This window comes from Lactuca saligna, chromosome 1 (assembly GCF_052625555.1).
Source record: "Lactuca saligna cultivar CGN05327 chromosome 1, ASM5262555v1, whole genome shotgun sequence".
In the NCBI taxonomy this organism is placed as follows: domain Eukaryota; kingdom Viridiplantae; phylum Streptophyta; class Magnoliopsida; order Asterales; family Asteraceae; genus Lactuca; species Lactuca saligna.
The window spans coordinates 13344171-13406932 of NC_136417.1; the positions used below are offsets into that span (position 1 = coordinate 13344171).

Genomic DNA, 62762 nt, shown 5'->3' on the forward strand with positions numbered 1-62762 from the left:
ACATAGTTCCCTAAATGTGGAAAAAGAGCAAAGTTCGTTACCTTTCTAGCTCATTAACCCAAATGATATCAACTTAAGATAGTGTATTATTATTATACTTTTGTTTAAACTAAACCATATATTTTATAAGATTTTATATTCAAATCCTTTTAAAACTTTTTAAATATAATAATCCAAAAGTATCGTGCAGGGCCGGTCCAAAGTTATGGTGGGCCCAGGGCGAAAAGAAAAAATGGGCCCCCCATAGCCGTAAATACAATAAAAGATAGTTCGAAATAGAATGTTATAAAATTCACTGTTAATATTAAAAAACACAAATATGGTCACAACATTACAAAAACAATAAAATAATAATAATAATAATAATAATTTAAAGGAAAATATTTCTCCTAGCCTTTCTAGATGCAAAATCATTAATAATACTATCCAAATCAATTTTATCTAACATGTCTTTTTCTATACATAACATTGCCAATCCGTTCAACCTTTCTTGCGACATCGACGATCTTAGATAATTCTTCAATAACTTTAACTTTGAAAAACTTCTCTCTGCAGATGCAACAGTGACAGGAATGGTTAACAAAATGCTATATGCAATAAAAGTATTTGGGTAACAATCAACAGCTTTAACAAAGTCCAAAATATCAACAACATAAATTATATCATTAGGTAAAGTCATTTTCAACACTTTCAATTCTGAAAAAAGTTCACTTGAATCCACATCAGAAACATTTTCTTTAGAAAAAGTAGTAGCAAACTTTATACAACTTTCTTTAAGTTCACTTTCACTTAATGACTTTAATTTCTTTGAATCATTTAAAAACCCAAAAATACTTTCAAAGTGTTTTAATTGTTCAAATCTATTTTTTAATGAAACAATTGCCATATCCACAACAACCAAAAAATAATTAACTTTTAAATACTCTTCAACCGATTGTGTTTCTTCTTCATGATCACTTTCATCAAATTGTTTTTTTCTAACAATACGGCGTTTTGATGGAAATGTAGGCTCTACACCCATATCAAGTGCAATAGTTTTAGCAATATTAATACTTGATGTAAAACCTTCATTTCTATAATTTTCAAAAAACTTCATAATATTTTCTATTTGGTTAATAGTAGTATCAATACAAATAGATTTAGATTGCAACTTTTTACTTACAATATTAATTGCAAATAAAACTTCATACCAAATAACCATACCAACTAAAAATTCAAATTTCCCAAAAGATTTGAGTAAGCTTTTAGCTTCACTTTTTGACTTTGGGTCATCACATGTTTTACTTAATTTTAGCAAAGCAACCTTTATTTGAGGAGCTTGAAATCTAATTGCTTTTATACTTTTAATCCTACTTTCCCAACGAGTATTAGATAATGATTTTAAGGTTAAAGTTGGAACATTATCTAACAATATTTTCCATCTTTTAGTAGAACTAGAAAATAATGTATAAAGGCGTTGCACAATTCCAAAAAATGTAACAGCTTTTTCACAAGAAAGTGTCATATCACTAATTGTAAGGTTAAGGCTATGGCAAGCACAAGGCATATATAAAGCTCTAGGATTAATTTCAAGCATTCTTTTTTGAACCCCTTGGTGTTTTCCTTTCATATTAGACCCATTGTCATAATCTTGACCCCTTATATCATCCACATTAAGATCTAACATTTTCAATGCATCTAATAATTCATTAAAAATCCCCAAACCAGAAGTATCATCTACTTTTAAAAATTCTAAAAAATATTCAAAAACTTGTATTTTTTTAGAAGAAAAATTCACACATCTTACAATCAAAGACATTTGCTCTTGATGACTCACATCGGGAGTACAATCAAGAATTATAGAAAAATATTTTGCCTCTTTAACTATTTTAATGATAGAATTTCTAACCATGTCACCAAAAATAGAAATTAGTTCATTTTGAATTTTATAGCCAAGATAATGATGATGAGTTTCATTATTTTCAATTCTTCTTATATGATCCTGCATTATACCATCATATTTAACCATCATTTGGATTACTCCTAAAAAGTTACCATTGTTATCTTGAAAAAGTTTTTCATTAGACCCTCGAAAAGCCAAATTATATTTAGATAAGAATTTTACAGCCGCTATTATTCTTCTTAATACTTGTCTCCAACGTTCTTTTTCTTTTATCATTTCTTGTTGTAATTCATTATCAATTGTAAGGTTTTTATCTAATCTTAGTTTTGCTTCATTCCAATTACTCATACAAACAAAATGTTCATTACTGTTATCATGTTCTTTAAGTCTCGCTAAGATGTTTCCAATCATTATATCCTTCATTTGTTAAAAAACTTTTTTGATTACTAGATTTAAATATTTTACAATCGTGTTACCAACTAACAAACAGCTAATTTTGCTCAATGCCATCTAAGTTTAGTTCCAAAAATTTTAAAACATGGAGAAAAACCAAATAAACATTGGGAATGTTTCCTAAAAGGAGTTTTCTCTTAAAAGAATATTCTGATATAAAACAAAACGTCAAGTCAAAAGTTTGTGTCGGGACCCTTCAACATATTTTTGAAACAAACAAATATTCAAAAATAGTCAAAAACAAAACCCCTCCCCAAATTTCTCTCGTTCGCTTTCGGCTTCCGCAACTGGTTTTCATCAAGCGTATGAACTAATGGATGCAATACGTAAACAAGCTTCGAAGCTCAGAGAACAGGTCGCTAGACAGCAACAGGTATTATACCATTTTCATCCTTTAACAAGAACAAGAACTATTTTATTTAATTTCGTTTTAAATCTACCACGATCATTGCTCAAGATGTTGAAATTGCTATAGGTTTTGTTGTAATCAGTAAGTTTTCTAGACAAATGACTAACACCACAGAGATTTTGAAGTAGAAAAGTAAGATCCGAATTCAAATTTAACTTGTCATTTCTTTGTTGAATGGAAGTAGTACGTAAATTGTTCGTGTTTTCAGTTTTCTTTGCTTAATTGCAAGTGTAAGTAGATTCAATGTCGCCAGCTCCATTGATTGTCTCTGTAAAAAAACTGTGCTATGAGGTGTTCTGTCAAATTATGCTCTAGAGCTGTTTGATGGATCAAGTTCTAGGTCGTTGTGTAGCATGTTTTGTGACATGTTGTCTCCATTTGTCGAATTAAACATGATTTGAATTAACAATTGAGGTATTTTGATAGCAAGATAAAGTTCCATTTTCTCCAAAAATGACAAAAAGTATGGTAGGTTAAGTTTGCATTTGTGCAAGAAAAACATATATAAAGATTTTACACTGAAAATGATAGAACATTTTATTCTTCTCCTCCTTTACATACTCATCCTTCTCCTTCACTTCCCCCTGATCCTTCATCACCATCATCCTCTACTTCCTCTATATCTAAATAGCCCACTGATTGTGCAAGTGTGAAAAATAACATACATTGAAACTTTCTCCCTAAATCTCTTCCTCTCTCTAATTTTTCAGTTACAACTTCCAAACCTTCAAAATCCTACACTCAATCATCTTAAAAACCTGCTAATCATGCATTCATATAATGAAGTTCACAAAGTTCATCTTTCCATAGGATCTTACCTTAAATGGGAAAGAATACATCCCATCCATTATCCATCATCAAGTATGATTCTTAAAATTTGAGCTCCTAAGTCACTGGTATAGGGTTGCTAAAGCTGTCTTTAGTATTTTAGTATTTTATACCAATCGTTGATTTCCTAATTGTGAATAATCCCCTTACTTTTTGTGTTTTCTCATATATGGTAGGCTGTCCTCAAACAATTTGCTGGTGGACTTGGAGGCTCTGAAGATACTGTAGCCAATGAAGTAGAACTTCAACAACAACAAAAGCTTGAAAAGCTTTACATATCAACCCGATCTGCTAAGGTTACACACATTAATTTTCTTTTCTTTTTTAACTTTTTGCAAGCTATTCATATCATCTCTTAACATAATAACATTCCTTCTTTTTTCACCAGCATTTTCAACGCGATATTGTCCGTGGTGTCGAGGGTTTTATTGTAACTGGAACCAAGCAAGTTGAAATTGGTAACTTAAATTATATGTCCAAATTACAATTTTCATTTTTCACAATATCAATATATCTGTGTGTGTGTGTGTGTTTATAGGTACCAAACTCTCTGAAGACAGCAGGAAATATGGTGCTGAGAACACTTGCACAAGTGGTAGTTCATTATCCAAAGCAGCAATGAGTTATAGTAGTGCTCGAATGGATATCGAAAGGGAACGTGAAACTCTCTTGAAAGCACTTGGCACACAGGTAAGCTCTAAAGCTCCTGTATGTTTAAAAGACATAAATGCCCTTGCCCTCATGAACCATGTAACTTTAGGTTGCAGAGCCTTTGAGAGGTATGGTAGTGGGAGCTCCTTTGGAGGATGCAAGACGTCATGCTCAAAGATACGATAGAGTCAGACAAGAAGCTGAAGCTCAGGTTTACATAACTTGTATAGTTTGTTATGTAGAAAAGACGTAAATGCCCTCCTCATGTTCATCATCTTTACAGGTGATTGAAGTTGCAAGAAGGCAGGCTAAAGTGAGGGAATCCAGTGGGAATGTTGATAATTTGTCAAAATTTGAAGCAGCTCAAGCTAGGCTTCAGGAGCTGAAGTCAAACATGACTGTATTGGGTAAAGAAGCTGTTGCTACCATGTCAGCTGTTGAAGCTCAACAACAGAGATTAACACTTCAACGCCTTATATCCATGGTGATTCATTACTCTATTATGCAATGTTTTTGTTTCTTTAAGTTTCTCAGAAGTTAATAAAAGTTGAAAATAATGTGTTTAATGTTGAATTGAAGGTTGAGGCTGAAAAACATCATCATCAGAAAGTTCTAAATATACTTGATCGGCTTGAAGGCGAGGTATCAAATACATTTTAGCATTTTTTTTCTATCTTATTTTTGTTGGAGGGTATATTAGACATTTGATAAAGGGTGAGATAATTTTGTTTTTAGATGTTGCAAGAGCGTCAGAGAATAGATGCATCTCCTATTCCAATGGCAGCAGCAGTTTCTTCTTCTCCAGCTCATGATGAAATTGAAATCAATGGTGTATCTGCTTCTCAGAGAAATGATAATAACTCTGAAGATAATTTGGACTACTTTTTAGGAGAGGTGATTGTTATCTTTATTTGTTGATTGTTTTGAACTGTAGTTTGAAAATGATGGCTGAACTTAATTTTAATAATAGGTTATACATCCATATCAAGCTGAGTCAGATGCTGAGTTGAGTTTAATGGTTGGGAACTATGTTGTTGTTCGAAAGGTTAGTCTCAGAATTATGAATTTTACTTTTGAAGCTCGGAAAATACAATTAATATTATAATAAAAAGGGTCGGTGTTACAAATGTAAAAATGAATAACATGAGATGAAACATATATAATGTTTAGGTTGATGAAAACATGAGTTGATGCGAGATAAGATAAATGTGGTTGTTTTGTGGACAGGTGTCAAGCAATGGTTGGGCGGAAGGAGAAAGTCAAGGGAAGGCAGGTTGGTTTCCATTGGAGTATGTAGAACGCCGAGATCGGATTCTTGGTAGCAAGTAAGGTGGCTCAAGTTTTAGTAATTAGCATTTAGCAAGATTTATGAACATTTGTATTTTGTGCTTCTTCTTCTTCTTTTGTCACTTTAGTTAGTGGTTTTAGATTCCATGTGTTGTCTTTAAGAATGGAATTATTAGCTTATTTGCAAGGGGGTAACTGCTATCTATATTATAGCTTATTGGAATTAGAATTGCTAAATGAAGAATTTTAGGGTGCATTTGGTTGTAGAAAATTTTCTAGTTTTCTAGGATAATTTTCCAAGAAAAACGGAAATTTTGAAAATATGTTTGGTTTTCCAAAATTTTCAGTTTTCCAAATTGTATGTAAATTAGAAAAGTGATTTTTATAGTTTTCCAAAGTTTTTCAAATTTCTAAGATGAAAAATGAAAACTCCCCCGGTTTCAACCAAAAGCGTTTTCTAAAATATTCATTGAAAATTGAAAATGAAAACTCAACTCTGTTTTCTGAAAACATTTTCTTAGAAAATGAAAACAATTTTCCACAACCAAACGCACCATAAATGGAGAATTTTAGGTTGCGTTTGGTTGTAAAATTTTTTCCAAGAAAAACGGAAAATTTGAAAACGCGTTTGGTTCGTTCAGTTTTCCAAAATTTTCTAAGAAAATGAAAATTTTCAGTTTTCCAAAATGTATGTAAATTAGAAAAGTGATTTTTACATTTTTCCAAATTTCTAAGATGGAAAATGAAAACTCCCCCAGTTTCAATTAAACACGTTTTTTAAAATTTTCATTGAAAATTGAAAATGAAAACCCAATTTTATTTTCTGAAAACATTTTCTTAGAAAATGAAAACAATTTTCCACAACCAAACAACCCCTTAGGGTGCGTTTGGTTGTAGAAAACTGTTTTCATTATCTATGAAAATGTTTTCAGAAAATAGGATTGAGTTTTCATTTTCAATTTTCAATGAAAACGCGTTTGGTTGGAACGGGTGGGGGTTTCATTTTCTATTTTAGAAATTTGGAAAACTGTAAAAATCACTTTTCTAATTTACATACAATTTGGAAAATTGAAATTTTCATTTTCTTAAAAAACTTTGGAAAACTGAACGAATCAAATGCGTTTTCAAAATTTTCGTTTTCTTGGAAAATTTTCCATAACCAAATGCACCCTTAGTATCCCCACGACCTAACCCAAGTGAATGTCAATTGGTAAAATGTGTGCTTTTTGGAATATAAACAATATATGTTTGTTTAACACATGGCTTAGGTTATTATATTCTAACTAATTATTGTATGGATGTAGGAATGATTGGGGACCAATTATTTTAGTTATTTTAAAAAAAAAACATTCATCGATATTATTAAATTAAAAAAAATAGTATAATACCATTTAATTAAAAGAAGGGTGAAAGTGTACATTTCCATTACTTTCAAATGAGGAAACACAATTTTAAAAAGGAAAATTCCAGATTTTAAGGGATTTTTGATTATCTTAATTTTGAATTTTGATTTTTTTAATTAATTCAATTTTAATTCTGTCAGAATGTTATTCTGTTAGAATGACGTTCTATGATATTGTTTGGTTAGAATGTTATTCTATTAGAATATTAGTGAAGAATAATAAAATTTTTGAACCTAAAATTAAATAATAACAATATTCTAATATATTCATATACATCTGAACTTATAAATAAATTCATAAATATTCTTCTAGACCGATGCATTAATATAATTGTACATATTCTAACAGAATGTTATCAAAATTAATAAAATTCTTAAGAATAACATTCTCAAATATACAATTATTAAGCAAATACACTTAATCTTCTTCAATAGTCAAAATAATCGATTTGTTTACACTTAATCATTTTTAATGTAACTTGTGATTGAATTCAACTCCAAGTCTTTGTCTTACGATCAATCACTAATTCATTCTTCAAGTCATTCTGAAAAAATATTTCATTACCAAATGAAAAAGAAAAAACTAAAGTCCTTTGTACAAATCTGCAGACTTGTGAATTGCATCAAAACTCATAACCAAGAATTATGGAAAATGCACAAATTATAGAGGAAATATCGAGATTCTATTCCGACATAATCGGAATTCGAGATTCCATTTTGACATAATTGAAATTCAAGATTCAATTCTCACAAAATTACTCTCACAATTATTATATATGAATGCAAAATGAAAATTTAAAATGTTAAATAAAACAAAAAAGAGAATATATGATGTAAGAGAGTGTTTGATGATGTCATATAGCACCAAATTGCATTAGGATATGTACATAGACAATAATTTTCTTGATAGTATGATGTTGAAGACATCAAACCATATGGCACCAAAATTGAATTAGAAAGTTTCTAAGCACAGTAACTCTTATCAACGTATAATGTCAAATGATCAATATACATGTTAGGAAGAAGTCCACATTCTCCTTCATAAAACAAAATTTTATGAGAATGCTTTCACATATATATAAATTTTCACAAAATTCTTTATGCTCTTCAAGAGTTTAAACATCAAAATCTTGAAAAAGTTTACATTCACCTTCTAGCAAGTATATTTGTGAAAATTTATGTACGTCAAAATTTAGTTTAAAATCGACCAGTTTGGGAATGAAACCATTTCATGAACATACATGATTAAATTTCAAATATCTTTATGCACACATAAATTATAAACACATCTTCACAAATTAGGAATACATAAATATGTATATGAACAATGCGTCAATTTCACCTGCTTAGATCTTTTTCCCACTTTCTCTTAAGTTAACTAATGGCATATTTATGTAGGGCGAGTGTTATCGATATAATAATGCCAAAATATGAAAAGAATGACTTCAAATTAAGGAATTGTCAAGTAACACAAACCTTATATTTTTATAAATCTTAAATTTCTAATTATTAACTACCAGTTAGGATAGTAAAGTCATTTCAAAAACAATGCTCGTGAATTGCATTTCAGTTTTCAAGATAGAGAAAGAAATCAAACCAATATTTTTTACTTTCAACTTACAACTAACGATTTAAAAAAAAAATATTATTTTAAACAATTAAAAAATGATGATTGCAAAGTAGTTATTGGTAGCCATCAAAAACCTATTTTTTATTTGATTGGATAAATAGATGTAGCCAATGCATTTATTATCGTTTTTTTTTTTTGGAAACGACTATTAGGTCTTCTGATATACCAACGACGAAGAGGCTCGTGGTCTATGTGGCCACGAGCGTTGTTCGTGCACACCACCCCGGCCTACCGTGATCGAATGTTTTCGTGGTGGTTTGTGGTGGGGAAGACGAACGATAACGCCCAATCAGGGCTTCTTCTTCTCTCAGCTCTTCTTCTTCTCCCTATGTCTCCCTCCCTCTCTCTCTCTCTCTCTCTCTCTCTCTCTCTCTCTTCGTTCGGGTGGAGGGTACTCCATGGCTTTGTAGTGGGTAGTGGTGATCGGAAGCTCTCCACGACCGTTGTCGTGGAGAGTATAGCAGATGCCTTATCGTTTAATTGATTAGAAAAATAGTAATTTATTGATGTAATCACAATGAACATCGACGACAAAAGGTTTCTAGCTGCAGTCACATTGATTGACACAACAACAAGAGGTGATGCAACCACCGTCCAGGTAGAGATAGAGAAAAAGCCAATGAGGAAAACAAAACTGTAGGTGCAATCATTGATTTCCTGTGCCATAATTATAGGCTCAATTAACACATACTTACGATAATAATATGATCTATTTCAAATTTTAATTTAAAAGTTAATTTACCAAATTATCCTTATATATTTAATTAAATATTAAATATTGGTAATTAAAATAACTGACCCATATTAATCCTTACATCCACACAATAAATAGTTAAAACATATAAACCTACCTCTTTAACACATTATTATATATATATATATATATATATATATATATATATATATATATATATATATATATATATATATATATATATATATATATATATATATATATATATATATATATATATATATATATCAGTAGATCCGTTGAGAACTCATAGTTTTCGAGAATCCGAGAACTAAAGGCGGAGCGTTACATCAAAAACTAATTCATTAAGGGGATGATCGTCATCTTGCCAGTTTCATTTAATGCTTAATATTTTTTGTTATTAGAAATATAAATAAAAAGTCTAAAAATTAACATCAAATTTCGGATTTTTCTTTAAAATAATAATTTTTGATTTTTTTTTTTTAAAATGCAGATTAAATTTTTTTTTTTTTAGAAAACATGAATTCTTTTAGAAAAAATGAAAAAAAAAAAATATTTTTTAAAAAACTATATTTTTTTAAAACAATAAATTAAAGAAAAAACCGAAACAATTAAAAGAAAAAAACTATAATTTTTTTTAACCGAAAAAAGCAATGTTTTAGGTGAATATATGAATGTTTCTTATATTATAATATTTGTAAGTAAATCATCAAAAAATTCATTTTTATTTATTAATCTATGAACATAATAGTATAAGTATTTTATTTGATACAAAATAAAATACAAAAAACAAAAAATGCTACAAAATTTCAAAACGTTTTTATGTCTTCGTGTCAAATTTTCAATATTTTTTTTTTCAATTTATCACTTTTCACATCTTCAATATTTCCACAAATTCTTTCAAATCTACAAAAAAAAATTAAAAAAAAATGATTAATGCAATAACACTCACAAATATACATATGTATATATCATGTAAGATTCATATGTGATTATATCATGTAAGATTCACACGTAATTATATAATGTTATATTCACATGTGATTATATATTTTAATATTCAAATGTGAAATTCGCAATAAATTTTTAGAAATTAAATAACGAATAACACTCACACAAAATGCATGTGTGCATATATACGTAATTCATATGCGATTTACTTGTGATTTACATGTGAATCACATGTAATTTATATGTGATTCACTTGTGATTTATATATGAATTACATATGCTTTCTTACATGATATATACACATGTAATTTATATGTGATTCACTTGTGTTAACTAACTATTATGGTCAAATATCTAGGCCTACCAATTTATGAATTACCAAGCAATGATAATGCACAAGTTAAACAACAAATTTATAATAAGTAGAAATTAGACTATGAATGATAGTAGTTACTTTTATATGATCAAGTTAAGCAACTAAGTACAAATTAAGATTAATCATGATCTCTAACACACTACAAGTTACTAGCTTTAATTACTTAATCTAAGATATTATTAATCCTATCTCTAACTATTTAATGATCATAAATAATTAGGTGACAAATTCATGCAATTAGAATGGTCAACTAACACATAAAATCTTATTTATAACCAATATAAACTAGAATTAAACATGATAGGGTTTAAATTATCAAACACAAGTAAAATCAAATATAAAGCATCCAATATTCGAAATCAACACATATATATTAGGTTCATCTTCACCAAACAGAAGTAAAAAGTATTTAGCCTCTCAATGTAGCATAAAAACAAACCAAATCCATATAAAATATGCTAGACATAGGTAATGATTAGCAACCGACTAGATCAATGTGGAATCCTTCTAAATCTTCTTCAATCCTTGAGCTTCACTTAATTTTCGGTCTTCTTCTAGGTTTCCAAGGGTTTTCAATTGTAATTCTCCTCAGAAAACTGACCACATTCCTCCAGATTCGAACTAATGTTCGGGATTTTATATTTTCCAAAATCTAATCACCATGTTATGGTTAACCGCCACCGCGACGTGGTCCTCGAGTGTATCTCGTATTCTCCAAGTCGGCTTTGATGGTCAATAATCTTCTTTTTAACACGTCATGTTGGATCTCACCACGACATGGTCTTCTATATTTAAATATTCTTTTTTCTTCACTACTGCTTTAGCTCATCCATTCCCGCTTCCAGCTCCTTGTTTCCTTCATTTTTGTCCCAAGCATGCCTTTACAGCTACAAAACATATTTCAAACATAATAAGTATCTTTTTTCCCATATTATAACTAAGAGTATTAAAAATATGCATGAATTATATGACTAAATATGCACATATCAAAATACCCCACACTTGGCTTTTTCTTGCCCTCAAGCAAAACTGATATTATTATTATATCTAAACTTTAGCTACCCACATCACACAAGAAAATCCATCTTGAGCCTCTCCATTACTACAAAACCACAATGCATGTATTTGTGTCTATTTTTTCCTAAGAACTTCCACAATCCTAAATACTCACAGTCTTCATAAACACTTCCCCACTTCTATTGAACAACACTCATTTTATGCATCGATATGAATATATCCTCAAAAATCTTTCTTAACCTCAAGGTAATTTTTGGTTAAACCTCAAGCATACATATGGAAAAATAACCTAGAAACAAAAATTACAAATAACTTGACAAATTTTTCCTTATTCTTGAGTCTTCGATTTTTGGCATTCTTCCACTTTTCTTCATGATATTTCTTGATCTTCATAACTTTGTAGACTCTTATTCTCAAACTTTTTGCAATTTTTTATTCAATCAAAACTAAAAATCCTATAAAAACATATGCTTAAGAAAGGGAACTTAAATTCAACCCTTATTGGTTAGAGGTATTAGTCTAAGGTGCAATGACTATATAAGCTCTCTTGGATACATTTATGGTACACAATGCTAAACATATTATGGCCCTTAAACTAAGAAATATCGTGTTTTTGTTGCATGATTTTACTAGGACAGGGGAAGCCACAAATACACTATAACATATATTGGCTCAAATAAACGCTGAAACTCGCACCGGATCATCCCGCACAACACTAGCAACCTACACCTCAATATAACAATTTTTTTTTAACTAGATTCAATTTTAGATTATTATTTCAAATCTTTCAAATAATTATTTTAAATCCTAGTCCTTTTTCAATATTTATCAGTATACTTGCATTCCTAAATTCAATCCTACCCTATACTTAAATGATGCAATGTCCCCATTGCATATTTAAACAATTAAAGAGCATAAAAAGCAATAATTGGAACAGACTCCCCTTGGGTAGTAGTCGCGAGATCGAATTCTGAAATTTGTGTGGTAAAGCTTGGACTTCTCATATAATGGATGGAAATAATACTTCTAGGCTCTTCTCTTGTGAATGTAAATGTGTCGGATCGAAATAAACCAAACAACCATCTTCAAAAAGTGTATTGACCTTTGCCACAACATGGGAAAGAAACGCCACATCGTGGTGTCAAGTGAATATTCGCGAATTATAACATCGCCACAACATGGTTTAGGGATACGACATCATGGTGTCAGATCAGATGCAGTCATGATAAAATTGAATGTCACAACATGGTGATGATGGCCACGTCGTGGTGTCTTCTCAGATGGTCTTCAATAGTTACAATAATGCATCAACTCTTCTTAATACTTAGGAACATTCTTGACCCTTCCTTTCTGTAAAAATATTCAAAATTATTTTCTTCATCATGTAGGAACCCAACACTTATTCAAAACATAGTCTTCAATAATAATCTTCAAAAATCACCCGGCTTCTGCATCCATTAAGCTCCTTCACTGATTCACATATTTTTCTAACTCTACAAAACTGAAAAATACAGAGTTGTCGTTGTTTATTTTCAACCAAAGTTAAACAACATCAAAATTTAAAAAACATCCAGATAAAGAATAAAAGAAATTTAAAAATACAAAATGCTTATGATATTTGTGATTTCTTAAAGTTTTTTATATTACATGATTGTTTTTGTAGGCACTTGGTGGTCAGAGTTTTCATTCCGATTTACCGGTAGTTATAGCGTGGTGCATATTTGGTTAGGTCGCTTTTGCAATAGATGCTTGTACAATCAAATACTTGATCGGCATAGGATCGTCTTCTCTAATCAAAGTCCAATTTGGCAGTGGAAGCTTCTCTAACCAAATACTCGATCGATTGAGAATCATCTTCTCTAATCAAATATTCGATCGACAAATTATCATCTTCCTTAATTGGATGTTTCATCGGATCTACTATTGATAAGGAATCGACTTCTCGATCAGATCTTAAATCAACAGGGAAGGGCGAGAGGTGGCGATTGAAGATGACCACTTTTGTTCCAGATATACGGGAGAGCGGGGATATTTGGTCATTGTAGTGGAAGACGATGATGAAGAGAATGGTAAGGTGATGTAGGTGGTGGCCATTGACGAGGTAGGGGTGGTCGTTGGAGGTCTCCAGAGAGTTTATAGGTTGAGGCGTGAAGGAAATGAGAGAAATTCGACATCTATATATAGGATCAGATAAGGCGCACCACGCCCTATACCCAAGTGCATCACACCCTAAGGCCATGCAGGTTCATCGGTTTACTGCCACGTGTCGCTTTTCCTATGGTCCGTGTCTCACTTCTAAAAGCTAGGCGCGTCGTGCTCTCAAGTTTGTTTTTCAATAAATCATAGTTTTATTTTTATAGTTATATTTTTATAAGGCTTAGACTACTAAAATTCGTCTAAATATCATAACTCTCTCATATGAATTTTTCTCTCGACTATTTTTATATTGACAAATTCCTATTCACGAGATCTTCAACTATCTTTTAGATTGTTTTACATAATAATCAACAAATTTTAATTTCATTTTCTATGTCAGACACTGTTGTACTGAAACTTCAAAAGTCATAATTTACTCATACAAAGTCAGATCTATGCGTTTTTTATATGCATGTTTTCGCTTTTATGATTACTACGAATTTTGTTTAGATTACTTAGACTAATAAAAAATCTATCTTCTGCATATAACCTCATGTTTGCAGCGGAAGATTAGTCGGTGCGCGAAAACTGGTCAGGAAACCCTCGTTAAGGAGGTTCCCTTTCCAAAAAAAAACCTATTTTTTGCATACGAGTTATATTTCTGACGTTCTTTGTATTCACACATAGATATCCACGATTACTACAAGTTTTCTTTAGATTACTTTAGCTAATTCCAACTTTATTTTTAGCGCATTTTCTTGTAGGGAGTCTCTAAAAGATTTTTAAAAAAATAATAATTTTCTCATACGGATTTTGTTTTTGGCGTTGTTCGTCTCGTTGGTCTTATATCGAGGAGTACTACGATTTTTTCCTTTTTATTACTTTAGCTAAAACTCAACCAATTTCTATTTCGTTAATTACGACACACATTTCTATGCACGGTTGATTTTTAAAACTTAGAAAAAACATAACTCCTCCATACAAAGTTAGATTTTTACGAAATTTATATTTTTGGAATCGCATTGACATTTACTTTCCGAATATATTATTATTATATTATTATTATTTATATATAATGACGCAACTTTTTGCGCACCTAATTTTTATTTTTTTTGGCTAATTTAACTGTATTTTCGTGTATATGGGAAGACGTAATAGTGCGCTTTCATTATAATTAGACAAATGTTATACTTTTAGCCTATTACATCTGTCTATTTCCAATATTTCTATAGGCCGTTGGTGATGTATTTCCTTCTGCTGTCACACCCTATGTTAGTTTCCTTTTTTCTTATAGCTCGTACACATAAATATAAATGTTAATACCACATTTTGGGATCACTACTCAGGGATAAAAAGTAAAACGGCTATGAATAGTTATACCTAATTTTCCATACACCTTGGCATGGGGTTTTTCAACTCCTTTAGATATTCTAGGCATTAGTGTTTCCCATATCCTCTTACCTTACAGTGTTAGCAATAAACATCTTATAGATCTCTTTGGTGCCTTAGATCGTCTCTTTTCTAACTAGAGATCCTCCTTCACCTTTCTATAGAGTGGTTTGTATGACTTCGACTTTTCCATACGAGACTTTGCAACCTAGTCTAATATAAAACCTTTCGTAGGGCATGTGGGAACTCTTTAAGTCTTCAATGAACTCATCAAAAGAGTTGGTCAATGAGTATATGATAATGACAACTCTAACCTCCTGACTAATGACATATTTTATACCCTATAATTGGCCAATAATTATCTTATTATTTGTAAATGAGGAGCGACTTCCTCTCCAGATTGTAGCTTACATCCCCTTAGAATTTTTAGGACTCTAAAATGTTATTGCTTAAGCAAAACATTATACATTTCATTGAGTTCTTTGACTATGTTGTAGACTCAATGTGTATGAACTTATGAAGCTCATGATATGTGGTATCTATCATAAGGCAAGTAGCATCCTTTAAGACTTGCTCATATGAGAAAAGTCTATTGGGATCGACTGGTAAATCCATGTGTGTTTTTTCCTTCAATCACATAAAGCTTCTTTGCAAATCTGAGTAGATCTCTTAGATTTTGGATCTATATGGGATAAGTAATCACGATGAGCTTTTCGTTATGGAGAAGACCACACAGTGCAAAATGTGAAACATAAGATTTGTGTTTCAAGACATCTATAAAATTTAAACATTTTATTAGTGTTTTGATAATAATCCTTATAAAATAAATTACCCAATTTTTATTTTATCAAAATGATAATATCCATATTTCAGTTACATTCTTAAAAAGGGATGTCGTAATTGCAAATGAAGTTATTTACGTAAGTAAAACTCTTTACTAATTCTAGTCATTATGGAACTCTTGGATCTGTTCGGGATTCATTGACATATAATGAAGTTAATATTTGGCGTGTTTAATCCTTTCACACTTGTTTTTTTTTATTGTGATTGGAATGTCGTATATCACAAACCAACACAGTAAATCAACCATTTAAACATATGTGTCATTTGATCTAAGACTCTCGGGTATTAAGAAACTTCATTTCATATTTCTAGTGTCCAACTTACGCATTTGGCTAATATACTTTCCCACATATGAATACCATCAAAATAAATATGTATTTTATATGGGTAGTGTATGATTTACATTATGAAACATGTTTTTGTTTATTTTAGTTTAAAACTTCTTTTGACAAAAATTTTAAACTCTTTAAAGTACTCATAAGGTACCTATACAAGTTGATTCTTGTTAAATATCATTTTAACCTATCTGTTGACAAAGTTCATTTTAACATATCATTAAAATTATTTATAAAATTCACTCGTCAAAAAATTTAATGATATAATACGTACATAACAAACAATATAAACCATGTTACTAACCACACATATTCAGATGACTCTTTTGACCAAACAAAAAATATATAATTGTCAGCAAAGTTGTTTACTTTTTTTTTTTAATCCAAGATGTTTTTCTTACTTCATACATAATATATAGGCCATCGATTCAACATTGGCTGAAAAGAGGGATAAAATCTCAATTAAGTAGTTTAAATTATTTTATCGATACAAGTGTTCCATATTGATACAATCTTTATTTTGAAACCATCTCTATATTAACATTAACATAGTGGTCGAAAGCAATGTTGTCAAGCTTGTGATCCTATGTAGGATTGTTTTTGAGTTTGCAAGATCGGGATCGGGAGCGGGATCCTAAGATCCCACAAAAGAAAATATAATTTTAATTTATAATTTTAATCATGAAAAATATTTTAAACATTCAATTTTTCGTTTAAAAGTTATAAAAACTTCAAAATATTAGTTATAAGTTACACCACAAAATGATAAACGGTAAATTGGTAAATGATAAAAGACATAAAACGATAAAAAAAAAATTCATTTGCAAAAAAATAAAATCAAGGGAAGGTAGGTCGGATCGGATCTCGATTCAACGATCTTACCTACGATCTTACGATCCTACTCCAAATATGACCTGTTTATGATCCGGATCGTTTTTCATACCTACAATCGTATGATCCTACGATTAAGATCACGATTTTAACAACAATTGTCGAAAGAGTACCATGGTGAAGAACCTATTATTATGAGTAATCATCATAATTCATTCGTATACAAAAATTTGAGTTGATTGGTATTACGTATATACAAAAAAAATTTCAATATGGTATTTTTTGTATGTTCATATACTTTACTACCATTATACATAATTTTTAATATTTGGAATTTGTAGATCTATCACCGTATAATATTTGTTTTTCTTATTACTTCTTCCTTTGGACAATTACCGTACACGCACCGCACCTATGGGCCATGGTCATGTTTATTTTACAAAACCGATCTTCACATCCTCCCAGATCTAACACACTGTTTTTAACACACAGTGGATCGATCTGGGGCAACTCTTTCTCCTTCTCTTTCTCTGCCTCTCCTCTCCCAAATGCCTTCTGATCACAAGTATACTACTCTTTAACATCACATCGGATCAATCGATCGAATCATTTATCGAATTAGCAGCATTTAATTCTCAGATCTAAGGTAATTGTCACGCACCTACAGAATCTAGGTTTCTTTTTTGTTGTTTATGAAGTTGCGATACGATTGAATTGTGAGTTACTTGATTTGTTTAATCGATTGATTAGAGGTTGGGGACGAAACGGAGCGAAGATGTTGACGAAGTTTGAGACGAAGAGTAATAGAGTTAAAGGTCTGAGTTTCCACAGCAAAAGGCCATGGATCTTGGCTAGTCTTCACAGTGGTGTGATCCAGCTATGGGATTACAGGATGGGCACTCTCATTGATCGTTTTGACGAGCATGATGGCCCTGTTCGTGGCGTACACTTTCATCAATCACAGCCTCTGTTCGTTTCGGGAGGTTTGTTGGATTTCAATTGCATTGATATACTTGAAATGCTTCCGAATCTAAGGTTTTTTTATTGATTAGCTGATATATTCAGGATATAATGTTAGGTAATGATGATCTATTAGACGCTTGTTATTTGTGTGGCACATTATCTCTATTTAGTAGATTTAGAGCCTTTCGTGTTCATGGAACCGATCTGTCCATAACCATTAGTCCACCAGTTTAAAGCTATGGAAATCTGTCTAAGCCCCTTCTCTAGTAATGATGATCTGAACTTCACATCTGTGCGATTTGGGACACATGAAGCTGTTTTGTTGCAATGTTCAAATTCAGAGTAACATGGAAATGATTTGGATCTGGTCATGTACATTAGATTTGATGCAATGCATATTAGCAGTTGCTGTTTATTACGGAAATTAAGCTATCTTGGAAAGTCAGAATCATCTTGTTCTGTTTTCTCTGTGCATATTACACTTATGCTTAGGTCTTCTTTATATTGGTTAGTTCGTAGCCTTATGTATGCGTGTAAGAATATTTAGGCATTCCTTTTGTATATGCAGGCGATGATTACAAGATCAAAGTTTGGAACTACAAACTGCATCGGTGTTTATTCACGCTTCTTGGCCATCTTGATTATATCCGGACTGTTCAATTTCACCATGAGAACCCCTGGATTGTTAGTGCTAGTGATGATCAAACTATCCGGATATGGAACTGGCAATCCCGTACTTGTATTTCTGTTTTAACAGGACACAACCATTATGTAATGTGTGCTTTGTTCCATCCCAAGGAGGACCTTGTTGTATCAGCATCATTAGATCAGACTGTTCGAGTTTGGGACATTGGTGCTCTGAAAAAGAAAACAGTTTCCCCTGCTGATGATATCCTTCGCCTCAGTCAAATGAATACAGATTTCTTTGGAGGAGTTGATGCTGTTGTGAAGTATGTCTTGGAGGGCCATGATCGTGGAGTCAATTGGGCATCATTCCATCCCACTCTTCCTCTTATTGTTTCTGGAGCTGATGATCGTCAAGTCAAGATCTGGCGCATGAATGGTATGGTGTCTTTACAGGGTAGTTCATTTGTTAATATGCTTTAAATTTCCATCTCTTGTGTCATACATTATTACCAAGATACTTTGGGATCACAAATCTCACCTATCAACTTTATCTTTCAGATACCAAAGCTTGGGAAGTAGACACTTTGAGAGGTCACATGAACAATGTATCATGTGTTCTTTTCCACGCAAGACAAGACATCATAGTATCAAACTCAGAGGACAAAAGCATACGTGTTTGGGATGCTACAAAAAGAACTGGCCTTCAAACATTCCGCAGGGAACATGACAGGTTCTGGATACTCGGCTGTCATCCTGAAATGAATCTTCTAGCAGCTGGCCATGATAGTGGCATGATTGTTTTCAAGCTGGAAAGAGAACGCCCTGCTTTCTCTGTTAGTGGTGATTCCCTCTACTTCATAAAAGACCGTTTTCTTCGGTTCTATGAGTACTCCTCTCAAAAAGACACTCAAATCCTCCCAATCCGTAGGCCTGGTTCTACCACCCTAAACCAGGGCCCTAGAACCCTCTCTTACAGCCCTACAGAAAACGCGATTCTTATATGTTCAGAAGTAGATGGTGGGTCCTACGAACTCTACATTGTTCCTAAAGATAGTTTCAGTCGAGGCGATACAGTTCAAGAGGCAAAACGTGGTGTCGGGGGATCTGCAGTTTTTGTAGCTCGCAACAGATTTGCAGTTCTTGAAAAAAGCACCAATCAGGTGTTAGTGAAGAACTTGAAGAATGAAATCGTGAAGAAAAGCGCCCTTCCTGTTGTCACAGATGCTATATTCTATGCGGGTACAGGCAACCTACTTTGCAGGGCAGAAGATAGAGTGTTCATCTTTGACCTTCAACAGAGACTGGTTCTTGGGGACCTTCAAACATCTTTTGTAAGGTATGTTGTTTGGTCAAATGACATGGAGAGTGTTGCTTTACTTAGCAAACATTCGATAATAATAGCTGATAAGAAACTTGCTCACCGGTGCACCCTTCATGAAACAATCCGTGTCAAGAGTGGTTCGTGGGATGATAATGGTGTTTTCATATACACAACACTCACCCATATCAAGTACTGTTTGCCTAATGGAGACAGTGGAATCATTAGGACACTTGATGTTCCGGTTTACATCACGAAAATATTCGGGAACACAATCTTTTGCTTGGATCGAGATGGGAAAAACCGCCCGATTGTTATTGATTCTACTGAATATATCTTCAAGCTGTCTCTTCTGAAAAAGAGGTATGATCATGTGATGAGCATGATAAGGAACTCAGAGCTATGTGGGCAAGCCATGATTGCTTACCTCCAACAAAAAGGTTTCCCAGAAGTCGCCCTTCATTTCGTGAAAGATGAAAGAACTCGTTTCAATTTAGCACTTGAAAGTGGAAACATTCAGATAGCTGTTGCTTCTGCTAAAGAGATCGATGAGAAAGATCACTGGTATAGATTGGGTGTTGAGGCCCTTCGTCAGGGCAATTCTGGAATTGTTGAATATGCATACCAAAGGACGAAAAACTTTGAGAGGCTGTCTTTCTTGTATTTAATAACAGGAAACTTGGATAAATTGTCCAAAATGATGAAAATCGCTGAGGTGAAAAATGACGTTATGGGACAATTCCATAACGCGTTGTACTTGGGTGATGTTCAAGAAAGAATCAAGATTTTGATAAATGCAGGTCATTTACCACTAGCATATGCTACAGCTCAGACCCATGGGTTGACCGATATTGTAGAGGAACTTGCTGTCAAACTTGAAGGGAATGTCCCTTCTTTGCCAAGTGGCAGGTCTAGTCAACTTTTGATGCCCCCGACCCCCGTCCTATGTGGCGGTGACTGGCCGTTACTAAGGGTCATGAAAGGAATCTTCGAGGGTGGTCTTGATAATGTTGGGAAGGGTGGAAATGAAGAATATGAAGATGCTGCTGATGCTGATTGGGGCGATGGTTTGGAGATTGGGGATGAAGACAACATTCAGAATGGTGATGTCACTGTGGTGTTGGATGATGACGAGGCGCCTGAAGAAAATGAAGAGGGTGGTTGGGGTCTTGAAGACCTTATACTTCCAGACATCGAAACCCCGAAAGCCGCCACCTCTGCCACCCGTTCTTCTGTGTTTGTGGCCCCCACCGCCGGTATGCCCGTCAGCCAGATTTGGGTCCAGAAGTCATCTCTCGCAGCTGAACACGCGGCGGCCGGAAACTTCGACACCGCCATGCGGTTGCTCAGCCGGCAGCTTGGCATAAAGAACTTCACACCGTTGAAATCATTGTTTCTTGATCTTCACATGGGGAGTCATACTTTCCTGCGTGCTTTCTCTTCGGCTCCATTGATCTCATTGGCCATCGAGCGTGGCTGGAGTGAGTCAGCCAGCCCTAACGTCCGGGCCCCACCTGCACTCATGTTCAATTTCTCTCAGTTAGAGGAAAAACTCAAAGCTGGCTACAAAGCCACTACTACTGGTAAATTCACTGAAGCCTTGCGTCTTTTCCTGGGTATTCTCCATACCATTCCCCTGATTGTCGTGGAGTCGAGGCGAGAAGTCGATGAAGTCAAAGAATTGATCATTATAGTCAAAGAGTATGTTCTTGGTCTACAAATGGAACTCAAAAGGAGAGAGTTAAAAGACAACCCTATTCGCCAACAGGAGCTGGCTGCATACTTCACTCACTGTAACCTTCAACTCCCACATCTAAGACTTGCACTGATGAATGCTATGACTGTGTGCTACAAGGCGGGTAATCTCATCACAGCATCCAACTTTGCAAGGAGGCTCTTGGAGACCAACCCAACTGCTGAAAACCAGACAAAAACTGCCCGTTCCGTTATGCAGGCTGCTGAGAGGAACATGAAGGATTCCACACAGTTGAATTATGATTTTAGAAATCCGTTTGTTGTTTGTGGGGCCACTTATGTCCCGATTTACAGGGGGCAGAAGGATGTGTTGTGTCCATACTGTAGTTCCCACTTTGTTGTTTCTCAGGAAGGGCAGCTTTGTACTGTTTGTGACCTTGCGGTGGTGGGATCAGATGCTTCTGGTTTATTGTGTTCTCCAGCTCAGATCAGATGATTTAAAAACTTTCCCTGACAATCTTGCCAGCCTCGCTTCTTCAGGTATTACTCTTAACATATATAGCATCCTACTTCCATTTATCTCTACTACAGTGAAAATCTTTTTTCTCATTAGGATATATTAGACTTTAAAACATCCAGTGAAACTGAAAATGCTATGTGTATATATATGAATGCGGTTACTATTACTGGGTAGATTTTCTGAAGTACAATGCTGTAATAGGAAGAAAAATGAAAGTAAGATGCTATGATAAACACATTAATAAAGGTATGTTGCTATTTCCTTGCATTTATAACCCTTTTGCTAAAGACAACCAAACCACTTTGCACCTGTTTTGATCTAGCAGTGTATTTTCTTTTCCCTTTTTAATTTGTGCTTGCATTGATAACTGTTATTTTTTTGTGGTCCTTGTATGTCTTGCTACATGGGTTTCATAGTGAGGGCGTGATTGTAATTACTGGATTCCATTTGGGTCGAAACTTAGTATCAGTCCTCAATTTTGTCTTGAATGACATTGATAACATGAGATAAGTTTATGGCAATAATACAAAAACCTTACCTTGCCACAGATATTCATTTAAATTCTTTATTATCTACTGAGAGCAAGTTTTAAGTTTACGATTACAGTTGAATCTCAAATTCTGTTCAGTGGCTTGTTTGGTTGCCAAATGAACTTGGAATTGAGTAGTTACGATTCCTTTAAAAATCCATGTTTGAGGGATTTCATCATTTCTACTTTACTGGTTGATAAGAACTAAAAACCTTTTGGTCTTTTCTTTAAAAGACCAAATTTCCCTCTCATAAACCCATCAAAACACCAACACGTTCCATTTTTTCATCGTTGGATCTGTGATTAAATACCATTCTACCAACTAAACACCCCTTCATCTTCTATAGTTCTATATGGCTACGCCCTTGTCTCGATCAACTTCCTTACTTTTTAAGCTTGGCATGCAAAAGTGACAGAGTTTGATATTAATTATTGTTGACTTGTTTTGCAGTTTAAATGTGTCTGGATTCCCAATTAGAGTTGTTGCTGCTATATATATATATATATATATATATATATATATATATATATATATATATATATATATATATATATTATCAGGAAGCCCACAACAGAGTAGTAGATTTTGTTGTTATGGATTTATTAGTAGTATCTCTGGAGAGGTTGGTTTGGGTGGGGTCTTACTCAATATCATCATGAACATGGCAATTGGTAATTGGCAAGGAAAAGATACACAGCTAGTGTCAAGAAAAAGGTATGGTATGGTATTTTACTAGTATTGAACATTCATGCCTAGGTGGTTGGTTATTATAATATTCAGATTTAATAATACACTACTTATTTTTGTTTTTCGCTTTATGTTTGTTGATGTTGGAATTTGTTGAACTTTGCTTGGTGTCGTGTCTGTTTGGTCACGAAGCCATATCCTTCTTCTGTTTTTGTGTTTGTATGTAGACGGTTTTGCAATAATATTTTCAGGACTTGAATGTTTTTCACAATCCCATGTCATGTGCGTTTCCTTCTTGGGTTTATGTATGGTAGTTGCCTTTGTTACAAAGGACCCACACTAGACAAGTGTTTTAGGGCTATATTTTCATACTTGTTTCATCTTTTTGGGATTGCAATTACATTTATGGTCATTCGATCCAATTCCCTGTGTTTTAACTTTAAGCTGATTTTTTTAGGAAGCTCTCAAGGACATTTTTTGCATGCGTTGTATCATGAATACAATATTTTTAATAGATCAAATTCATCCAACCAAAGCTCTGCTTCTTCTATTCATATAATCGTATATATATATAAATCAAAAATTTTAAATTGTCAAAATCTTATTGGAACTACACAAATTGAACTACATGGAAAGTTCAAAAATGTTTTACAACTTGAACGACGGTGTTTTGGCAAATGTATGGTGGACATCTATTCCATGCCAATATAGATATCAAATAAAGTTAAATGCACATAATAAAAATGTAGTTTGTATCAACTGTCATTTTAGATAGATACTATATTTTTACATGTAACTATAACATAATTTAATTTTACATGAAATGTCAATGTACTTGCAATTCTCGTCTACTCGTGATTCTTTTATATCATAGTTTATGTGTTTGTAATTATGGTTTAATCGTAAAACCATATAAAATGAACAAAATTAGTCATTTGAAGGATGAAAACCAGTAAAAAATGCTAAAAGAAATTGGAAAACTGTAACTTAGTTATGTTACATTGTTCGGTCAATTATAGAGACAAAGGTTGAGATACAATTCAAAATGAACCACCTAATTTCGTCAACCATATATGGACCGATCATTTATGTAATTTACTCTAATTTAAGTAGTGAAGATTATTTATGTGTCTTTGACTAGTTCTATTCTAACAATTATTTTTTGTTTTAGCTCATTACTTTCTTTCACTTTGGTAATGGAAAGTGGAAATTCTTTCGTTTGTTTAGAACCTACCGATTAACAATCACAATATCATAGAAATTTGCCAAATTGTTTACATTATATCAGAAGATACGTTACAGTTTGTATAAAATAAAAAGAAAACATATTTAATTCATTACTGTCAACTATAAATAACTAATGATTTTTTTTATTGGAAAAATAGACCCATGTCTCCGCCAAATAAGAAATTAATAGTTTTAATGTATTTTATTTTTCTTAACTATTATGATGCTTTGAAAATTAAATCAGAGAAATTTTAAAAGTTGTGTTATAAATACCTCATTCACTCGTATAAGTAGCCACTTCAAAAGAATATATGAACACCATTACACTCACATGGAGGAGGGTTGGCATAAATAGTCATATATGAACACCATTACACTCACATGGAGGAGGGTTACACTAGTACACAACATTTGGGTTGGGGGGGGGGGGGGGGGGGGGGGTTTGGTTTAAGCATAGAAAATTGCCAATTTTAATCACACTCACATTTTGAAAAAAAAAAAAAAGGATAAATGGTACTTTTGAGCGTCTCTATCAATTGATCTTGTATGTGGAACAAACAATGAAGGTGATGTCACGACTTTAGTCTTAGGCATCACTTATAAATTCTCAATTCGACCACCAGAACAAGTTACAAGTACTCTTTCGCCTATTGTGGACAAAGGTACCAAAAGGTCTGTTGAAGAAAGCATGACTACTCAAAACATTCTTTTAATAATCAACCATTTATATTAAAATATGTTCTTTTTAATTTAATATACCATCAATTTATAAGCCTCCTCAGAAGCTTCCTAAATTGCTTTTGTTTCTTTAAGCGTAGAGTTGTAAAAAAGTTGGCGGTAGGCACGTGCTTGAGGGCATCCGCTGATCCTTTTACAAACACACCAATAATTGATATGTCCAAAAGGTATGCAACTCTACAAATAATTAAACCGCTCTATAACTCAACTATATATATATATATATATATATATATATATATATATATATATATATATATATATATATATATATATATATATATATATATATATATATATAGAGGTTCCGTTGAGATTAAAAATAAAATAGAGATCTCGAGATTCATTATCAGCCACGTATTTCACATCTACCGCTCTAACCCTTCGGCGTACTGGCGCGGCAGGTCTGGTGTAATCATAAATGATTACACAGTGCCACCCGTTCATTTCTCCTCCGCCACCATCCCCACCACCGTAACCGCCACCACCACTACCACCACTTCTGACACTAGTCGACCTCACCATTGTCACATCCGTTACTTATATCACCGTCACCTCTGTCACCACCACCTCTTCTGCAACTAACTATAATAATCATTTATGATTATTCAATCTGTGAACAGACATATATGTATAATAATTTATGATTATGCATATACGTATAAACATGTATAATCCTGTATGATTATACCTCTCTGCCATATAATCATTTATGATTAGACATACATCATTGTTGCTGGTACGCTGGAGCATTAGAGCGGTAAATACGAAATATGTGGCTGAGGTTTAATCTCAAGATCTCTACTTTTTTTTTATTCTCAAGTGAACCGTCCCATATATATATATATATATATATATATATATATATATATATATATATATATATATATATATATAGTGAGATCCGTTGAAAATTAATAGTTTCTCGAGAACCCGAAAACTAAATGTGAAATGTTAGATCAAAATTAGCTCACTAAATGCATGATCGTCATTTTACCAATCTCATTTAATGTTTATTTTTTTGTGTTATTATAAATATTAAAAAAAGCTTAAAAATTAACATAATAAATTAAAATTTTGGATCTTATTATACAGATAATAATTTTCGATTTTTTAAAAAAATGCAGATTTTTAAATTTTTTTAGAAAATATGATTTTTTTTGTTAGAAACAATATATTTTTAAAAATAAGTAAATAAAAAAAACTGAAATATTTAAATAAAAAATTTAATTTTTTTAACCAAAAAAATCAACTTTTATGTGCATATATGCATATTTTTTTCAGTTACATATATGCAATTTCTTATACTATAATATCCGTAAGTAAATCATATATATATATATATATATATATATATATATATATATATATATATATATATATATATATATATATATATATATATTAGTAATCTATAAACACAATAGTATGAGTATTTTATTCGGTACAAAATAAAATATATAAAAACAAAAAATGCTATAAACTTTCAAATTCTTTTCATGTCTTCGTGTCAAGATTTCGATATTTTTTTCAATTTATTATTTTTCACCTCTTCAATATTTTCCACAAAATTTTCCAAATCTACAACAAAATTGGAAAAAAATTGATTAATGCAAGAACACTCACAAAAATGCATTTTTATATATCATGTAAGATTCACATGTGATTATATCATGTAAAATTCACATGTAATTATATAATGTGATATTCACATATGATTGTATCTATTAAGATTCAAATGTGAAATTCACAAGAAAAAAAAATTAACGAAGAACACTCACACAAAATGCATGTGTGCATATAGACAAAATTCATATGTGATTCACTTGTAATTTATATGTGATTCATATGTGATTCACTTATTATTTACATCTAAATCACATGTAATTTGCATGTGAATCACATGTAATTCATATGTGAATTACATGTTATTCACATGTAATTCATACGTGATTTACTTGTGAATCACATTGTAACACTCGATTTTATTGCACATTTCGGTTTAGACCATTTGGTTGATGTATTGTTTGCAGAATTGGTCCTTGGGGGAATGAATGGTCAAATTTGGGAAAGTTGGAGTACACTGGGCGTACTTATGAAGGCTGGCCATGGAGCTCATCCACATACGCTAGGAGTATGTGGAGTACGCTTAGCGTACGTGAGCATTGTGGAAACCCTAATTTTAGGGCTTATACCCTATATAAACCATAAGATAGCCTCTTTTTGGCTAATTTAACCAACCTCCATACCCTTGAAAACCTTAATTCGTTCATTGGCCTTTGTGTGGTGCTTTTGAGCTCTTGAGAAGCTTTTGGTGGGTGTTATGCATCTTGAAGTAGTAGAAGAAGAAGCTTGAAGACTCATTCTTTGGAGGAGAGCCTTGAGATAGATGATCTTGAGTGTCCATTGCGAGTTTCGATCTCCAATGAGCACGGGGTTTTTGCTTTTTCGGTCTACCGGGGATGCGAGTTGGAGATTTTCGGGGTGTCCTTCCAGATAGATTTGATTCCTATCCCCATGTGGGAAGTATGCGTGATTGTAGGGATGGATTGGCTTAGCCGTTTTGGCGCCATGATCGACTGTGAGGGATAGCGGGTGGTGGTTCGAACGCCAAATGGGGGAGAACTTGTAGTATATGGTGAGGGCGCCAGGCTGGGATCAGGGTTTTGTTCGCCAGCCAGGGCTTGACAGTATATACAACATGGGTGTGCCGGTTATTTAGTGTACGTGGTGGATACCCGGGTTAGGGATCAACCCTCAGTTTCAGAGGTCCCTGTAGTTAGAGAGTTTACTGACGTGTTTCCGGAGGAGTTACCCGGAGTGACTCTGGAGAGGCAGGTTGAGTTCAGGATTGATCTAGTGCCGGGTGCGGCCCCTATCGCTAAGGCACCATACTGACTGGCACTGCCAGAGATGCATGAGTTGTCATCTCAGTTGCAGGAGCTGCTAGGTAAGCAGTTTATTCGGCCGAGTAGTTCACCTTGGGGAGCATCGATCCTTTTCGTTAGGAAGAAGGACAGTTCTCACAGGATGTGCATTGACTATAGGGAGCTGAACAAGTTAACGGTGAAGAAACGTTATCCTCTGCCGAGGATATGTGATCTTTTCGATTAGCTGCAGGGTGCATCTTGGTTTTCCAAGATTAATTTGAGATCAGAATATCACCAGGTCAGGGTGAGGGAGGAGGACATGGAGAAGACCGCATTTCAGACTCGTTATGGTCATTACGAGTTCGTGGTGATGCCATTTGGGCTCACCAACACGCCAGCAATGTTCATGGATCTGATGAACCGAGTCTGCAGACCGATGCTCGATCGCTCAGTCATTGTGTTCATAGATGATATCTTGGTGTATTCCAAGACTCGTGAGCAACATGAGGAGCATCTTAGGGAGCTACTGGAGGTTCTGAGGCGAGAACGGTTGTATGCCAAGTTCTCGAAATGCGAGTTTTGGTTATGAGACAAACTCCAACTGCTTGCTAATCAGCTCAGCACCTGCACCTGAGCTGTAACATCCAGATTTCCCGGTATCATATTTTAATTATTTAATTTGAAGTTTTGAATAGAGACTCGGTGAGTTGACGCTTAGACTCGCCGAGAGGGAATGCGATTGCTGACTGGATTAATGAACGAATCGGCGAGTCAATGGGTGGACTCGACGAGTCTGCGCTGATGTCAGAAACCCTAATTTTCCTAGCTTGTGCCCTATTTAAGGGACCTTATAGCCCTCATTTGCAGCTACCAATCCAGAGAGAGAGAGAGACCCTTGAGAGCTTGAGCGAGTTGTGAGAGAGACAGAGCTATTTTTGATCATTTTTGGTGTGGTTTTGCAAAGAAGAGGTTGTTTCCAGCAAGAGGATGTTAAGGGAGTGGCTGATTCGAAGTTTTCAAGCTCAGGTCTTCAATACTAAGGTAGCAAATCGAACTCTCTTTATGTTTTGGTTAAGGTATATGAATATAGGCTTTTTTTTATACCCTTTGTATGGCTTGAATTGATGAGTTTATGGTCCCTTTATGTGTTAGACTCCGGATCTGGATCCATAGAGGTCCAGAGAGCCTTATCCATCTTGCTTTATGAAGTGATATAGAAGGAATGAACTTAGGTTGCCATTTTTGAGGCTATTTCTTCAAAAGGAACCATATATGTGTTGCATGAGTGCAAAGGTTTCTCCTTTACGTGATTAGTGGGTATGGAAAGGTCAGATCTATAGGTTAGAGAAGCAGATCTGACCTCAGAAGGTTGATTTGGTGATTGTCATGGGAGAAACTCGCCGAGTCCATAAGGTGACTCGACGAGTTGAGCTGGGTTGCTCTGCGACTCGTGTCCGGATGTAGCCGTCGAGTAGAAGGTTCACTCACCGAGTCGAGTGAGGTTTAGAAGGATCCAGAGTACACGCTTGGACTCGCTGAGTCACCTCTGTACACCCGACAAGTCTGGTCAAAGTTGACCATTGACTATCGTTGACTTTTAGGGTTGGGTCAACACTTGGACTTTTGGACCATTAGAAGGGTAAAATGGTCTTTTAGCCTTCTGAGAGATCATTAGAACAAACTGGTCTAGCCTGGAGAGCCGTTATTAATTTGATATGATTGCTTATAGGTTTAGGGTAGGCTAGGTCATTATTACAAGGTTCAGGGATACCGAGCACGTGAGTTACTAGACAACATACGAGGTCGGTCTTCTCACTTTACTATACTTAGAGTGGTAACTATGTGTGACCGGAAGGTCTTATATGCTATGCGAAGTATGTGATATGTGTTGCTATGTGATATGTATGTGCTATGTTATGTTATGACTACCATGTTATGGACCGGAAGGTCTAAGAGAGTTGGGACGGAAGTCCCCTAAGACACATGGATCAGAATATCCCATATAGTTATGGCGATGAGTGGCGTATGTGTTGTATGTGGTATTTTGGGGAACTCACTAAGCATTTATGCTTACAGTGTTATGTGTTTCAGGTACTAGCGATGATCGTGGGAAGGCGCCGACATGATCCGTACACACTGGCAGGAGATTTGTTTTATGATCTTGGGATATGTTTTTATCATGATGACATTTGTTAAACTTGAGAATTTGAGAATGTTGAATGAGTTTTATGTTATATGAAAAAAATGAAAATTTGTTTTGAAAATTCACGTTGTTACAAGTTGGTATCAGAGCCTTGGTTTGAGGGATTCAGTATACCTTTGAGCATATCTCAACTCAAACTGAGGATTTGAGAAGGTTTTTTTTTTTTCATAAAAGGAACAATTTTTCTAAAAAGTAAAGGAATGAAAGGAAAGCGGAAAGGAGCAGTGTATATCATCATCCAGCACCCGAACGGTGATTTCACATATTACCCTTACATTATGTGTTATAAGATATGATATGTGATGCCTTAGCCCAGGGGATTTCTACTGGTATGAGATGCTTCGAGAGTGAGTGGGTAGCAGTAAGGAGTTATGAGAAGTCTATTGAAGGGTAGCCTATGCTTAGCAAGATATAGAGTACTTGTGTATTGGGATCCTAGGAGGAGGACTTGGGATGAGTGCTGATGCGGTGTGGAAGGTAGTATAGGGCATGTACTACTGGAGACACCGGATCAATGCGCAGTCCAACTAAGAATCTTTACGGTACTAAGAAGCAAGTAGGGACAGGTTATCGAGTGCGTGCATACTCGAGCAAGTCTCTGATATTTTTATGTTGTATTTCAGAGACATCATGGTTACGACACGCCACATATGAGAAATCAGCAGCGTGAGTGACGAGGAGATTCATCAGATGATCCACGAGGAGGTGACTGAGGCTATTCGCACAGAGATACTTGAGATGTTTTGGTCTATCAAGACCACTTTGATTGATACGTTTGATGAGAGATACACAACAGTTACTGAGGCTGCGACTTCTGCAGCTACTGCGGCTGTGGCTGCTGCTAGACCTCAGGGGGTGACTCGATGCTGTTTCGAGAGTTCAGCAACACGAAGCCACCATTGTTTGATGGGGCGCATGATCTAATCGCTGAGATAAGATGGATTTCTGATATCGAGGGATGCTTCTACACCCGTTCGTGTCCTGAGAATCTGAGGGTTCGGTTCGCGCTGAACCAGCTCCGCCTGGAAGCGAAAGATTGGTGGAAGTTTGTTACAGCGAACTTCACTCTTGCAGAGATTTCAGAGGTGATCTGGGAGAGGTTCACCATCATGTTCAGAGATGAGTATGTTCCCCCAGTGGAGAAGGTGTTGGATAAGGTGTCTAAGTCCATAACTTATTTGGTATATACTTGACCCGACCCAGCATGGTCCATTTGGGTTGCATCTCATCCAAACTATTTATGGATAATTTTATGAGAGTTATACACATATGATTATTAATATATTATAAGTTATAATATATTAATATGAAGTCATGTTATTTAATTAGTCATAGTCTTAAATTAATTATGAATTAATTTAGAGATTAAAAGGAAGACTAATTAATTGTGGCCTATTATATTTTATATAGTGTGGGCTAATACTCATTTGTTAATGGGCTAAGCTAATATGGAAGTCCATGGATGATCCATGGAGCTTTTAACCCATGGATCCTTGGAAAAGGAAAGGTCATGGGTTATTAGGGTTTCACCCTAACCATGCACACTATATAAGCATGCTTATGGAGCATGAAATGGTGCCTAAGGGTAACTAGTGAACTAGTGTGTGTGAGCTTGTGTGTGGCCGAAATTACAAGTGTGTATTCTCTCTCAAAGTTTTCCAAGAGTTTGTGGTGTTTTGTGATTCCATTTGAGGCATTCACACTATTGGTGCTTGGCCCTCAAACTCCTTAGAACCAAACTCATCAAAAGGTATGTAATCTCTTCTAACTCTTTATGTTGAAATGTTCCCCATGCCATGTTAGATAGGTTATAAACCTTGGAAAAAATTATTATTTTGCATGTATTTAGACAAACATAGATCCAAGGTTTATTAGGGTTGCATGCACACTTAGGAAGTGTTAGATTGCTCAAAACCCAACAGTGGTATCAGAGCCTATGCTTGCTTGTTTGAATACTTGATGCAAATTGCTGAAAATCGAAGATTTTATGCTGTCTGCACAGCTGACTCGCCGAGTCCATGAAGGGACTCGACGAGTCCAAGGCAAAACTCATCCAACTCGATGAGTTGGTTCATGCACTCGACGAGTTGGACCCCCAAACAGCATATCTTCGAGTTTTGGTGCTGGAATTGGTCTAGAATCATTACCTTAAACTGTTTTGGACTCATAAAACCTGTTTTTGATGTGGTAATGATGATGGTGGACCAATTTCAAAGTTATAATCAAAATTCCATGATTTTATGTGTTCATATAATTCTTGAAATTTTGATGATCATATTCATGTTCTTATGAATTTAGAAGATGATAGGAATTATTTGCTGAATTGTTTAGGATTAATTCTGATCATTTATGTGTTTTAATGGAGTCCATAATTTGTCCTCAAGTTATGGATATCCAAAGGTCACTTTTATTTAACACACACTTAAAACACATAAGTTACATGAAAATTAAGAGTCTTCATTTTTATGAACCTTTAACTCATAAGTTATGAAATGAAAAGTCTTGGATGGTTACAAAAGATGAAGAGTCTTGTCCTTAAGTTATGGAGTTTCAAGAGTCACTTCATTAATAAATATATAAATAAAGTGTAACCTTAATTAATTCCATAAGTTATAAAATAAGGAAAAGTAATTCTTTTATTAGTTTAAAGTCTTCCATAACTTGTCCTCAAGTTATGGAACTTGAAGAGTTTTTGGATTAAAACTACTTTAAACACATAAATCATGGAATTAATTAGTTTTGAATAGTTTCAAAATTTGCCCTCAAGGTTTGGAATTTGGAAAAGTTTCACACACTTTAATAAACTTTAATTCCAACACTTAGAATTTTAAAAGTTAAAATTCAACCCTTATACTATTTATAACATTAATGGTTAATTATACATATATGTATAAGAACAAGTCGTTTTACCGTTAGTAGGCCTCATTCACGAAGCCGGTCTATAAGGCGGGTATAAGGTTGTTGCCTATAAAATGGCGACTTAATGGGTGTCCATTCTCACCCACCACTTGCTTGATCGGTGGAGGGTCGTTAGCCAAACGGGTAGGACAATGAGTTTAAATTCTCGTTAAAAGTATAATGAATATTATAAAGTATCTAAATATTTTTTTTATTTAATTCCCAATCTTAGTTACTTTAGGAAAAATGTGAATTTGGTGCTAGCCCATGGAATTCACACTTTGTACCTTACCAAGTCGTTGGTGGAGCGTGTGTGGTTAACGGGCACACTAACTTGGACTAGTAAGGATCACGAAGGGTGACTTAATGTTTGTCATAGATCAATGGAGTGTGTGTGGTTAACCGGCACATTGATTAGGTGATAATATTAAGGGTACCAAGTGAATTGGTATGGTTATTCACACCTTGTTTTGTGATCCTTGGCATCCCAGTCACAAAATTTGAGAGGGCACACTCGAGATTGAAACATGCCATTGAAAAGTTCAATGAATCTCAAAAGATCTAGGAATGTCAAATCCAATTAAAACCTAATAAATTATTTCGTTTTTCATGGTGGAAATTGGTGAATCGTCATTCGCCTACCTTCAAATATTTTATAGCTTGGATTACGGCATCCCTCTTCCAAATTATAAAATATTTTGTTGGGTCCTAGCCTTAATATTTCATATTGGGTGTTATATTAAGGACTTTGAATCAACTAACTTGATTTTCTCCCATAATAGATGTCTGGTTTAGACAACTATGATTTTCCCAAATCTCTTGAAGATGGTGTTCCCTCAACATCATGCTTCACTTCCTCCACCTCCTCCAATTATTCTCCCTCACTCACAAGTTCTTGAAAAGTTTAAAGTCACTCAATCCCTATTGGCAAGCATAGTCTATGTGTGCTCACATCTTGGAGATAAAGTCACATATTGACAAGCCGGGAGAGTTAGGTGTCAAAGTCTCGTGAAAGTTGGATGCTCAATCACTTTCTTAGTAACATAGTCAGTCTCTTCGGGACTACTATAAGACAGACTATGACACGAGCCTTAATGATCTTATCTATTTGCTTTGTGCTGTGGAATCAACAAATGATTTGAAACACCAGTAAAGCAAATTTTATTAGAAGATCAACTTCCCAAACCTTAAATGGACATTGGCAATGGTAGCATTGGATATCTAGAAAAACATTTCTCTTCCCAATGGAAAGGGATCGGCCATAGTCAACTCGGTTGACCAAATGGTAAAGAGAAAGGCTAAGTCTGTGATAGTCTCATGTGCTATTACCAAAGGGTCCATGTGTTTTGTTGCCAAAGGAAGGGGCATTGGTTGCGAAGCTGCCATATTTACCTGAAAGATCATAAGATTGATCAAGTCAAAAAGTTTGACTCTACTTCAGTTAAAGTCCACTGACTAACTCTATTAAGTTCCTATTTGGAGATTCTTATTGCATAATGTGAATGGGTCACATGTTGATGTTTTTATGAATCCAAGAAAAGATAGGAAGCTTAAAGTAAGTATATGTTGATTCTGATTGCGAAGGTGGGTTTTGATCGCATGGTTCGGTAATCGATATTTTGAGCTGTTGCTTAAGAGTTATAATATATTGCTTATGAATAGATAACAACAAGGTTTTCATGTGGATTGTAAGGATAAGTTTTTCCGCAAAGTTTTAAAATAAAAGAAAAAAGGGTTTTAATTTTATTTATTTTAAAAATATCCTTACAATGGCATCTGTGGAAAATTGTTGCTTATATGTTTCCAGTAATAGCAATATTGGAAAGTGGATTTGATTCTTTCATTTGTGGTAATGTCTGAATTTACCAAATGAAGAAAATTTTTCATCACCCAAGTTTCAATTGGACAGAAACTTGGAATCATACAAGTTGTATTGTATGATGAATGAAAATTTTCATCTTTGAAAATTAAGACTAATTCTTTGATGACATCACTACTAGAAAAAAGGCCTTTTATGACGCTCATTGCGCGTTGTAAAACGCTCAGACGACGCGCAAATGCGTGTCAAGGAAGGCCCTGTCATAAAGAGAGACGACACGCATTTATGACGCGCATTTACGACGCGTATTTACGACGCGCGGTTATGACACGCAATGCGTATCAAGGAAGGCCCTGTCATAAAGGAAGACGACACGCATTTGCGTGTCGTAACCTTACGACGCGTGTGTTTATGACACGCAATGCGTATCAAGGAAGCCCCTGTCAAGAAAGGCCATGTCATAAATGAAGATGACACACATTTTTGCGTATCATAATTTTAAATGTTCTAAAAAAAATATTTATATATTTATTAATTTTTAAATTAAATTTGCATTTAATGTCTCATAATAGAAATAAAATATCATATACAAAAAATACAATCCATTGCATAAAATTTAATGTCATACAATTCTATTTTTTACAATATCTAAATTTGCATGTAATCTACTCTCTACATCAAATTCCAACTAACTAAAGTTGCATCTTGGCTTTCATAATTCTTTAAGACTAATGCTCCAAACAGATGTTATATGGATAAGAAGTTGTACATTGGCCCATCTACTCTGTGTTTCATACTAACAATTGAAATGAAGAATGCAACACTTGCATTTGCAGCATCTTATCTCTTTTGGCTTGAGCTTTCTTTTCCTCTTCTAACTCCAAAGCTATTCGCTTTCATCAACCCTATAAACACAACACAAAATCACTTGTCATTTTCATTCTACTTTTAAAATTAATTCTTATCAGGACATTCTGCTTTTAAACCTACCAATCTACAAATTTTTCAAAGAATATAATTTATAATTTTTATGGAAAGTACATTGCTATTTCTTGAATACAAGATGTTACAAATCAAGAAACTTACATGGACTGCCGACCACCATGAACCTGCAAGACACGAGACATCAAATAAATCAAAATTAAATTTTGATTTTTTTTGCTTTCAGTAACGATTAACATTTAACAAAAAAACAAAAGGTCAACCCACTCCCTTTGCCTCATTCCAGCTGACCCACTCCTTGGAAACAAGAAAAAAAAACTATCAACCAACAATTTACTTATATTTGAGAGGTTTTCATATTGATTTATTTATTTGTTAATAAATAGTTTACATACTACACCTATGGTATGGATTAAGTATTCAGGGGAGGATTTACTATCAAGGAAAATGTCGAGGGTAAATTGTTCACATTGGTTTAAGTGATCTGCAATCTCTTTGAATTTGAAAGTATGACTTCGTCTTGAAGCTGCATAAAATAAATATCAATGAATACAAGCGCATAAGTCATAATCACATCTATTATTGTGTGCACATTAAACTAACACTAATTGCTAAAAGAATAAAGGTTTTGACATGTGCTACCGACTTATGCACAAGTATTAATCAACTATGAAAAATGGTTTTATTATTGGACCTATTTAACATATGCATGGACTTATTAAGTTTATTCATGAAAAAGAATAGAATAGAAAAGCACCTTTAGCAAATCTACCCAGTTTTAGCAAATGTATTACAAATACAAGAGTTGTTGTACCTCAACTGCTCTTGCTTCAAAAAAGTGATCAGGTCTGGGCGCATGACCACCATTATGCTGAAGGATTCTAATTTTGCCTTCTTATAACCAAAAATAAATAATAAAAATAAAAATATAGACTAAAGTTTTTTTTATTAGATAAAGTACAGACCTTGGTTCCATAAACAAGACCACCTCCAGCAAGAGGATGAAAGCAAGCTACATTGACCTCATCTTCTGCACTCGGAAGCGCACTGACAAGTTCCATATCTGAAACTCTATATACCTGAAACCCAAAACCATATGTTCAAATAATAAACAACCATGAATCGACAAATGTGGATAGAAAATTAGAAAAAAAAATAGTAACCTCTAAAACTGTGTAAATGGATAATGAGGTCTCCCCATTAATAACAATGCTTTTAAGAGGGGAACTGTGATGTCGACCATAAGCAAGCAATATGTGTTCAGAGGTTGGCGAAAACCGCAAACATTTTTAAATTAATTAAATTACATTCAAACAGAACGTAAATATCTTCATACTAGATATAATAAATAAACCTACTTACCTGAATAGATGTTAAACAATGAGCAGCTCTAATCGGCCTCGACTTAAGTATAGTACCAAAACTACACCAAACCAATATCAATACATTATTAATTTTCAATTAAAGAAATATATATATTAAAATATAAAATGATAAATAGAAAAAGAAATTGAAAATTTACGTTGCATCCTCGAGCAAATATATCCAAAACAATTATAGGTAGAATAACATAGTAGGTTGTTCGACTTCAGCAGCAGTAATAAAGACTTAACACCAAAATAAGAAACTGGGACAGGAAAGTAAAGTTCACAGGGCACAAAATATGGTAATGACAGGGAAGGGCAAAACTGGAATATATGCAGTTTTGGTAATCTGAATAGGGAACAGAGTATACCAAAGTTTTAGAGGCTTTTCTATAGAAATAGAAGATGATCTTACTCTGTCCACATCCACATTATTCTCTGCCTCCAGCTATGTTGTTGAAGTTGGAACCTTAAAAGAAATGTTCTTAGCTACATTAAGTTGTGAAGCTTTCTAAGCAAAAATGGAAAGGCATGAGATCTGATTGGTTAATTCATCAACCGAAATGTCTTCTGTAAGCAAAAAGTAAAACATGAACTTCAACTTAAAAAAAAACTAATATAGAAAAAGGCATAAATTAAAGGAGAATATGTTATATATCAATGGAAACATACCAGATTGGATAAGTTTCTCAATGGCAATGATATCATATGTTTTATCATTACATGACTCCTTAATTAGATCAAGCAAAGAAAGAACTGTTTGTTTCCAATACCGAATGTTGAACTCCATTGGTCATGCACTCATGCTATGAATACAAATAAAAAGTCTTAAGGAATTCAGAAAGATAGCTTAATCATACCTGGGAGATCTTGTAGTCAATGTCTCCCCTAGAGATGAAAACTTTAAATTACTACTACCCTCACTTCTTCTATTATTAAATCAATGCAGAACCTACTGCACCCATTAATGCTTTGATCATTTTGTTTCTTCAGAAAAAAAAAAAAAAAAAAAACACATCAAATCATTCACTGATTCCATTAGATATCATAAACCGAATCGAACCTAGGCAACTCTTATCAAACACAACTAAGTTTTTCAGTTTTCGCATTTCTAAAACTCTAAAAAATCACTTCAAAAAATATAATAATAATAATAATAATAATAATAATAATAATAATAATAATAATAAATGATCGTGAAAAAAATATAAAAATGGCTACATAAACCAGAAGAAAAGGAGACAAGTCAGTCATAGACCATCCAAATGAAGATCTCTCTCAATACTTCTAGCTTCTGGGTCATCAGAATCCATCGTTTGTTGGAGTATACCAGCATATAACTTAATATATCACCTACGAAGATGACAGAAGTGCTAAATTTGGCTCCAAGATAACCTATAGTGAAACTAAGTAGTGGCGATCTCGAGCCCATGCAGAAACTGCATGACCCTTAGCAGGTTCATTTATTCCATCTTCAAATATCTATCATTTGTGAAAATTGAAGCTTAGAAATCTTGCACATCAAAGGGTACTTACTACTTCCATTACAACTATTTAAATATGCAAGGAACAAGGATCATACCTCAACCCAATCCTTAGGACTGAGATCTTCCCATTTCTCATCCACCATCCAAGGAGGTTGGCTGGAATCGTGATACATAGCAAGCCTTTCAAGTTGCAATGACTGAAAAAAAAAAAAAACATGTGAGATATCAAAAAGACATAAACTTAATATTTTTTGGTAAATGATAAAAAAGTAGAAGACATATATCATGACTAGGACATAAAGAACTGAACTTTGTTAAGAATTCATTTCCTGTTTCTAAGACCTAAAGAGGTGTCAATGACTAAATATTTAAATGGAAAAGCAGGATACAAAAGATGGAAAATGGGACTGAGCTTTCGTAATTTATCTAGTGCACCACTGGTGTCAAATGTTTCATTCCCCTTTTCATCCACTATAAAAGCAGCAAGCTTTGCCAGAGTAAGACCAATAGCAAAAGGATGTCCTGGATTGCTGAACAAAAAACATTGTTCAAATCAGGCAAATGAAGAAATATGGACTGAGAAGCTGATTTTTAGGCAACCTCATCCTCCATCCTTAGAGATTATTAAGAAAATGTGCAGAAATTATTAACAAACCTTTCCAGAAACCGATGCTTAAGGCCCCTGATGAAAATCCATGGACATATTCAGCCAAATATCGTCGAAGCATTAAAAGGATTATAGTTATTTGCAATATAAAGGAATAAAATAATGTTCAAGACAATAACAAGCCATCAATAAATTATAATTATACTAAGAAAACTGAATAAATTGTACCATTAAAAAGATTATAGTTATTTGTAATATAAAGGAATAAAATACTGTGACATGGCAAGGAGATATTGTTGCTGAAGCCCTCCACTCTAGGTTCTCTCCACCACAACCAAAACCAGATGATTTGAACGATTGGTGTAAACAATCAAATGTCACTCCCAATACTTCAGAAGCATCATTTTGCTAAGTTGCATTTCTGAGAAAGTGAGATGAAGTAGGAAAGAAAAAGATTTTAATCCTTTTTTAATGTAAAAAACAAAATCTTTTTATAAATGTAACTAACCTCGACAGACAGCTGTTCCTTTTGTTTTTGGATTGCAACTTCTATGCAAGAATCGAACTGATGGAGAAATTCGTTCACCCTCCAACTGTCTAATTGTGGAGGGTGGCGACATAGAAACACGCTGACAGCCTAGGCTGCCGACCATGGCGGTAGATGGTGCTTGGCGGGGAAAACAGAAAAGAATGAGAAGAAAATAATAGGAATCGATAGCTTAGGTTGGAGAAAATTTTGTCTCGAAGTCCTCTTCCCTCGACGGTGACTCATAAATCCGGCAGACCCACACAAAAACCTTGAACAATTCCCTCTCTAGCCGCCAAGACGAACGAATAGAAGATTAGGGTTGTTTTGCGATGCTAGTGGTTTGGTTAGAGGGGATGTATGAACTAAATATAAGCAATCGTCCCTAATAGAAGATCTCAAAGGGACCCTGGTTTCAACAGAAGGCTTTCATCCAAAGGATACCTGATGTCAAAACGTGGCCGCCAATTAGGTTTTTTTCATGTGGAGGATGTAGTTGGAGGTTTTCATCCAGAGAAATCCCGAGTTGTGTTGGATGAAGGACTAGGGTTGGAGGCGTTGGAGGTGGGTGAAGATGAAGTCGATCCCTAAGGCTTTTTTCTTGCTAATTCAAAGATTAGGGTTGATGGCTGAGAAAGGATCAAACAGGCGGGGGTTTTGATTTTTATGGATTCCATTTCCCCCCTGGTTTTGATTTTTATGGATTCCATTTCCCCCCTTAGCTATTAAAACGCGCGTTTCATTAAAATTATAAAGCGACAACCACAGACGACGCACGTTTAAGATAAAGCACCCTCCGTGTTTTTAATTTTTCTTCTTCAGACACTAATTCAAGGGCACGCAATAATGCGTGACCTAAATCCTTAAATTTTTTGAAGAGATGGCACTTTTTTAACGTCACTCTTTTGCGTAACATAAATCTCCGAGTGTCGTTGTTTGCGCGTCGTAAAAGGGTCTTTTTCTTGTAGTGCATGTATATGTGAGTCAATTGAAGGACTAAGGAATTAGGTACACTGGGTGTGCACTGGTCAAGGTCCACCACAAAGATTTTTATCATGATATGATTATACTTATGAGGTTAAGTATAATTCTGTAACACTGGAAAGGTTACAATGTATGACAAAACAAATGAGAAGAATCAAATTAGGCAGAAAGATAAAAGTTTCTCAAATCTGAAAGGATGGGAGAGTACTTTAGTATCGTATTTCATGATCATCTTAATGATTATGAAACCATATCACAAATTCATACTCTAAGGACGTCTTAGTGCATTGTTATGGCTAAGAAGAGAGGTCATGAATTGTTGGATTGGTTAAAATCAAGAAGATGAGTCATACTTCATCGAAAACAATTCTTAGAGTCATACTCCAAGATTGTAACCTTGAGTGACATAAAGGAAGATTTATTAACACTAGTCAAATGTAAGAGTAAAATGTTTTCTACTCTTGTACATTTGAGATTGATAAGTTGTGATGTCTTGGATGAGACAAAAACCAACTAAGACCAATTGTGTGAAGTGTTAGTCCTGATAAGAATCCGCACTATCCCTTGAATATTTGTTTTGTCAAGGAATGGTTCTTGACTGGGGAAACTTATATGTCAAGGGGACAGTGGGAGCCTTAAATATCCTGAAAGAGTTTCAAGATTTAATCAAGAGTAAAACCTGTAATTTGTCACTAGCACACGACTTAAGGTTTGTAACCTATCGTGTTGACATAATTCTTATTTCTGTACCTACTTCAAATAAGTTGAATTTGCATGTGAGTTATCAGAGTTCAACTTGGAAGCATTGGTGGGCCTTGTGCTACCAAGGTGACAAGAAACTAAGATTGAACAAGTTTAATCCATGTAAGGCTGAATTTGTCACTGACCTTATCTTGTGATTATGGTTTTGACAAATTCACATGGATAGGAACTCATACACTATAAAATCTAAGTGTCATAAGATTTCTCTCCGATTCATGAAAATGATGGTGAGGAAACGCTTTCACTAAGTAGATTTTACGTAGATATCAATTGTGTTATTTGCATTTTCAAAAGTCGTTAGTGGAGCGCGTGTGGTTAACCGGAACACTAACATGGACTTATGAGAAATGGCAAATGCCTAAGCAATTGAGACTATGATTACGGAATCCCTTTTCATGGTTCTGAAAATTGTTTAGACACACATGCGAGCTATCTAAGAAAGGGTGTATGAATCTAAATTTCAGAAGTCCAACAGATTTATGGAAATATGTCAGAGCTAGTGGGAGCATAAGTGTTATGCTAATAATCATCATGTTAGTGGGAGCATGATTATTACGTTTAGTGTTGCAAGTTAGCAATGTTAATTATAGAAAACAAAAGTTTCAATTCGTGAAGTTTCAGGGGTTGAAAAGTTGTTTTGCTATAATTAAGGGAGAGGAAATTATACTTTATTTCAATTCTAGAAGCTTAGATTGAGATTTTAATCATCTTTAGTTAAGGACATATATATGAATTTTATGTCTGAATGGTTCGACTTAAGGAAATTCTATATATATTGCGTTCTCAAAATTCAATTATGACTACGGCATCCCTCTTCATAGTTAAATTTTGAAAACATGGCAAATAAAAAATATTGTAGCAAAAGACTGGTCTAGCCCCTTGTCTTTATGTGAGACATCATGACCGTGTCCCATATGCTTCGGATATAGGATCAATTGCATGTGTTATAATATTCATCCTTTCTAAATTTTCAAATGCTCAAGGCATTTAGAAGGAAAAAGTCTAGAAGTAGATATGACTAAAGTGATTAAGCAATTGTCGAGTACAATCTGAGGTTCACCAAAGATTGGTTGCTCAGGGAAAATTGGAAGTATGATGTAAGTTGTCGGAAAGGACCATATTGACATTTTATGAAAAGAGGTAACTCTTGTTTAGAAGTGATAGTCAAAATGGGACGATGGAAATGTCTCCATAGGTGGAAGTTATTCAATCTATATAACATTAGAAAAACTTAATGCAAGAAGGATGTTCAAAACAATGTACTTTGAATATGAGACTTCGTTTCCATAGAGTTGATCTCCTTTGGAATCCTCTGTAATGACTGATGACAAGGTTTTGGTGACCTTGCGCATAATCATTATGAGAGGATCAATGCATATAAGTTTAAAATCTAACAGATTTTTGGTAAATGGTAGAAATTAGAAATTCTTACATTTACAATAAGGATTTGGGATTGTGAAATGAGCAACATTGGAATGATGTTTAATTGATCTACATCACAATGTAAAGATCATAGACAAACATAGTGTGCATGTTAGGAGTATGGCATAACTATTGTTTAGAAAAACAAAGTGTACATGCTAGGAGCCTGGGACAACTGTTGTTTTATTCAAGTCTTAAGTTGATTGTTTGAAACATTATATAATGAATAATGTGTAATCAATATGGTGATAAATAAAAGGTGGTTTTATTTATATTCAAAAGGGTTCTGAGACCATATTGGATTCGATTATTATTGTGTTTCACTTTGCATGTTTTGACTTCCAAAATAGCTAGGTTATTCTTTTCGAATGACTAAGTTATTTAAACACTCCGCAGTCGTTCATATGTTGGAAGTAAGTATGAATCAAGACTGTCATGAATCGGGTTTGTAGATGGCTAAATGGGTTTAGTCATAGCAATGGTTACTACAACATTCATGAGTGCTCATAAGTTATGAGTATTGGAATAAACCCACGCTCACTTGTATCACTTCATGGAATTTATCTCGAGTGATCGTGAGACGGTAATATCATATAAATCTTCAAACCTAGAGATATGAGTTGTTACCTATGAGTTGGTTGTGCATTGATTGCACGTAAACGCATCAGTAACTTGATGTTATAAAACGTGCCTTTGTGTACAATTCAACAAGTAGTAGAACAAGCATATGAGTCGAAGTTTATCTGTTCCTTCCAGAAATATAAGTGATATCTGGGCCCCTCGATGATTTTGTTGTGACCTATGTACCGGCCGGTTAGAACTAAATTGATGTGTTCGATTAAGTTCTTTGTCAAACAAATCGAAAATCGGGAAACAAACTGCTGGACAATAAGTACGACGTTGTTCCATGTATTTGTCCGGCTGATATTATGAGAACAGAGGATTATATGATCACTTATCTAAAATGGCGCTTCATAGTTCAACAGAGTCTTCATAGTTCAACGGAGTTTTCGAGAGCTACGATTGCTGGTTGGTTCCTGAAGTAACATACGCAAATATAGTTATTACTTATTAGACTTATCCAAGTGGGAGTCTGTTGGATAAGGTGTCTAAGTCCATAACTTATTTGGTATATACTTGACCCGACCCGGCATGGTCCATTTGGGTTGCATCTCATCCAAACTATTTATGGATAATTTTATGAGAGTTATACACATATGATTATTAATATATTATAAGTTATAATATATTAATATGAAGTCATGTTATTTAATTAGTCTTAGTCTTAAATTAATTATGAATTAATTTAGAGATTAAAAGGAAGACTAATTAGTTGTGGGCTATTATATTTTATATAGTGTGGGCTAATACTCATTTGTTAATGGGCTAAGCTAATATGGAAGTCCATGGATGATCCATGGAGCTTTTAACCCATGGATCCTTGGAAAAGGAAAGGTCATGGGTTATTAGGGTTTCACCCTAACCGTGCACACTATATAAGCATGCTTATGGAGCATGAAATGGTGCCTAAGGGTAACTAGTGAACTAGTGTGTGTGAGCTTGTGTGTGGCCGAAAATACAAGTGTGTATTCTCTCTCAAAGTTTTCCAAGAGTTTGTGGTGTTTTGTGATTTCATTTGAAGCATTCACACTATTGGTGCTTGGCCCTCAAACTCCTTAGAACCAAACTCATCAAAAGGTATGTAATCTCTTCTAACTCTTTATGTTGAAATGTTCCCCATGCCATGTTAGATAGGTTATAAACCTTGGAAAAAATTATTATTTTGCATGTATTTAGACAAACATAGATCCAAGGTTTATTAGGGTTGCATGCACACTTAGGAAGTGTTAGATTGCTCAAAACCCAACAGAAGGAACGGTTACTCTAGGAGTTTTTGTCCCTTAAGCATGGGACGGAGTCAGTGACTGTGATTACATGGATGTTCCATGAGAGGGCGTTGTATTTCCTGAGAACGTGTCGTCTGAGTAGGCGTGCATGAGCCGGTATTTGAGCATTTTGAGGAGGGACATCCGGGAGTTCGTGATGCACTCGACTTACCGGTCATTTGCTGAGCTCCAGGAAAATGCCCGAAAGAGGGAGATTGAGCTAGAGACGCATGTCATGGAGGAGGCCGAGTCTCAGGGGAAGGATAGGCAGCCAGTACAGTATCAAATGGCAGCCAAGCGGGCCAAGCCCGCTGATTCGAGATTTGGAGGCAAGAAGGGCCCACCTGTGGGAAGTGCGGCAAGGGGAATGAAGGAGTCTATCGATCGGGTGCTTGCTACAAATGTGGAAAGGAGGGGAATATAGCCAAGGACTGCCCCAAGGGATTTATGGTTTGCTTTCATTGCAACCAGACGGGCCATCGGAAGGCCGAGTGCCCACAGCTGTTACAGGGACCAGCACAGGGATCTGCCCCTACGGCTACACGTCCTTCTGAGGGTCGGCCAGTGAAGGACGAAGCACCGAAGGAAGGAGGTAGAGCCTTCCAGTTGACAGCGGAGGAGGTCCACGCACCGCCCGACATTGTGGCTGATGTGTATTCTTTCATTTATTTATGTTGAGTTGAGATATTGTGCTTATTTTATGATATGCTTAGGTACCTTTGTTGTCAATTTTGTTCCTGCTTTGGTGTTATTTGACTCGGGTGCGAGTCGATCATTTATGTCCTTTGCATTTAGTCAGCACATCAGTATTTGATGAGAGGCGTTGAGTCGATCTCTACGAGTTTCCATAGCTGACGAGCGAGCGATGTATGCTACTGATATGATTCGAGGATGTATTCTTGAGATCTTTGGCATCGAGTTTCCAATAGATTCGGTCCCGATTGCGATGGGGGACATTTGCGTTATAGTGGGCATGGATTGGTTGAGTCGATTTGGGGGGGGGGGGTTATAGACTGTGAGTGGCAGATTGTGATGATACGTGACCCTAGTGGGGGAGTGCTGAGAGTATATGGCGAGGGTACCTGATGTGGGTCAGCATTTTGTTCGGCTACTAGAGCGAGACAGAGTTTACAGCAGGGCTACAGTGGGTTTGTAGCTTATGTGATGGATATGCGAGTGGCCGCGGAGAGGCTGAGTTCAGTTGATGATGTCCCGATAGTGCGTGAGTTCCTGGAAGTTTTTCCCGAGGAGTTGTCGGGTGTGCCTCCCGAGAGGCAAGTAGAGTTTTGCATCGATTTGGTTCCAGAAGCGGCACCTATCGCCTGGTGCCATCATAGATGCATGAGTTATCTTCACAGCTTCAGGAGCTGTTGGGAAAAGGATTTATCAGACTGAGTAGCTCACCTTGGGGAGCGTCGATCCTTTTTGTCAAGAAAAGGATGGTTCACACTGGATGTGCATTGATTACCGGGAGTTGAACAAGTTGATGGTCAAGAACCGTTATCCCTTACCGAGGATCGATGGTCTGTTCGATCAATTGCAAGGAGCATCTTGGTTCTCCAAGATAGATTTGAGGTCTGGATATCATCATATGAGAGTGCGGGAGGAAGATATCCAGAAGATGACATTCATGACTCGTTATGGGCATTACGAGTTCGTGGTGATGCCTTTTGGGCTCACCAATGCACCGACAACGTTCATGAACCTTATGAAAACGGTGTGTCGGTCGATGTTGGATTGGTCGATGATTGTGTTTATTGATGATATTATGGTATATTCGAGGTCTAGAGAGCAGTATGAGGAGCATCTGAGAGAGATTCTCGGGGTATTAAGGTCGGAGAGGCTTTTCGCTAAATTCTCCAAGTGTGATTTCTGGTTACGAGAGGTCCATTTCTCGGGATACCTCGTTAACCAGAACGGGATATCGGTCGACCCGGCCAAGATTGAGGCGGTTATGAGATGGGAAGTGCCGAAATCCTCCACCGAGATCAGAAGTTTCCTGGGGTTGGCCGCCTACTATCAGAGATTTATCAGGGATTTCTACAAGATTGCCATTCCTCTCACCAGGTTGACCCCAAAAGGGAATGAATTTTAATTGGGGTCTAGAGCAGCAGGCCTCATTTGAGACGCTTCGTCAGAGATTATGCGAAGCCCCGGTATTAGCTCTCCCGGAAGGGATGGAGAGTTTTGTGGTATATTGTGACACATCAATATCATGGTTGGGGGCAATGGTTATGCAGAGAGGGCACGTGATAGCATACGCATTGAGGCAGTTGAAACCTCACGAGGTGAGATATCCCACCCACAATCTGGAGTTGGGGGGCAGTGGTGTCCGCTCTTAAAATATGGTGTCACTATCTGTATGGGGTTCGGTGTACCATATATACGGACCACAAGAGTTTGAAGTATTTGATGGATCGACCCAACCTTAATATGTGCCAGAGGAGATGGTTGGATGTAGTAAAGGATTACGATTGTGAGATCCTATACCACCCGAGCAAAGCTAATGTTGTAGCTGATGCTCTGAGCCGCAGGGCAGAGAGTACGCCGATTTGAGGCATTTGTATGCGGTTGACGGTTATGACTCCGGTATCGGACACTATTCGAGTATTGGTATGCCTCCCTTTGGGTTTTTATATGGGAGGAGATGTCGGACTCCCATTTGTTGGGGATAGGTAGGGCAGTGCGTGTTAGTTAGCACTAAGATAGTGCTTCAGAAGACTGAGCAGATACAACACGTCAGGCAGAGAATTTTTACAACCCAGAGTCGCCAGAAGAGTTATGCAGATAGATGAAGATCCGAGCTTGGGTTTCAGGTTGGAGACTTCGTACTCTTGAAGGTGTCTCCTTAGAAAGGAGTGATCTGATTCAGGAAGAGGGGGAAGATGGGGCCCCGGTACATTGGTCCTTTCAGGGTGACCGCAAGGGTAGGAAGGGTAGCGTATTGTTTAGAGCTACCTGCAGAGTTGGGCCAGATACATGATATTTTCCATGTGTCTCAGTTGAGGAAGTGTATAGCTGACGAATTGGCTGTGGTACCATTGGAGGATATTGTGACAACCCCATATTTTCCAAAAGCATTGTAACGCTCAAAAGTCAAATACAACTAAATTAACCTTGAAAATAAAGTATTCAAATATCTAAGTTGGGATGCATCAAATACTAGATAACGTGTCAAGGTTTCCGAAAACATAAAGAACGCTCAAAATCAGGTTATATTGAAGAAATTATAACCACTCGTATAATTACGACACACCGTTAAAACAATTATTTGACGTAAAAAGTAAAATCTCAATAATGTGCATTTTAGCCTTAAGTATCTAAACAAAAATCGTAGATCTCGTTAAAAGGTGAGCGTGCATAAAAAGATCGCCCAAATTGGACCTCGTATGAAGAAGTTACGAATTTTCGAAGTTTCGTAACAGTAGTAGAGGGCTAAAAACTCGAATTTAAGATCGAGTGTAAATTAGCTAACGCAATCCAAATGAGAGTTGAAGATCTCCGCAATAGGAACAAATTGATGAGAAGACAAACAAAAACCGACGTCGAATAAAGAACCTATGAGTTTTTAACGAACTTTAGGAGGCCCGGCCTATTAAAAATATATCATTAAAAATAAAGAAAAAACTAGCCGACGGAGTCTAAATGAAAGTTGTAGAGCATAATCTCACCTACGCATGGATTAAAGAACACGAAAAACGGAGCTCGTACGCGAAAGTTACGGAATTCAGAAGAGGACAGGCCGGATTACGCCCCGCGTTCTCTGGGAGTACGCCCCGCGTACTAGACCCAGAGTCAAGTCCCATCGGCCCGCCCAAGCTACGCTTAGCTAGCCAGGAGTCGTAATCCATGACGCATTGTTACACCCCGCGTAACCGAAGTACGCCCCGCGTACGAGGGTTTCCAGCCCTATAAATAGAAGGCATAAGCTCGAGTTTTTGCACACAAATCACAAGCCCTCAGTCATTCTCTTATACTTCTAAGCTCCAGAGACCCTCCCCTCACCTCGGTTTCCGCACTCGAGCCCCCGACGAAAGATTTACGTTGCAGAGATCCCCGAAGAGCCCGACGACGCAACTATCCGCGATCGAAGTTCTACTTAACTCTAGTCTCTCTCTTCAAACTTAACGAGTGAGTTCATACCCCTACTTTTCAATTCTTTTTCATGTTTTAGGGGGGGAATACAAGTACATTACACGTTAAAGTATCGTTTTATAAACATAAATGAAATTTCTATCTTCGAATATCGATACAAACATCTTATGTATACAAGAGCTATTATGTCACTAAGTTATTTCTACTAAATGGAACACACTATCTGAAAAACTATAATGGGTATAGTTAACAAGTCAGTCCTACATTTTACATATACATCTTGAAAAACGAAACACTTTTAAAAGAAGTAAGGTCATTTCATTGTAAATCTACTTATACTAGGCAATGTGAGATATTCAAACTTCAACGTACATTTTTGTATGCATTTCAAGTCCTGTATTATATACCATAATCTCTTGGAAGGAGAGCGTGATACTTGTGTATAGATCTATACGGGATTGACAATCCCGCACCTAAACTACTAGCTATAGTTAGACCGGCAGGTCTGGGTTGACAAATGTCATAACACTGCAACACCTGAAGAATGTTGTTACAGGCCGTCTGTGTCAATAGCATGGTTATAAAACTCACATAAAAAGTATAAAACAAGATTGATTTACGGGATTCATTTGTGCATTGTAGTTTTCTATATTATATTTCATACAAATATCTTTTTATCATTCACGTACAAAAGATACCAACACATCCCCACTTTGGGAACTTTTTGAATCACTTACAAGAAAATATTGGATTTTCTGAAAACCTCGTTTACCAATCTCCTACCAAAAAGGATATACTTTTCAACTCGAGACTCTCATGAACTCACCAACTTAATTGTTGACACTTTTTCAAAACCACTTGTATTTCTCAGGGAATCAGTGATACAGGTAACTACCAGCTTTTGGGAGAAGGAACACAAAGGATGTTTTTATTATTGAAAATTTATCATCATATTGTAATATTCTTTTGATAACATGTATAACGCAACAATATACGTTTTCATTATATATATATATATATATATATATATATATATATATATATATATATATATATATATGTTGGTTGTGTTACTTTCTTTACAATATTCAATTGTTGTGATACTACGTAAAGTCATTCACCCCCAAATGTTTCTGCCATTCTGGTTTGGGGGTGTGACAGATATTCAGGTGGATGCGAGCCTGAATTATGTTGAGAGGCCAATCGCGGTGGTGGATTGGAAGATCAAGGTTCTGAGGAATAAAGAGGTGCCCCTGGTTCAGGTCCAGTGGCAACAACGGAAAGGGTTCGAGATGACTTGGGAGCCGGAGGCGGAGATGCGGAAGCAGCACCCGGAGTTGTTTGTAGAATGAGACTTCGAGGGCGAAGTCTGATTCTAGTGGGGGAGAATTGTAACAGCCGGATTTCCAGGTATCATATTTTAATTGTTTAATTTGAAATTTTGAAGAGAGACTCGGCAAGTTGACGCTTAGACTCTCCGAGTAGGATCGCGGTTGCTGACTGGATTAATGAACAGACTCGACGAGTCAATAGGTGGACTCGCCGAGTCCGCGCTGATGTCAGAAAGCCTAACTTTCTGGGCCTATGCCCTATTTAAGGGACCTTCTAGCCCTCATTTGCGGGTACTAGTCCAGAAAGAGAGACCCATGAGAGCTTGAGCGAGTTGTGAGAGAGATAGAGCTATTTTTGATCATTTTTGGTGTGATTTTGCAAAGAAGAGATTGTTTCCAGCAAGAGGAGGTCAAGGGAGTGGTTGATTCGGGGTTTTTAAGCTCAGGTCTTCAATACTAAGGTATCAAATCGAACTCTCCTTCTGTTTTGATTAAGATCTATGAATCTAGGGTTTTCTATACCCTTTTTATGGCTTGAATTGATGAGTTTATGGTCCCTTTATGTGTTAGACTCCGGATCTGGATCCATAGTGGTCCAGAGAGCCTTATCTATCTTTCTTTACGAAGTGATATGGAAGGAATGAACTTAGGTTGCCATTTTTTAGGATATTTCTTCAAAAAAAAAAACCATATATGTGTTGCATGAGTGTAAGGTTTCAGCTTTACATGATTAGTGGGTATGGATAGGTCAGATCTATAGGTTAGAGAAGCAGATCTGACCTCAGAAGGTTGATTTGGTGATTGTCATGGAAGAAACTCGTCGAGTCCATAAGGGGACTTGACGAGTTGAGTCGGGTTGCCCTGCGACTCGTGTCCGGATGTAGCCGTCGTTTGGAAGGTTCACTCGACGAGTCGAGTGAGGTTTAGAAGGATCCAAAGTACACGCTTGGACTCTCCAATTCACCTCTGTACACCCGACGAGTCTGGTCAAAGTTGACCGTTGACTTTCGTTAAATTTTAGGGTTGGGTCAACACTTGGACTTTTGGACCATTAGAAGGGTAAAATGGTCTTTTAGCCTTTTCAGAGATCATTGGAAAAAACTGGTCTAGCTTGGAGAGCCGTTATTGATTTGAGATGATTGCTTATATGTTTAGGCGGGGCTAGTTCATTGTTACGAGGTTCAGGGATACCGAGCACATGAGTTACTAGACAGCATACGAGGTGAGTCTTCTCACTATACTTTACCTAGAGTGGTAACTATGTGTGACCGGAAGGTCTTATATGCTATGCGAAGTATATGATATATGATGCTATGTGATATATATATATATATACATATATATATATATATGTGTGTGTGTGTGTGTGCGCTATGTTATGTTATGAGTACCATGTTATGTACCGGAAGGTCAAGATGATGAGGACCAGAAGGTCATACGGGTAGTGCCGGAAGGTCTACCACAATTGGGACAGAAGTCCCCTAAGACACATGGATCGGAAGATCCCGTAGACTTATGGCATGAGTGGCGTATGTGCTATATGTGGTTTTTTGGGGAACTCACTAAGCATTTATGCTTATAGTGTTATGTGTTATGTGTTTCAGGTACTAGCGATGATCGTGGGAAGGCGTCAGCATGATCCGTACACACTGGAAGGAGATTTTATTTATGATCTTGGGATATGTTTTTATCGTGATGACATTCGTTAAACTTGAGAATTTGAGATTGTTGAATGATTTTTATGTTATATGATAAATGAAAATTTGTTTTGAAAATTCACGTTGTTACATGAGCCAGAACCCGAACCTGAACCATTCCCCTGCGAGCTCATCTCCCAACTGAAAAGTGACAAACCAATAATCAGATCATACTCAAGAATCCACCATTCATATGCTTCTTAGATTCTCTAAGACTCTCACCGATTCAAGTATGGATTCTATGTTTTCAGTAGTACGGGCCCAATACTACATTCCACACCTATCCATACTTTCCTTAGCAATCCTCCCGAATCCTCTAAGTCACTTCTTCAAACCATTATGCGAGTTCTCACTGAACCATACTATTAACCCATTACAACATATCCTAGGCTTTCCTATGTTCCCGAATCCTCCCAGTCCTCAACTGCTGTAAGATTCTCAGTAATGTCAACTAGCTACCTCATGAATATATCTACATGCAACAGAGATCAGATAATGCTTCGAGTAAAAGACTCAACATAAATCCCATTACAAGGTAATGCATTGAAATAAAAGACACCATTCAAATAAACATTAATAGAACCATTACTATTATCAAAAGAATATCTGAAACCTTGTCTAAACAACCCGTGAAAAGAAATAATGTTTCTTGCCATATCTGGCGAATAACAACAATTCTCTAAATCTATTCCTAACCCATTTCTCAACACTAAAGAATAAACACCGACTTTGGTCACAGGCGATGATCTTCTGTTTCCCATAATCAGGTTCATCTTCCCATGCTCCATTTCCCTACTTCTTTTTAGGCCCTGCAAATCAGAACAAATGTGGTAACCACATCCTGTATCAAGAACCCATGAAGTAGCAAATGATGAGTTATTAGATTTAATAGAATACATACCTGCAAATGTGGGCTTGATCTTCCCATCTTTTATGTCCTGCAGATATTGTGGGCAGCTTCGCTTCCAGTGGCCCTTTTGGTGGCAATAGAAGCACTCTGCTTCTTTAGGATCGGAAGAGGGTCTAGCGGGGCCTACTTTGGTCCCACTTGAGGACGAACCATCACGGGGTTTCCCCTTATGGTGGCTCTTACATGGAGCCTTCCTCTTTTTACCCTTTCCTTGACCTATCGCCATCACAGGAGCGGCCACAGTAGGGGACGGTGCAACGGATTTGTCTTTGAGGTTGCTCTCAGCAGTCCTCAAGATTCCTTGGAGCTTGCTCAAGGAGACCTCCTCTTTATTCATATGGTAGGTCATCCTAAACTGATTGTAGCAGGAGGGCAAGGAGTGGAGGATTATGTCGATAGCCAAATCCTCATCAAACTTAACATTAAGTTTGAGAAGACGATCAACATACCTCTGCATTTTCTGCAAATGAGAGGTTAGGGATTCTCCACTCCCCATCTTAGCGGTGATCATGTTAGTAATGATCTCATAGCGCTCTTGCCTCGCGCTCTGGTGATACCTTTCTAGCAAATCCTGATGCATTTCATATGGATACATGTCCTCATAGGACTTTTGGAGTTCGGGATTCATGGTGGCCAACATGATGCAGTGAACTTTCGTGGCATCACGCTCGTGGGCCTCAAAGGCGGCCAATTCCTCAGGAGTAGCAACATCTGGGATGATCTTCTCAAGTTTTTCATCGAGGACATATTCTTTGTCCTCGTAGCGTGTGATCATGCGGATATACCTCATCCACTCGGTGAAGTTTGAACCATCAAATGTCACTTTCTGACACAAGTTCATCAACGAGAATGACCCAGAAGCATTGTTGTTGTTGTTTGTTGACATCTGAAAAGGAAAAAAGTTTGATTAGAAATGAATCCCTAATTAAACACCCAAATGAGTAATTAGGGCTAGGATCCAACAACATTATTTACAACTTAGAAAGGGATGCCGTACTCTAAAAGTAAATAATTTGAAGGTAAGTGAATGACGATTCACTAATTCTCACCATGAAAAACGAAAAATCAATTTAGGTTTTAAATGTATTGAAAACTCCTAGATCTTTGAGATTCATTGAACTTTTCAATGGCATGTTTAAATCTCGATATGCATTTCAAATTTGCGACTGGGATGCCGAGGATCGCAAACAAATTTGTGAATAACCATGCGAATCAACGCGGTGCACTCAATGTCTTTATCACCTAATCAATGTGCCGGTGAACCACACACGCTCCATTGATCTATGACAAACATCGAGTCACCCTTCGCTACCAATGTCATCCCCAAATTGATGTGCCGGTTAACCACACGCGCTCCATCAACGTTTGACAAGGGTACGAAGTGTAATTCCATGGATTAGCATCATTTTCACATTTTACCCTAAAGTAACTAAGAGTGGGAATTTGTAAAACAATGTAGTTACTTTAATATTTCCATTATACTTTTAATGAGGAATTAAACGCCCTATCCTATCCGTTCGGCTAACGACCCTCCACCAGTCAAGCAAGCGGTAGATGTGAGTGTACATCCATTAAGCGCCATTTTATAGGCAACAACCTTATACCCACCTTATAGACCGGCTTCGTGAATGAGGCCTACTAGCGATAAGACTAGCTTATTCTTATACATATATAATAATTAATCTTATAATATCATAATTGTATAAGGGTGTATTTTAAAACATTTCAAAAATACTAGTATCTTAATGTGTATTTAAAATTTTCGGAATTAAGGCTATTTAATTTAAAATTTCAAACACCAAAAATCTTTGATTTAATAATTATCAAAATCAAACAATTAATTTGAATTATTAAATCTTTAGGGATTATCATAAAATTAAACTATTAATTTATTTAATCCTTTTATTTTTAAATATATGGAAAGGATAATACAAGATCTTCAATTATCTAGTTTAAACAATTAAATTGATAATCACAAAGATAGTATTATCCATATCCCTAAAATCTTGGGACCTTATCATGGGGACAAGGGATTTTCGAAATCCCTAGGGTTTCATAACCCTAATTTCGAAATTTGGAGGCTAGGAATAAAGGTTTCAAGAACCCTATCAAAAAATCGCCAACTTGGGTTTGGCAACCCTAATTTGCGAAAATCACCAAGCCTTAGGGTTTACTTGCCATAAACCCTAATTTGTCAAGTTCATAATATGCATCAAATCCAATTGAAAACAAAAAACCAATGGCTTTGATACCACTGTTAGGTTTTATACAAACAATCCTATGTGTGCATGCAACCCTAGTTTGGATCTATGTTTTCACTATAAGACATACAACTTTATGAACACAAAATAAACCCTAGCATGCTTCTATAATTTTCGAAATTTACATAGAAGTGTAGAAAACATACCTTTGATGTTATATAGCAATAACAACTAGTTTCCTTGTTCTCTTGAACTCTCTAGAACTCTTGAAAGCAAGCACCGCAATTGTAGTGCCTCTAATGGCTCACAAACACCTTGAAGCAAGAAGGCAACTAAGAGAGAGAAGGGAATGATGCTAATTTCGGCCCTAGGGTTCCCTTGGAATCAAGTGGCCTTAAATTGAAGCATAGGGTATGTATTTATACTATAGGGTGCTAGGGTTTCAGTCAAAACCCTAATGGACAGCTTAGCCACCAAGCAGCCCAAGAAACCTTATGGAATGAGGCCTTGGACGAAAATATGATGATCCTTCATCATAATTTCGTTCCCCCTTAGTCCATTAGGTTTCCTAGCCCAAAACTCAACTATCACACAATTGACAGTTTATACCCCTTTATTTAATTTGTCTCTTTTAGTCACCAAATTAATTCCTAATTAATTTATGACTAATACTAATCAAATAAATATGATTTCTCCTTTAATATATTATTCTTATAATATATTAACAAATCATAATATCTCCTCTCTCATATCAAATTACCTTGTCAAGTTGCTTTGGTGAAGGCAACCCAAAAGGACCATGCACACTCGGGTCAAGTATATACCAAATATGGTTACTGACTTAGACATTAATCCAACAGTCTCCCACTTGGATAAGTCTAGTAACTATATCTCACGTATTACTTCCGTACCCGATAGCAATCGTAGCTTTCAATAGCCGCTGTCAACCCTGACCAATAACTTGTCCTTTAGATAAGGGATCGTATAATCCTCTGTTCTAGATATCATGCTAACAATACTTATTGTCTAGCATTTTTTTATTTCTTGATCTCTGATTTGTTCGACATAGAACTCAGTTGAACACATCAACTTCATCTTGACCGGGCCCGGCACATAAGTCAAACCAAATCATCAAGTGGCCGAGATATCGCTTTTATCCTCCTAGAATAAAAGGAACAGAAAAACGTCGACTAATATGCCTTTATCATTTACCAGTTAAACCATACACAATAATGCGTTTTATGACATCAAGTTACTGATGCGTTTTCGCATTATCAATGTATAATCAACTAGCAAACAATAACCATATCTCTAGGTTTAAAGATTATATGATATTATCATCTTGCGATCACTTGTGATGACATTCATGAAGTAATACCAGCAAGTGTGGGTCTGTTCCAATGCTCAATACTAATTTCATAAGCACTCATAAACTTTGCAGCAAACCTTTGCTATGTCTAAAACTTTTTAGACAATCTACAAACAAATTTATGACAATCTTTCTTCATATCTACTTCCAACATATGAGCGATTGTGGACTGTTCGAATAATCTCATTATTCAGGAAGTCAAAACATGCAAAAATCGGAAAAATAGATAAATAATCAACACATGATAGAAACTTTCTTATAAATAACACACTTTTATTTAATCATCAATTGTTGAGTATGACATTATCTATTACAAGTTTCCTACTTATCTAATCTGAACTAATATCGTCCTTCAGCCCTACGCTCCTAGCGTGCTGAAAATGCTTGACCCTACTCAGTCCCTTCGTAAGGGGATCTGCTGGGTTATCTTCTGACGATACCCTCTTCACAACGAGGAGTCCCTCTTCTACCCGATGTCTAATAAAATGGTATTTCCTGTCGATATGTCGAGATCTGCCATGATCCCTTGGTTCCTTGGTTAAGGCAACCGCTCCTTCATTATCACAGAAAATTTCCATGGGCTCCTTTATGGATGACACAACTCCAAGGTCTCCAATGAAGTTCTTCAACCATATAGCCTCCTTTGATGCTTCGCTCGCCGCAATATACTCTGATTCGCACGTTGAATCAGCTACGGTCTCTTGTTTGGAACTTTTCCAAGTCACTGCTCCTCCATTTAGGGTAAAGACCCAGCCCGACTGCGATCGAAAGTTATCCCGATCCGTCTGAAAACTAGCATCACTGTACCCTCGTACCCTTAAGTCATCACTCCCACCGAGGACTAGAAACCATTCCTTGGTCCTCCGAAGGTACTTAAGAATATTCTTAACTGCAATATATATATATATATATATATATATATATATATATATATATATATATATATATATATATATATATATATAAATATCAATTTATTGGGATAACCTAAAAAATATATAATATGAAACGTGTTATTCAAACAAATATTCAACGTTATATATAACTTCACATTGTATATTCTTTGTTTAGAAATATATATATATATATATATATATATATATATATATATATATATATATATATATATATATATTTGATTTTTTTATTAAATACTTTGAATTTATAAAAGATTAGTGGCATAATTTGTTGCTATTTGTTTTCTTATTCGTAGTATTTTGATAATTAATTTATTATCTTAAATATATTATGGAGAAAAAAAAAAAGGTTATGTTTTTTCTCCGTGTGACAAAATAATGTATTATACTTCCGCTAAATCCTAAAGTATAATTGTAATTATATTAGATTTTTTGAGGTAACATGGTGTGCTCATATTTGTGTCGGGCAATTGGAAACAACAGCCTACGAGTTTTTCTCATATAATAATACTAGCATAAAAGGTTTTCATTATATATATATATATATATATATATATATATATATATATATATATATATATATATATATATATATATATATATATATATATATATATATATATATATATACTAGGTTACAACCCGTGGAAACCACGTAAAAAAGGAAAAACAATATTGATAATTAAAATAACAATGAAAAATTAAAAGATTTATAAATTTTTACTAAATTAATAAGATATAAGTTTATTATCTTTTTTTTTTTTGTGAAAAACTATTATATAGGGACAATATAAGACAATTAACATATTAAAACCGACACTATATATGTAATTTTTTATCTTTTTTTTTTTTTTTTTTTTTTTTTTTTTGTGAAAAAATATTATCTAGGGACAATATAAGACAGTTAACATATTAAAACCGACACTATAGATGTAATATTTTGTATAGTAGGGATACGTAATAGTCGGGGAATAATTTGGAGTTTTGTTTGTAGAGACGATTCAGAAAATCGTTCACCCTTCCAAGAATTAAAACATTTATAAGTCTGGCTACAAATCAAGTATGAAAAAAAATTTGTGGGGTAACGATTATTCATTGTATCTCTGTGGATTTTGTAATATGAATAGAACACATCGGACAAAGTCAAATACAAAGAGTCACACCAGCAAAAACATAAAACTTGGAATGACGGCATTCTAATTACATATTATAACGATTCAACTAAGAAAGATAAACATCAGTAAAAACATAAACGGGAAAACAACTTCCTACATACAGATTAAATGAGATCTAACGAAGTATATAACGAATCGAAGTGATGGGAAGCTTCAAGCTTGTTTTCTTCCCTAAAGAAGATTGTGAGAGAAACGGTGTTAAATCAAATACTACAATGGTTAGAAACATATATACCTACAAATAGCATTATAATGATTCCATTTAATTCCAATGAAATTCCATTTAAAACTTATAATAGAATATGAGATTTTTATTAGAAAATTTAATGGAAGTAATAATGATTACCGAATATTTAGGAATTGATATGTATTCAAAATATAGTTTCTTTAAAATGCATTTAAAGGTTACCATGTTAAAACCCTTTAAAATTAATGAAGGGTAAGGATGTATCGTCGAATTTAAATTCAATTTTACAACAGAAAGTGTATTTGGCATTTGTTAAACTTCGTATATGTTTCATAAAACAGAATCCAAATAAGTAAATTTGTAGTGATTATTGACTAAATCTGCAAAAATACGTCCTTTATAAACAAATTGTAAGATAACCAAGTGTAAAATAAAATATTAATTATCGACTAACCAACAATGTCCTACTGAATTTGGGGGCATTTTTTTTCATTGGTTATCTTGCTTTATCAATCATCTTCACGGCCTTCATTTGTTTCTTATTTTATAGTATGTGTGGTAACTCAATTCTCATATGTAATGTAAGCTATCAAAAAATAATGAATATGATCAGTAGAAGAAAAAATTAAAAAGATTTTTAATACCCTTGGTTAACCATTTCAAAAAAAGAACAAGATTGATGAAAATAATGAACGTACATATCTCATTGAAGGTGTAGCCATGGTTGACAAAAATACCCTTGGCCTTCAAAAAAACTTCAGAACCATTCTAACGCTCTTCAAATTCTTTTCAATTATAGAGATTGCATGTATAAATGTTCAGATACACATAAAGAGATTACTTGCATTATCTACTAAACAAATCACATTAAATTTCTATTCTATCGACTAAACAAACCACTAATCTAAGCACTAAAGTATCAAAAAACAGCATATTAAATGTTATAATCATGAAAAATAACTGGCAAATACTTCTTTGCCTTAACGTTGTCCTTTGGAAGCATAATTTAATAAATAAATAAATAAATAAATAAAAATCCATTTATGATATAAGATAACAAATGAAGATTTTTTATACGAAGACATAAAAAAATATGCAACTGGAAGAAAGTAATCAAAACATATGACATTGTCATTAAATTTGAACCATCAGAACATCCTACATCTTCACATGAGTCCCAAGAACCACCTTGATGTCAACCTAAAGTGATTAACAACTTGTATTGATATTAAAAAAACATAACATCACAGTGATACATAAAGTCCAAAAACTTCAAAAAGATTTCATTAAGGAAAAATAAGGGAACAAAATTACACACAGAAAATATAAAGACAAACATAATTACAATTATGTCCCTGGAGTAGTATACATATAAAAGGATTCTGAATAATACAATAAAGTATATTAAAACATTCAAACAAATAAAACAAAACAGAAAGACACATAAACACACAAACTATATACCCCTGCTGTGAAAATTACCAATATATCCCTGTACAAAAAATGAGCATTATGTCCCTGAACTGGTTGTTCTAATTACCATTCTACCCTTTGTAACTGGAGAATGATTAATTAACAGCTTAATTGTTGTAAACCAACCTTAACAGGGCCTGTTGTTCAAATTACTACAGAACAATTCAAGCAGAAACTGACATTCACGAATACACATTGGTAATTTAAGTAGCATCAGTTAAATTGTCACACACACGCATACACATTAAGTAGCAGAAAAATATTCTAAATAATAATACAATAAAGAAGGGGTTAAATCGGTAATTAGTAGAGTCGAATTTGATGGATTGAATTGCAGAGATTGTCTAAATCGGTAATCAAATGGAGAGTCGCTGATCAAAATGGAGAAAATTTTCTAATTACCATTCTACCCTTTAGTCATATGGATTGATTAACATATTAATTCGTGTGAATTGAATTGCAGAGATTCTAATTACCATTCTACCCTTTAGTCCTATGGATTGATTAACATATTAATTCGAATTTGGTGGCTTGAATTGCAGAGTCACTGATCAAAATGGAGAAATTGATACAAATGGTTTTGAGAATCTTTTTATATGTTTACATAATGTGAGAAGCATAAACTGGCATTCATCATTCTGTAGGAAACAGGAGCTTATAAATACACATTGAGAAGCATAAACTTACCGAAGGATTGAAGTCGCTGATTGAATATCCGATAACTGAAGTGTCGATGATGCGTAATTGTTGGAAAGACGATGTTGTAAAGAATGATTCATATCGTATGTTTCAAGTATAAATTGAGCATAATACGATCAAATCGACATAATAATCAAAATTAAATGTAATCGATATGATTGATATGAATACCATAATAAGATGCACTTTAATCGGGCATGTAACAAAATTGACAAAATTGAGTTAATGTGTACAACTATTATGAGCAATAAAAATTGAAAGAAAGACAGAGCGTTATATGGATTCCATATTCCATTCGATATCATTCGATATCCTTCCATATTCCGTATTCCAAATTCAAAATTTTCATATTTCCATTTGCATATCTAATTCTAATTCTAATGATACGTGAAAAGAAGAAGGGGTAAAACCGGAATTTAACATTTGCAGAAAACTGAATTTTTGAGAGGACACATGTACAAAATGGTTTTGTTTATTAGATAGGGAGATATATATATATATATATATATATATATATATATATATATATATATATATATATATATATATATATATATAACAAAATTGCAAAAATGGTCCCTGTGGTTGGCAAAATTATGTAGTTTTGGTCCAAAACGAAATGTTGGTGCACCACTGGTCCATTTTTAAATACCTTGTGTGGTTTTAGCCCCTATGGTTGTATTTTCTTGTGTTTTTGGTCCACATGCCACCTAAAATGACTAATATGCCCTTTAAATAATTATATTTTAATTTCTTTTATTTATTTTCTTATTCTTATAATAAAATGAAAACAAAAACAAAATAAACCCACCACTTACACACACACATACTCTCTCTCTCTCTCTCTCTCTCTCTCTCTCTCTCTCTAAACAAAAGGAAATGTGTTCTTCTTCCTTAAATAAAGTTGTCAAGTGAAACACCCAAACACCCTAAAATTTTTGAGATTGTTCTTCATTCATCTTTGATCACCTGAAAGAACACACACCATTAGAGTGGTTGATTACCTGTGAAATCAAATAAAATGGCACCCTTTTCCCCATTTCCATTGCTGTTAATTAAAGCAAAGTTGGAAAAAAAAATATTCTAACCTTTTTTCCTTGATTTTCGATATGTTTCTTTGTCATCTGTCATGAACATCGGCCGTAGTGGTGCTTCGGTGAGCCATTGAGACAACAGCCTTACCTCTCGCATATATCTTCTTCTCCCGTCAAAGCAAACGCCACCGAACCACGTGTAACTTCATGCTTCTCGTCTGAACTCTTTTCTGGCCTCCTTCCCATTGAAACCCCTAGCCACACCGAGAGGCGGCGATTTCTCTTCCCAGTGAATGATAAGAGGCAACGACCTCTTGTTTTGCTCGCCCCTACTTGTCAATTCGGCCACTTGACCATCGATCGACATTGGGGCTGTTCCCATTCGTATTTCTTTTTCTCCATCGGACGAGGATCGAACTCCTCTTCCTCCCAATCGATTCTGCCTCCGTTCTTCTCTTCGTGTT

At 35.1% G+C, this 62762-nt stretch overlaps 3 protein-coding genes and 2 long non-coding RNA genes across 5 annotated transcripts; 2 read left to right on the plus strand and 3 right to left on the minus strand.

The window, feature by feature from the left end:
- Nucleotides 1-370: 370 nt before the first annotated feature.
- Nucleotides 371-2305, minus strand: LOC145002776 (uncharacterized). Its single transcript, XM_078961977.1, has one exon. It carries the CDS (start codon nucleotides 2303-2305, stop codon nucleotides 371-373), a length of 1935 nt encoding a protein of 644 aa, XP_078818103.1.
- A 234-nt stretch (nucleotides 2306-2539) lies between these two features.
- On the plus strand, nucleotides 2540-5766 carry LOC145048318 (SH3 domain-containing protein 2-like). The gene is made up of 10 exons (XM_078996781.1): nucleotides 2540-2708; nucleotides 3749-3868; nucleotides 3961-4030; nucleotides 4111-4262; nucleotides 4333-4434; nucleotides 4507-4707; nucleotides 4803-4865; nucleotides 4959-5117; nucleotides 5194-5268; nucleotides 5451-5766. The coding sequence occupies exons 1-10, from the start codon at nucleotides 2649-2651 to the stop codon at nucleotides 5550-5552; spliced, it is 1104 nt and encodes a 367-aa protein (XP_078852907.1). The 5' UTR covers nucleotides 2540-2648; the 3' UTR covers nucleotides 5553-5766.
- An 11802-nt stretch (nucleotides 5767-17568) lies between these two features.
- On the plus strand, nucleotides 17569-23746 carry LOC145010977 (coatomer subunit alpha-1-like). The gene is made up of 5 exons (XM_078969613.1): nucleotides 17569-17781; nucleotides 17886-18118; nucleotides 18667-19161; nucleotides 19284-22278; nucleotides 23239-23746. Exons 2-4 carry the CDS (start codon nucleotides 17911-17913, stop codon nucleotides 22232-22234), a joined length of 3654 nt encoding a protein of 1217 aa, XP_078825739.1. The 5' UTR covers nucleotides 17569-17781; nucleotides 17886-17910; the 3' UTR covers nucleotides 22235-22278; nucleotides 23239-23746.
- Nucleotides 23747-35906: 12160 nt separating this feature from the next.
- Nucleotides 35907-38627, minus strand: LOC145048327 (uncharacterized). Its single transcript, XR_013682808.1, has 9 exons — nucleotides 38397-38627; nucleotides 37952-38005; nucleotides 37535-37595; nucleotides 37336-37399; nucleotides 37138-37251; nucleotides 36987-37043; nucleotides 36609-36698; nucleotides 36317-36339; nucleotides 35907-36135 (listed from the first exon to the last, which is right to left on the minus strand). It is a non-coding gene; the product is annotated as an uncharacterized LOC145048327 (long non-coding RNA).
- A 113-nt stretch (nucleotides 38628-38740) lies between these two features.
- On the minus strand, nucleotides 38741-40792 carry LOC145048335 (uncharacterized). Its single transcript, XR_013682809.1, has 4 exons — nucleotides 40139-40792; nucleotides 39679-40051; nucleotides 39119-39553; nucleotides 38741-39018 (listed from the first exon to the last, which is right to left on the minus strand). It is a non-coding gene; the product is annotated as an uncharacterized LOC145048335 (long non-coding RNA).
- Nucleotides 40793-62762: the final 21970 nt, after the last annotated feature.

Bases quoted from the DNA above. Each gene is read 5' to 3' on its own strand.
- LOC145048318 (XM_078996781.1), top strand. From the start codon at position 2,649: ATGGATGCAATACGTAAACAAGCTTCGAAGCTCAGAGAACAGGTCGCT. The intron at 4,263-4,332 runs GTAAGCTCTAAA...ATGTAACTTTAG, and splicing joins TGAAAGCACTTGGCACACAG to GTTGCAGAGCCTTTGAGAGG. The intron at 5,269-5,450 runs GTTAGTCTCAGA...TTTTGTGGACAG, and splicing joins ACTATGTTGTTGTTCGAAAG to GTGTCAAGCAATGGTTGGGC.
- LOC145010977 (XM_078969613.1), top strand. From the start codon at position 17,911: ATGTTGACGAAGTTTGAGACGAAGAGTAATAGAGTTAAAGGTCTGAGT. The intron at 18,119-18,666 runs GTTTGTTGGATT...TTGTATATGCAG, and splicing joins GCCTCTGTTCGTTTCGGGAG to GCGATGATTACAAGATCAAA. The intron at 19,162-19,283 runs GTATGGTGTCTT...TTTATCTTTCAG, and splicing joins CAAGATCTGGCGCATGAATG to ATACCAAAGCTTGGGAAGTA.
- LOC145002776 (XM_078961977.1), bottom strand. From the start codon at position 2,305: ATGAAGGATATAATGATTGGAAACATCTTAGCGAGACTTAAAGAACAT.